Below are 72,089 nucleotides of genomic sequence, written 5' to 3'. Positions count from 1 at the left end.
ATTAAATAAGATGCTATGGATGACAAGATAAAAGAAAGATACAAAACATGTGAAAAATAATGCATGTAAGAGGATTTTGATTGATCGAGAGCTATCGAGATGCTATCAAGTCAACCTCGATGGATCGAGAAGCTATCGAGGAGATAGAAAGTTTCTCGATCGATCCACCAAGTGTTGAGAAGCTGTCAAGATTGCGATAAGAAAAAACTTAAGAAGCTCAACAGATAGCTAGGTATCGAGGAGGTGTCGAGCTAGCTTTCAAAAACAGTTTTTTGAGAAGTGAAAAACATAGTCATGAATGCAATCCAACATGCAACTCAACCAATGATCCAATCAACATATTAAGCTTTTAAAATCATCTCTCAAAAATAATTTTAAGCACATGGATCTCAAAAACACACACACACACACACACACAAAATAAGTCTAACCAATTTTATATTTCAAAAACAATTCAAGACAGTTTAGTAAGTATACATTAATACATGTAAAACCTCGTGATGGCCAAATCACATTGTATCTGCACATGTATCAAGAGTAGCAAAGAATATTGTGTGTTGTGTATGAAAAATATCGCAAGATTGTATAAGTGTATATATGTTATGACGATTTGAGATATGAGAAAATCATTTTAACTCACACACAATTATAATTGTTTGATGGGGACTATCACCTTCGAGGTACATCCTATAACTCCCACATTTCCCAGAATACACACTTGCAATCATATTTAAATCATTTTTGATCTTTTTTCTTTTTATTTTCTTTGCATTTTTTTCTTTTTAATTTAGCATATCATGCATGGGCATATAAGAGAGATGGTTATTTATGACATTCCAATTTTGCTATGCCGAAACACATAAATGTCATTGACATCACACTTTTTCTATGTCGAAGCATACAGATGTCTTTCATGATTGGCGGGCAACAGTGGTGAGATGGTTATTTATGCCTTTTTCTTAGGATTTTTTAGTCCTTCCCATCAAAAAGAGTGATATGAGTGTTAAGTACAAGAGATTACTTATTCTTACTTATCACAAGCAAGAGCCACAAAGCTCATTTGCTTAGTTATGCATAAAGATGCTCATCTAAGCTACAAAAGATACAAAGTTTAGAAAATTTTGTTTCAAGGGCCATTTAAGGTACACAAGTACCAATGTACACAAACACATACTATTTTTGTATTTTTCTGATTTTTCCTCTTTATTTTTATTTTGAAAACAAAACAAAATAAAAACTAAACAACTAGATAAAAACAGACAAGCAACATGAAAGCATGAAAGAAAGATGCATATGCATGAAGGCATGATAGAAAGATGCAGATGCATGAAAGCATGATTCTAAAAGTAGATAAGAAATCAAGCAAAGAAAGTCCTACTTTAGATTAAAAGAATTAAAGCAAAGGACAAACAGAAAAGACAATTAAGTCTTAGGCTCCTTTCTCACCTACACAGCACGAGTCTTTAGCCGTGAAGATGAAAAGGCACGTGTCCTAGTATGTCTACTAAAGGACATAGAAGAATTAGAATTCTCCTAAAATTGAGTTAAAAACTCAAGACTTTTAATAACTCTCCAAACAAAGGTATAGGTCATTGAGAGGAAACCTGTGACCGTTTGGACAATTGCTTATGAGGATACAACTTAAAGTAATTAGGACGAATGTGTCCAGCAACACCACAATGGTGACAAACATGAGGTCTAATAAAGGATTTAGAATTAGAGAAATCAGTTTTGAATTTCATACCTTTATCACCTTTCTCAGATTGTGACATAAAGACAGTTCTTGATCCAGAAGTCGTGGAAGAGGAGGGGCTAGAGGAAACAGTAAATCCTAAGCCAGTCTTATCAAAACTAGGCTTTTGAGCACTCAATACCTCATCAAGCTTTACACTAGACATCCTTTCTATTTGAGTTCTAGCTTGGCTAAGCTCAATCTCAAGATTCTTGACCTTCTTTTCTAATGAGATGTTCTCCACAATAAGAGTCTTAACTAACCTTGTAGTCTCATCTAGCTTAACTAACAGATCAGCTTTTTCAGTTTTTACCTCATTAAGCTCTTTTCTACAAAAATGAGAAAGTATTTTTAGATTTTATAAATTTAGTACATAGCTTATCATAGGCTTCCTGAAGGGTCATCTTCTTGGGTACTTCATCATAAAAAAAATCCTCACTGTCTTTAGCACTCTCCATAATCACTTTATCGGTTGAAGCAGCAAAGGCCATAACGTGATGACATTAATCTACAAACTCATTAGAAGAGTCATCCTCAGTATCACTCCAGGTAGCAACCAACCCTTTATCTTTTGACTCGGTTTTTTCTTTCATGAGGTAGTTTGGACACTCTATTCTCATATGACCAAAACCTTTGCATTCATGGCATTGAATAAGGGGTTTCTCATTCTTGCCATTCCTAAAAGATTTAGATTTTCTAGAAGGTTTGCCTTTATCCTTTTTCTTAAATTGAAGAAGTATTTTAAGCACATGGATCTCAAAAACACACACACACACACACACACACACACACACACACACACAAAAAATAAGTCTAACCAATTTTATATTTCAAAAACAATTCAAGACAGTTTAGTAAGTATACATTAATACATGTAAAACCTTGTGATGGCCAAATCACATTGTATCTGCACATGTATCAAGAGTAGCAAAGAATATTGTGTGTTGTGTATGAAAAATATCGCAAGATTGTATAAGTGTATATATGTTATGACGATTTGAGATATGAGAAAATCATTTTAACTCACACACAATCATAATTGTTTGATGGGGACTATCACCTTCGAGGTACATCCTATAACTCCCACATTTCCCAGAATACACGCTTGCAATCATATTTAAATCATTTTTGATCTTTTTTCTTTTTATTTTCTTTGCATTTTTTTCTTTTTAATTTAGCATATCATGCATGGGCATATAAGAGAGATGGTTATTTATGACATTCCAATTTTGCTATGCCGAAACACATAAATGTCATTGACATCACACTTTTTCTATGTCGAAGCATACAGATGTCTTTCATGATTGGCGGGCAACAGTGGTGAGATGGTTATTTATGCCTTTTTCTTAGGATTTTTTAGTCATTCCCATCAAAAAGAGTGATATGAGTGTTAAGTACAAGAGATTACTTATTCTTACTTATCACAAGCAAGAGCCACAAAGCTCATTTGCTTAGTTATGCATAAAGATGCTCATCTAAGCTACAAAAGATACAAAGTTTAGAAAATTTTGTTTCAAGGGCCATTTAAGGTACACAAGTACCAATGTACACAAACACATACTATTTTTGTATTTTTCTGATTTTTCCTCTTTATTTTTATTTTGAAAACAAAACAAAATAAAAACTAAACAACTAGATAAAAACAGACAAGCAACATGAAAGCATGAAAGAAAGATGCATATGCATGAAGGCATGATAGAAAGATGCAGATGCATGAAAGCATGATTCTAAAAGTAGATAAGAAATCAAGCAAAGAAAGTCCTACTTTAGATTAAAAGAATTAAAGCAAAGGACAAACAGAAAAGACAATTAAGTCTTAGGCTCCTTTCTCACCTACACAGCACGAGTCTTTAGCCGTGAAGATGAAAAGGCACGTGTCCTAATATGTCTACTAAAGGACATAGAAGAATTAGAATTCTCCTAAAATTGAGTTAAAAACTCAAGACTTTTAATAACTCTCCAAACAAAGGTATAGGTCATTGAGAGGAAACCTGTGACCGTTTGGACAATTGCTTATGAGGATACAACTTAAAGTAATTAGGACGAATGTGTCCAGCAACACCACAATGGTGACAAACATGAGGTCTAATAAAGGATTTAGAATTAGACAAATCAGTTTTGAATTTCATACCTTTATCACCTTTCTCAGATTGTGACATAAAGACAGTTCTTGATCCAGAAGTCGTGGAAGAGGAGGGGCTAGAGGAAACAGTAAATCCTAAGCCAGTCTTATCAAAACTAGGCTTTTGAGCACTCAATACCTCATCAAGCTTTACACTAGACATCCTTTCTATTTGAGTTCTAGCTTGGCTAAGCTCAATCTCAAGATTCTTGACCTTCTTTTCTAATGAGATGTTCTCCACAATAAGAGTCTTAACTAACCTTGTAGTCTCATCTAGCTTAACTAACAGATCAGCTTTTTCAGTTTTTACCTCATTAAGCTCTTTTCTACAAAAATGAGAAGTATTTTTAGATTTTATAAATTTAGTACATAGCTTATCATAGGCTTCCTGAAGGGTCATCTTCTTGGGTACTTCATCATAAAAAAAAATCCTCACTGTCTTTAGCACTCTCCATAATCACTTTATCGGTTGAAGCAGCAAAGGCCATAACGTGATGACATTAATCTACAAACTCATTAGAAGAGTCATCCTCAGTATCACTCCAGGTAGCAACCAACCCTTTATCTTTTGACTCGGTTTTTTCTTTCATGAGGTAGTTTGGACACTCTATTCTCATATGACCAAAACCTTTGCATTCATGGCATTGAATAAGGGGTTTCTCATTCTTGCCATTCCTAAAAGATTTAGATTTTCTAGAAGGTTTGCCTTTATCCTTTTTCTTAAATTGAAGAAGATTGACAATCGCATCAGTTATGAAGGATAGATCCTTATTGTCATCATCATCTTCATCTTCAGAGTCCTCAATCTCTTCCTCTATACCTATAAGAGCCAAGTTTTTACTCTTTCTAACTTTTCCCATTGAGCCTAATCCCATCTCATAGGTTTGAAGGTTCCTTACAAGCTTAGTTAAAGGAACTTGATTAATGTCCTTTGCTTCTTCAATGGCAGTGATCTTGGCATGGAATCTTTCAAGTAAGGACCTAAAGATTTTCCTAACAATTTTGAATTTTGCTATAGATTCTCCAAGGTTGAAAGCAGAATTCACAATATCCTTGAGTTTGGCATAGAACTCATCAAAGGTCTCATCCTCCTCCATCCTTATTTCTTCAAAACTACTAGTGAGTCTTTGAAACTTCACAGTCTTTATTGTCTTGGTACCTTCATAGGTGGCCTCAAGAATGGTCCATGCTTCCTTGGCAACTTCTGTGGATGATATTTTCTTGAATTCCTTATTAGTCACCCCATAAAACAAAGCATTCAAGGCCTTACTGTTGAAATTTGCCTCTATGATTGTTGCATCATCCCAAGCTATTGGGGATTCCTTTGGCTTAATCCAGCCAACTTCAACGGCTTGCCATACTTGTTCACCTAGAGCCTACAAAAAATCTTTTATATGAACTTTTCAATACGTATAATTAGTTCCATCAAATAAAGGAGAAATCAAAAGAGATTTTCCACGATCCATGACAACGGGGGTTAAGGATCACACTCAAGAAATTAATCTAATCAGAGTGAACCTGCTTTGATACCACTTGTTGAAAAATTTAGACCCTGGTTGAAAGAATTAACAAGTTTTAAATCCAAGTTGTTAATTAGATTTATTATGAATCAAACTTGTTAAAATAAACAAACATCAATATTATGTCAAAATCATGCAGCGAAAAAATAAATAAGACAAGATATGATGACCCAGGAAAACCAATGAAACAAACTAGTTTCACAGTAAAAACCTGGGGGGAAACCTTCTTGAAAAGCAATCCACTATAGTAAAGAGAAGTTTCAGAACTAGTACGAAACCTTTATTCCTAGACTCTACAATCCTCATAGATGAACTCACAATAGAATCCTTCTACCGCTTTAGAACATCTGAACTCTTTAATATATGAATGCCACCCTTTTTATTGCACGAATCTTAGTAGGTGACTGACCAATTGCATGGATCCCAGTACACGACTTCAATCACCAAATAGAAGAAGATGTTGGTTGCAAAGTTCTTCACTTCATCAATAATGAAGATCAAGAAGCATTTGGCTACAAAACCCTAAGGCGCAAAAGGCGCAATAGCTTCTTTCAGAGAGAATAAGGCATCGATCACCTTTTACATATGTTCTCCTTGTATTCTCTTATATGATGACCTCTAAAATAAGCCTTATATAGGTCTAGTGTTGTGAGAAAAGAAACCCTACACAAATACAGAAACATGGGCGAAAATTAGATCTGAAAATCTGAATTCCCGTAACCTTGATAGATACCTTGATAGATAGCATCTGTCGAGCCTCATTAAACCTCGATAGATAGCTATCTGTCGAGCAGCTGTCGAGCTATCTGTCTGCTGGTGTCGAGCTATCTGTCTAGCTTTTACGAATAGCTTTTCTTCACTTGTTTCTTGGTCCAATCTACATGGCTTTAATACTAGACTTGAACAACATTTTTCTTGAAGTATTAAACACATCCTAGATCTATCCAAATACAAGTAAAGTGCGTTTGATCAAAGAATTAGCCAATTACATAAAATGATGACATATGTTCTTAACAAATAAAACACATATGTCCTAACAAAGGTTTTCTTTATGGGGAAGATGGAGGGAGTGGAGGTGCAGAGGAAGATATAGAGGGTTCATTAGCTACATTAGGTGCTAAATATTGAGTGAAAAAATGGAAGTGCAGGAAATGCTTTTGTGATTCAAGTGGATCGAACCAATGCGTTGGTTCATTAATAGCCAGAGTAGTAGCATGTTTTAGCATGTTTTATGAGGAAAGAAAAAACAAAAAAATAAAAACAGCTCAAGACCAAACAAGTTTTTTGCCTTAGAAAACAGAAAATTGTTTTTGAAAACAGAAAACATAGGAAAAGAACAGTTACCAAACATGCCCTTATTTTCCTACATTTTTTTTTTTTTTTAAAATTTGTTGATTGGGCTTAGTCCCATTTATGTTGATGATGTTTGCCCCTTGTGGCATTTTATCTTGTATTTGAGGCATATTTTCGTATGTTCGTGCATTTTTTTCTCATACAGGGTAATTGTATGCATGCTAAGTGTTTGATAAAATACTCCTTAGGCATTTTTGAACTCATTCGGACTCCGATGAGTACCAAACTTTGGGGATTGCAATGTTTACGTAATTGTAACATGTTTCTACCATTACTTGTGTGTTTTACACACTTCGCCCCACGGTTGCTTGTTCATGCTTTGCTTATGCACTACACATGTACACTTGATGCACACACCCTATCACAATTGACATGTCACGCATATTGTCATGCTCTTTGTCTAAAGCATTGTTTTCATATCTTTATGTTCTAGTTTATGCTCTTTTATCTATTTTTTAAAAGTTGTCTACTTGGGTTTTGTTCTAACTCGCATTTAATCAAGTTTGTTTCCATTTTTGTGTATGCTTTTCTTCACTTGTTTCTTGGTCCAATTTACATGGCTTTAATACTAGACTTGAACAACATGTTTCTTGAAGTATTAAACACATCATAGATCTATCCAAATACAAGTAAAGTGCATTTTGTCAAAAGATTAGCCAATTACATAAAATGATGACATATGTTCTTAACAAATGAAACACATATGTCCTAACAAAGGTTTTCTTTGTGGGGAAGATGGAGGGAGTGGAGGCGCAGAGAAAGATATAGAGGGTTCATTAGCTACGTTAGGTGCTAAATATTGAGTGAAAAAATGGAAATGCAGGAAACGCTTTTGTGATTCAAGTGGATCGAACCAATGCGCTAGTTCATTAATAGCCAGTGTAAAAGAGTGTTTTAGCATGTTTTATGAGGAAAGTGAAAACAAAAAAATAAAAATAGCTCATGACCAAACAAGTTTTTTGCCTTAGGAAACAGAAAATTGTTTTTGAAAACAGAAAACATAGGAAAAGAACAGTTACCAAACATGCCCTCATTTTCCTACATTTTTTTTTTTAAAATTTTGTTGATTGGGCTTAGTCCCATTTATGTTGATGATGCTTGCCCCTTGTGCATTTTATCTTGTATTTGAGGCATATTTTAATATGTTCGTGCATTTCTTCTCATATAGGGTAATTGTATGCATGCTAAGTGTTTAATAAAATGCTCCTTAGGCATTTTTGAACACATTTGGACTCCGATGAGTACCAAACTTTGGGGATTGCCATGTTTACGTAATTGTAACATGTTTCTACCATTGCTTGTGCGTTTTACACACTTCGCCTCATGGTTGCTTGTTCATGCTTTGCTTATGCACTACACATGTACACTTGATGCACACACCCTATCACAATTGACATGTCATGCATATTGTCATGCTCTTTGCCTAAAGTATTGTTTTCATATCTTTATGTTCTAGTTTATGATCTTTTATCTATTTTTTAAGAGTTGTCTAGTTGGGTTTTGTTCTAACTTGCATTTAATCAAGTTTGTTTCCATTTTTGTGTATGCTTTTCTTCACTTATTTCTTGGTCCAATTTACATGGCTTTAATACTAGACTTGAACAATATGTTTCTTGAAGTGTTAAACACATCCTAGATCTACCCAAATACCAGCGAAGTGCGTTTTGTCAAAGGATTAGCCAATTACATAAAATGATGACATATGTTCTTAACAAATGAAACACATATGTCCTAACAAAGGTTTCCTTTGTGGGGAAGATGGAGGGAGTGGAGGTGCAGAGGAAGATATAAAGGGTTCATTAGTTACGTTAGGTGCTAAATATTGAGTGAAAAAATGGAAGTGCAGGAAACGCTTTTGTGATTCAATGGGATCAAACCAATGCGCCAGTTCATTAATAGCCAGTGTAGTATCGTGTTTTAGCATGTTTTATGAGGAAACTGAAAACAGAAAAATAAAAACAGCTCAAGACCAAACAAGTTCTTTGCCTTAGGAAATAGGGTTTTTGAAAACATAAAACGTAGGAAAAGAACAGTTACCAAACATACCCTTATTTTCCAACATTTTTTTTTTTTTTTAATTTTGTTGATTGGGCTTAGTCCCATTTATGTTGATGATGTTTGCCCCTTGTGGCATTTTATCTTTTATTTGAGGCATATTTTCATATGTTCGTGCATTTTTTCTCATATAAGGTAATTGTATGCATGTTAAGTGTTTGATAAAATGCTCCTTAGGCATTTTTGAACTCATTTGGACTCCGATGAGTACCAAGCTTTGGGGATTGCCAAGTTTACGTAATTGTAAACATGTTTCTACCATTGCTTGTGCGTTTTACACACTTCGCCTCATGGTTGCTTGTTCGTGCTTTGCTCATGCACTACACATGTACACTTGATGCACACACCCTATCACAATTGACATGTCATGCATATTCTCACGCTCTTTGTCTAAAGTTTTGTTTTCATATCTTTATGTTCTAGTTTATGATCTTTTATCTATTTTTTAAGAGTTGTCTACTTGGGTTTTGTTCTAACTTGCATTTAATCAAGTTTGTTTCCATTTTTGTGTATGCTTTTCTTCGCTTGTCTCTTGGTCTAATTTACATGGCTTTAATACTAGACTTGAACAATATGTTTCTTAAAGTATTAAACACATCCTAGATCTACCCAAATACAAGTGAAGTGCGTTTTGTCGAAGGATTAGCCAATTACATAAAATGATGACATATGTTCTTAACAAATGAAACACATATGTCCTAACAAAGGTTTTCTTTGTGGGGAAGATGGAGGGAGTGGAGGCGCAGAGGAAGACATAATATGTTCATTAGCTATGCTAGGTGCTAAATATTGAGTGAAAAAATGGAAGTGCAGGAAACGCTTTTGTGATTCAAGTGGATCAAACCAATGCGCCGGTTCATTAATAGCCAGTGTAGTAGCATGTTTTAGCATGTTTTATGAGGAAAGTGAAAACAGAAAAATAAAAACAGCTCAAGACCAAACAAGTTCTTTGCCTTAGGAAATAGAGTTTTTGAAAATATAAAACGTAGGAAAAGAACAGTTACCAAACATACCCTTATTTTCCAACATTTTTTTTTTTTAAAAATTTTGTTGGTTGGGCTTAGTCCCATTTATGTTGATGATGTTTGCCTCTTGTGGCATTTTATCTTGTATTTGAGGCATATTTTTATATGTTCGTGCATTTTTTCTCATATAAGGTAATTGTGTGCATGCTAAGTGTTTGATAAAATGCTCCTTAGGCATTTTTGAACTCATTTGGACTCCGATGAGTACCAAGCTTTGGGGATTGCCATGTTTATGTAATTGTAACATGTTTCTACCATTGCTTGTGCATTTTACACACTTCGCCTCATGGTTGCTTGTTCATGCTTTGCTCATGCACTACACATGTACACTTGATGCACACACCCTATCACAATTGACATGTCATGCATATTGTCATGCTCTTTTTCTAAAGCATTGTTTTCATATCTTTATGTTCTAGTTTATGCTCTTTTATCTATTTATTAAGAATTGTCTACTTGGGTTTTGTTCTAACTTGCATTGAATCAAGTTTGTTTCCATTTTTGTGTATGCTTTTCTTCACTTGTTTCTTGGTCCAATTTACATGGCTTTAATATTAGACTTGAACAACATTTTTCTTGATGTATTAAACACATCCTAAATCTACCCAAATACAAGTAAAGTGCGTTTTGTCAAAGGATTAGCTAATTACATAAAATGATGACATATGTTCTTAACAAATGAAACACATATGTCCTAACAAAGGTTTTCTTTGTGGGGAAGATGGAGGGAGCGGAGGCACTGAGGAAGATATAGAGGGTTCATTAGCTACATTAGGTAATAAATATTGAGTGAAAAAATGGAGGTGCAGGAAACGCTTTTGTGATTTAAGTGGATCGAACCAATGCGCTGGTTCGTTAATAGCCAGTGTAGTAGTGTGTTTTAGCATGTTTTATGAGGAAAGAAAAAAAAAAAGCTCAAGACCAAATAAGTTTTTTGCCTTAGGAAACAGAAAATTGTTTTTGAAAACATAAAACATAGGAAAAGAACAGTTACCAAACATGCCCTTATTTTCCTACATTTTTTTTTTGTTTTTAATTTTGTTGATTGGGCTTAGTCCCATTTATGTTGATGATGGTTGCCCCTTGTGGCATTTTATCTTGTATTTGAGGCATATTGTCATATATTCGTGCATTTTTTTCTAATATAGGGTAATTGTATGCATGCTAAGTGTTTGATAAAATGCTCCTTAGGCATTTTTGAACTCATTTGGACTCCGATGAGTACCAAATTTTGGGGATTGCCATGTTTACGTAATTGTAACATGTTTCTACCATTGCTTGTGTGTTTTACACAATTCGCCCCGTGGTTGCTTGTTCATGCTTTGCTCATGCACTACACATGTACACTTGATGCACACACCCTATCACAATTGACATGTCATGCATATTGTCATGCTCTTTGTCTAAAGCATTGTTTTCATATCTTTATGGTCTAGTTTATGATCTTTTATCTATTTTTTAGAGGTTGTCTACTTGGGTTTTGTTCTAACTTGCATTTAATCAAGTTTGTTTCCATTTTTGTGTATGCTTTTCTTCACTTGTTTCTTGGTCCAATCTACATGGCTTTAATACTAGACTTGAACAACATGTTTCTTGAAGTATTAAACACATCCTAGATCTACCCCAATACAAGTAAAGTGCGTTTTGTCAAAGGATTAGCCAATTACATAAAATGATGACATATGTTCTTAACAAATGAAACACATATGTCTTGACAAAGGTTTTCTTTGTGGGGAAGATGGATGGAGTGGAGGCGCAGAGAAAGATATAAGGGGTTCATTAGCTATGTTAGGTGCTAAATATTGAGTGAAAAAAGTGGAACTGCAGGAAACGTTTTTATGATTCAAGTGGATCGAACCAGTGCGCTGGTTCATTAATAGCCAGTGTAGTAGCGTGTTTTAGCATGTTTTATGAGGAAAGTGGAGACAGAAAAATAAAAACAGTTCAAGACCAAACAAGTTTTTTGCCTTAGGAAATAGAAAATTATTTTTGAAAATAGAAAATATAGGAAAAGAACAGTTACCAAACATACCTTTATTTTCCTACATTTTTTTTTTTTTTTTTAATTTTGTTGATTGGGCTTAGTCCCATTTATGTTGATGATGTTTGCCCCTTGTGGCATTTTATCTTGTATTTGAGGCATATTTTCATTTGTTCGTGCATTTTTTCTTATATAGGGTAATTGTATGCATGCTAAGTGTTTGATAAAATGCTCCTTAGACATTTTTGAACTCATTTGGACTTCAATGAGTACTAAACTTTGGAGATTGCCATGTTTACGTAATTGTAACATGTTTCTACCATTGCTTGTGTGTTTTACACACTTTGCCCCATGGTTGCTTGTTCATGCTTTGCTCATGCACTACACATGTACACTTGATGCACACACCCTATCACAATTGACATGTCATGCATATTGTCATGCTCTTTGTCTAAAGCATTGTTTTCATATCTTTATGTTCTAGTTTATGCTCTTTTATCTATTTTTTAAGAGTTGTCTACTTGGGGTTTGTTCTAACTTGCATTTAATCATGTTTGTTTCCATTTTTGTGTATGGTTTTTGTTTGTTTCATTTTGTAGGGGTCTCCTCGTAAGAAAACCATTGCCAAGAAACCTCTTAAGCGTCAACAATTTGAAGAGTATTGCTTCCAAAATAGAGATGCATTTGGGGCATTCTCGGAGTTTTGTAAGGAAGCTGTTAGTGTTATGGAGAGAGAGGTAAACCTTGAGTCTCCTGAGAGTACCTTCATTCTTGATGTGTTCAGAGACCGCACTTAGACTCATTTTCTCACAGGCTCAGTAGTGGTGCATGATATCTTGATTTAGGAATTCTTCTCGAATGCCAAGGAGATCACCTCAACTGTTGGGTGAGAGGAAAAGAGTTCACTATCTCACCCCTGTCCATTCAGAACTTTCTATAGATTTGACCAGTGATCCCGGAGTCTTCTCTTCCTTATGACAAGAGAAAAACATCAGTTTCGGAAGTAGTTCCAGAACTTAGGGGAGAACAGAAGAGACAATCCTTACACACTACCAACTTCTCTCCATATATAAGGACATTGGCCTACATCATGCTCTTCAACCTTTACCTAGTGAGGAATTTGACAACTCTCTCAACCACGAGCATTGTTTCTTCATGACTTGTACAAGAAGAAGGACATAGAAATTTATGCTCATATCTATCATCTCTTTGCAAAGTGTGTCAACAAGAAAAAGACTCGGATGACTTTGCTATTCCCGGGATTGATCATGTCTATCATGCATCAAGAGAGGGTCAAGATTCCCTCTAGTTTGCCAGTCATGAAGAGGGAAGATCCAATTTCTACTTAAACAATGACTAGGAGCAAAACTCGTCTTCGTGATCTTGAAGAAGAAGAAGGAGCACTAGATGAGGACACTAGTCATAAGGGTGGCAACATTGATGATAAGATTGATAACTTCACCCTTGGACCAGATGATATGGATGCCTCACCCAGTCAAGCTTAGCCTCAGGAGCAGCCACAAGTTCATCCTCAAGGTCACCCACAAGCACCACCACATGCTCCTAATTGCCTTGATCTTATTCTTATTCTTCTAGATCACTTTCAGTGATCTTTTGATGAGCATTCGATCTACTCCACACACCAGTTCACTTATCTTCAAAAGCAAATCACTACTCTCTTTACTCAAATTCAAGATTTGGCAAATATGGACTAGCACCTTTGGCCATTCCGGTCAAAAAGAGGGAGTAGTATTAGCTTGAGGGGAGTATATGTTGAGGGGGAGTAGAATTTTGAAACTTTTTACTACTCTTATAATTTATTTACATTGATTTATTTGAAGCTTTAATTACTTTAGTTTAAAACCATGTTTTCTTTAGTACTTGTGTATCTTGGTTTTTATATCCGTTTCTTGATGCTTTTAGTTATCTATTGCCTTTTGCTTTAGTTTCTTTAATGCATTATGTGCTTGTTGGATATGCAATTAATTTTTGCATTGCTTTTAATTGCTTGCATGTCCAAATGTTCATTTACTCATTAAATGTTCACTGTGGTCATTTCTTAATGATTGTTCATGTTTGATCAAGTTATGCTATATGTTCATATCTCATTTGCCTTTACTTGATCGCATTGTACTTGCTTTATACACATGGCTTGTATTCTACTTGTATTGAACTTAATGTATCCATTTGTTATGTGCAAGTGTTTCAAGACACATGTGTATTTGGTTCAAGTGCTTCATAGGTTTTAGATTTAGGTGTGAGAGAATTTTGCCTTTGTTCCCAAACTCACGTTTTAAGTCTAGAGTATGTTTAGGGGTTTTTTCATGGAATAGCGAAAAGGGGAGATTGTGAAGTTGTGATTTACAACTATGTTTTATGTTAGCTTTATTTCATCAAATTTGATTGTAATTATATTCAATCATTTCCTTATATTTTTGTGGGATTTAATGTAAGGGTTGTGTGTGAGAGATTGGTGAAAATTCTATGAAGATGAAGAATTTACAACTAGCTTGCAATTGGCTCATGAGTGCCAACTCGCAAAAAGACCACGTGAGAAGCACATGGTAGAATTTGAAGAGTTTTTGACAGGCTGGATTTCGTAAGTCATTCGCAACTCAGGCCAAGTGCAAGTGACCTGCGAAACTCTCTGCCTGATTATTTTGAGTGTGCCTTTTCACATACCTTTACTTATACTATATAAACCCTCATTACCCACGAAATTGGAAGAATAAAAAGGAGTCTTTTCAAGACACTTTTGAAAGAGAAGAACCTAGCCAAACACTTGAGAGTTAGAGATTGTTTACCCACAATCATCTACATCATTTCTTTAAAATTTCCTTTACTCCTACCTCTCCATCTATACATCCTTGAGAGATTCTTAGCCCAAACACTTACCTCTCCCATTTTGAGTGTTGAGAGAAGTTTTGCTGCATATGAGAAGCATTGGATGAAGCCATTGAATGGCGGATACAATTTAGAGCTAATTGCGGGATCTGGACGACTAGTGAAGACATGGCTCCCTGAAGTCTGTTGGTAGTAGGAACTTGGAGGGTTCAAGGACATTGGGTAGATTAGGCTTAGAGGGTCTCTTTGTTATTCATGTACTCCAACTTTATTCAATAGTGGATCGATTTTGGCTTGGAGGGTTGCGGAGAGGTTTTTTGCCGAGTACTTCGGTTTCGTCTTCGATAACACGTCTTGGTGTTATCTTGTGTTTGCATCTCTCTTCCCTACTCTTTAAGCTTTACATTTATTGTTTATTGTACTTGCTTATGCCTTAGAATAGTGTTTCGGTTTATTGCACATCATTTACTTTTGTTCCGGACTTAGTGAAGTTAGAGTAAAAGCAACTAAGCCGTTATTTAAAATTTGGGGATCTAAATAGGCATTAGTCTTCGACACTAATTGAGCTTTCAACATTGAAAAGTATATTGAGACTTGCATTACAAAATTTCTTTTCCCCACTCTTAAAATACCTAACCCAAGTTCAATTATTAAGTTTCCCCACAAGGTAGAAGGATCATTTGGCTCCTCGATGGTGATGGCAAACGCATCCCCCTCCATCTTTAGCAGAGTCTTCATTGCTTCAGCTTCCACATAGTCCACCCAGTTGACTTCTTTTGGAACCTCCTTGATCACCATGGTAGGCTTCTCCTTGAAAGTGAGCTTCTCATTGAAGAATACCTCCCATCCTGGATACACTTTTCCATCCTTGCCTACCTAAAGCTCGGGAAAGCCATAAAAGGAAAGTCTCCTCTTTCCTTCACAAAGTTTCCATTCAGGGTTCTAAGGTTCTTCTTGATTTTGTCACAGCCGTCAAAGAATCCCAAATCTTTCTTGGTTAGTTGAGTGTTGAAATCGAGGAATTTAGCCACCCCTTTTCCTCCTTTTGCATGACCCATACCAGGCATATACCCCATGTTCTTCATCATCGCAATCACCTCATGACTATAATATGAAACCAAATCCAAAGTGCACCTTTCATCCTTCAATTCATAATCCAACATGGTCATAAACTCAAAACCACTCATTTAGAGCTTAGTTCCTCCTTCCTCAAGTCCACAAACTGATACTAGGATCTCACCATCACCGAGCACTATAGCAATTCCTCCCTTCCATGAGATCTTCATCTTTTGGTGTAGAGAAGAGGGGATGGCCCCAACAGGGTGAAGCCATGCCCTTCCTAAGAGAAGGTTATAGTTGGGAGTGATATCCATGACATAGAACTCCAAAATTGTTTCCAATGGGCCAATCTTGCAAGGAGTTTTGAGGGTTCCCATAACTCTCCTTGAAGTGTTATCATATGCCCTAACAGTCAAGGGAGAAGGGATGATAGTTTCCATATCTAGACCAATAGTGAGAGTGGTCCTAAGAGGGCATACATTCAATGCGGATCCATTATCAATAAGCACCACCAGAACTTTAGCACCCATGCACTCAATGTTGATTTGTAAAAGTCTAGTGTGAATGGCTCCTTTAGGAGGAAGGTCCTTATCAAAAAAGGTAAGCAAAGGGTGAGATGAAGCCTCGACTCCCATGAGAGATAGCACTTCTTGTTGTAGTTTCTATAGGCACCCTTTTCCCATTTAAAGTCTCCAAGAGATCACTACGATGCTTGTGAGAAGCCATAAGTAAACTCCATACCAATACATGAGCTTGAGTTTTCTTCAATTGAGCTAAAACCCTATCCTCTTCTTCCTTCTCTTCTTTTCCTTTAGGTTCCATGGGCTTCGACCCTTCTCCTATGTCCCTACTAGGATGGACTTTTTCTAAGAAGGATGGTTTGTAGTGTTTCCCACTCCTTTGTAATGTTTCCCATTCCTTGTGATGTTTTCCACATTGTCCTCTATGACACTTTTCTTTATCTCAGTTATCATTTTGGGAAGTATCCCCTAAACAACCATTGCATTCTTCAAAACCTCATCTTCTTTATTCTATATTCCTTGAATTTCCACAGCATTGACCTCTACAGTCTCTATCAACTTTGAACAATCCCATTCAATCTCATCAATTTACACCCAATTCTGAAATGGAGGAGGAGCTTGATGATAATCTAGCAAAGTGTTCTTCCTAATACTAGGTTTAGAGATGATGTTAGGATTTATAAGGGTTCCATTGTCTATGAGGTCTTGTATCTCTTGTTTGAGGCAGAAGCAAGTGTCGTTCTTATGGCCGAGTTTTTGGTGGAAGTGGCAATATTCATTGAGGTTCCAAGTAGGGGGTATAGGGTTAGACATGGGTGTGGGATCTAAAGGCTTGATGAATCCTTTGGAAGAAAAATTCTCATATGCCTGGGCAAAGGTCATCCCTAGGTCAGAAAATTCTCGGTGGGCTTTCTTTGTGAAGCTTGGGTAGGCTAAAGTTTGTTGAGGTACATCCATGGGATTGGGTGCTTTAGAGGTGGTTGCTCCTTCTCCAATTGTCTATTGTTGATGGCATCCTCTATCCTAGTTCCGCAATCACACAACTCTCCAAAAGAACTAATAGGTGATGACAAGAGCCTACTATTATATGCTGGAAGCAAGTTCTTTATAATCATGTTGATTTGATTTTTCTCATTTGGCCTATTAACCATCCTAGATGCCTTTCCCTTCCACCTTGTCATGTATTCAGAGAATGTCTCCCCTACTCCTTGCTGTGGTCTCCAAATCTCTTAAACTCACATGAATCATAGTATTAAAGATGAATTAATCCACAAACAACTTTACTAATTCATTCCACACCTTAGTTTTGCTAGGATCCTAACTATTGTACCACCTTGATGCACCCCTGTGAGTGAGAGAGGAAATGCATGCAAAGTTTGCTTCTCATCCAACCCCTTAATTTTAGTGATTTCCTAACATGTTGCTTTGGGTCTCCAGTTTCATCAAATTTTTTCACATCGAAAATCTGAAACTTTGGACGTAGTGCAATGGGAGTTTTGAAGTTTATGCCCCCTATGTTATAGAGACAATCATCCATCCCTTGGGCCTTATGAAAGGCCATTTGCATTTTATCCATCTTCTCTCTCATGGCTATGGTTTCTAACGTGAATTTCTCAAATTGCTTGTTCCTTTCATAATCAGCTTTGTTCCTTTCATCCCAATCTTCCACTTCTTCATCATCGACAACCTCTACAAATGGGTTTGGCTTCTTCAATTTGGCTTCTTCTAGCTTAGTGAGGTGACCCCCCCCCATCTTTTTGAGGACATCACTTTGTTCTTCAATTTCCTTGAATATATTTTGTACAATTTCATCACTAATTGGAATGGCCATTGTTGCTTGAGAGAATTCCCCTACTTGGAACTCTTCTTCTTGATATATGTCCTCAATCTTAACCAAATGCCTTCTGTTCTTTCTCGAATCTTGGAGTGGGAACATATTTTATTGACTTTGGTGGTGCAATGGTGCCTGGAAAGAAATCCCTTTTTCATTAAGTCCATGTCCCATTAAAAAGGTTATTTCTTTTATTCTTAGATGTTCTTAGAAAATCTTTAAGTCCATTTTAATGAAAGCCCAATTACAAAGTCACTCCCTTTCCTCTCATGGGCCTTGCCCTTTGTTTCATTGGGCTTCAGTCCATTTACAATAATGCGTTCATCTTACTCTCATGGGCTTTCGTTAAAATGTTCTTAGAGATTTTTAAGTCTTTGTCTCAAACATGGGCTTACAATATATTCATCACCTTTGGGATTTTCCTCTTTCATTTCATTATCATTCATTTTTTTTTTGAAGTAGCCCTTTAGCTAGAATATATTGTAGCCTTCCTCTCAAGGTCCACGAAGTTCTCATCATTTTGGTCCTAGGCATACAACAAAGAGGCCCAAGATTAGGGAAGTTCATACTTGACTTTGTAGGATTTTGGATGCTAAGTCCATAACATACTCGTTATCTTAGGCCCAAAGTCCTCTATTTCAAAAGGGCTTTTGATTTGGTCTTATGATAGCAATTAGGCTATAGTCTTATGAACCTTTCAAGTTAAGATATATCCTTAGACTTAGGGATAAGCCTTTTACATGTGAGAACTTCTTTTCTTTTGTCCTTTTTGTCTTAGGGTATGCCATCACTTTAGGGCAATCCTTCTAATTTTATGTCTTTTATTTATCCTTTAGAATTAGGTGATCACAAGATATATGGTTGAAAAACAAGAAATATATAAAGGGTATCCTCTTCTTGATTGGGTCTAGGATCTCTGTAAGTGTGGGTAAGCTTTCCTAAGGCTAAAGGGATAGATAAGTAGGTTGTTCACTACTAGGTGGGCCATGATTCCAACCGAGGTCCTAAGTGGACTTTTGTGGATTGGTGGCAAACTGTTAACATACTCAAAGTCCATCATCATAAGTAATGACACACATTATGAGTTGATGGGATGAACTTCAAAAGACTTGGGCCTGAATGGAGCCATCCATCTTTCCACTCATCACTAACCAAGGCAATGGGACAATAGAACCAAGTGATTTGTTTGTGCAACAAGTATTAAGTAAGCCCTTATTAAGGTTAAGACACAGGACATATAGGAATTAAACTCAAAATACCAGTAGAGTTGCCACTATGGACATAATAGGTTTTGGAGTTGCCACCTAGTTTTTGCAATGGCCTAGGAACCATATATGTAGCGTCCTTTCAAGGAAGAACATTTTGATCTTATTACCAGAGATATGAGTTTGGAGTTAAGGTACGGTTTTGGGAAGGTGTTAGTCACCCAAAATTGCCTAACCTTATGGTTGGCTTCCCATCATTGTGTCTTATGTCTTAACCCTATTAAAGGCATACTCAATATTTGTATCTAACTCTCACACACACTAACATGTATATAAACAATCAACAATGTATCAATCATCCCTAACCATACATCTATCATGGCATACCCTAACATTCATCTAGTAAACAACCTATCATTCATCTAGCATACATGTCATGGCATCAAGGTATTTCATCACACCACAAACCCTAATCATGCTTAATCACATCACAGACCCTAGCATACATCTAATCATGGCATCATATCATATTGCATTATCTAAGGCAGCAACATGGGTATTAAGAGATCCAAACAAACATGTGATAAGAACGACCCATCAAATGAGCTTATTCACATCTATCATTAAACAAAACCCTACTCAAAGATGCATGTTCTTGTGAACGCATGACTTACCTTTTCTTACCTTGCAGCAACTCAGCACCTACGACAATATGCATGAACATATGAATGCGTGTTCATAGTGTTGAAATAAAGACAACACAAAACAAACCCTAATCTAAGCATGTGAAGGGAAACATCTAATTAATCATATGAAATCGAAGCTTTAAAAGCACAAAAACGTGGAAAGGAATCTAAATAGAATTATACATATGAAAAAAGAAAACAAAACTAGGGTTTCTGGGCTGGTTTATGTGTACACATGAATAACCTTGCATGCGCATAATCAAGCTTGCATACGTAGCCTTGATCATGCACATTTGGGTTTTTGCCTGGAAATCCTAAAAACACAACAAACAGAGCAAGATTCAAAACATAAATTCTAGCAACCTAACATGGTTAAAACATAAAGAAAACACAAACCTAGTCTAAGAAAACATGTTATAAGCATAAACAAGGCAAAGAAATGGATTAAAACATAAACTAAAAGCAGAAATGAAAGAAAAGTTTAAAAAGAGAATACCTCAAAGCAAAAGCTTCTAGGCTTGATTGTTTACCGTTCCCCTTCGTCAAATCTATCACAAAACAATAAGAAAGTGATTAGTAATCTTAAAATTCAAAGATCAAGGCCAAAAAAGGCCCTAATTTGTAAAATTGTTATTTCCAACTAACTTATGTTGGCTTAAATTTCGTGCCAAATTTGATTGTAATTTCTTCGATCATTTTCCTTGTATTATTGTGAGTTTATTTGTAATGGATAAGTGTGAGACATCAGTGAAGAATCAAGCTTCAAAAGGTGAATCATTGCAATTCATGACCAGCTCGCAAGTAACTCGAGAGAAGCAACCCATGAAAAGGCCATGTATGAAGCACATGATTGAAAGCTGAAGAGTCATGCCAGGATATCAAGTTCGTGATTGTTTTGCAAGAAGAGCCATCCCATGAAGTACCCACGAAACATTCTGTTTGGCAAAAAGTTAAGTTGCTTTACCAAATTCTTTGCCCACAATATAAATACCCCCGTTACCACGAATTGTAAGGAGTGCTTTTTAGAGAGAAAACCCTAGCAAATACACTTGAGAGTTAGAGATTGTTATACCCACAATCATTTACACATTTGTGGTTTTCCTCAACTCCTACCTCTCCATCTCTAGATCCTTGAGAGGTTGTTAGCCCAAACACTTACCACACCCATTTTGAGTGTTAAGTGAGATTTGGTGTTACTAGAAAGCATTGGAAGGAGCCGTTTATTGGCGGATGCAATCGAGCTGAATTGTGGGATCCTAAAAGCAAGAGAAGACAAGACTCTGAGAAGTTCGTTGGTAGCAGGAGCTTGGAGGTCTCAAGTACATGGGGTAGACTAGGCTTGGAGTGTCTTTTGTTATTAGTGTACTCCAACTTTATTCTCTAATGGATCGATTTCGACTTGAAGTGTCGCGAAGAGGTTTTTTGCTAATTTCTTTGGTATCCTCTTCGATAACACGTCTTGGTGTTATCTTGTGCTTGCATCTCTCTTCCCTACTCTTTAAGCTTTCATTTTATTGTTTAATACAGCTTAGGGTAGTGTTATCGGTTCATTGCACTTATTTACTCTTGTTCTGCACTTAGTTTAAGTTAGAGTAAAAGTAATCTAGCCATAATTTTTAATTGGGAGTCTGAACAAGCTCTTGTGCTTTAGCACAAATCTGAGATTTCAAAATCAAATAAAATTGACTTGAGAATGTTTAGTGAAAAACTCCCTCTTTGATTCACTATTTCTAGTGAATCTTAGTGTTTTCTCATGGGATTTCTGTGTGTTTTTGAAAGGTACCATGTATGGCTATTTGTATTATGAAAATGGGGGTTTGGAACAGCCCTCAAATTATATGGGATTCATTCCAAATCTCAGTTTTTAGTGCAGAAAACTTGCCTTTCTGGTGCTTTTGAAACCCTACCTATGTGTGTAGGCTCTTACCTGAGTACGCAGGCTTAGGGTTTCTTTTGGTCTTTATTTTCCAAAAATATATTTTTAGCTCATTAAAATTTATATTTTCCATTTTAACATCTCTCAAGTCAATTTGTAATTTGATTGGGCCCTAAACCAACTTTGGGTCCTAGAATTTTAGCATCAATAGGGAATGGGAGCCCGAATTGTAAGGGGTACAAAATGCAGTGTCTACACTTATTATCCAGTCTTTTAATAAGTTGCCAGGAAGTGTTTCATTTGTTTTTTCCAACCAGTGATGGAAGACCAGGATACTTTTCATGTTGTGGAATGACCTCAGCACCAAAACGAATTTTGATTTCATGTTGGATATTTGGAGATGTATTTCTGCTAAAAAATAGCAAAGTTTTATCTTTATTTAGCTGTTGCCCTACGCTTGATCATAGGTGAGAAATTTTTGGAGCATCTTTGCAAGCCACCATTCCCTTAAGAAGTCCTTGGTCTACTGGTGACTAGAGTAGAGTTGATAAGCTTTCTGCACACAACAAGAACAAATATGAAGCAAGTGGGTCTCCTTGGCCCAATCGCTTAGAAGGGATGATATTGCCACATGGTTTCCCATTAATTTGAACAGAATAAGACACTGTGTGAACACATCTCATCATTATAGTCACCCACTTCACATTGAACCCCATCTTCTACATAATTTTTTCTAGGCATCCCTATTCCACCCAGTCATAAGCCTTGCTCATATCTAACTTCAAAGCCATTTCACCTACTTGTCCACTCTTTGTTTGGCTAATATGATGCATTGTTTCAAAAGCCACTTTGAGAGACCGCAAACTCGGGTGCTCTAAAAAAAACAGAGATTTGCATGCTTTTAAGGGCACCTCTCTTTTTGGGTAAGTGGCGAAGTCACCACTTATTTTTTTATGCAAAAAAATAAGAAAGAACTAAATACAAAATACATATTCAAAATACTTTGAATGTTATTGATTGAATAAAGAATAGTACAATTTTGGTAAGTTAAACCTTACAAGGCTTTGAGTCCTAGTTACATTCTATGCAAAAGTATACAAAACTTTTGGTCCTAGTTATAATCTATCAAAATTAAAGAAAGACAAAACACGAATCTACCTATCCAAAAATCCCAAGCTCAGGGCCTAGGCTACACAATGGGAAAGTGTTAGGCACTCATTCCGCCTAGACAGAATGGGAAAGTTAGTGTTAGGCACTAACTTTTTCTAAAAAAATTAGATCTGTATTTAATGAAAGTATAGATTAGTTTTGAATTTAGAAAAATTAGATCAGGTTTTGGTTAGATCTGAAAGATCAGATCAGTTTTTTTTTTTTTTTTTTTTTTTTTTTAAATCAGATCTAAAAGATCAGATAAGTTTTCGGTTAAAAAAAAAAAATCAGATTTGAAAGATCAGATCAGATTAGTTTTTTTTTTAATAGTTTTTTAAAGAAATCTTTGATAGATATTAGTAGACTTTGAAATTTAAGAAAGAGAACCCAATAAACAATCATCTAAGAACATGTTAAAGAAAAATTCAAGTAGAACATGGTAATTATACATTAAGAGCAAGAAATAATAAAACATGTTAAACATATTCATGCATCATCAACAAAACAAATGGAGAAGAAAAGAAAGAAAAGAAGAAGAGTAGAATATGTCTTGCATGAGCATGCTCTTCTAGTTGAAAGAATATTTTAGGATTCAAATAAATTTATTCAAATTTTTGAAGCCTAAAATACTTTACTTACAAAAAAGAAATTCCTAAGGCAAGAGCCTCTAGAACGTTTTTAACGAAAGGAGATTTGAAAAATCAGAAGAGAAGAGCTAGAAAGAAGGGGGGGGGGGGTTAGAAAGTGTGTTGAATGTTGGGAGGCCTGCCTTATTTATAGAGGTTGGAATACTTAGAAAAATAAGCAAAAAACGTAAGGGAGAAAATCCTAAAAGAAAAGGAGATTTGGATAAGAGTAAGCTGATTTTTCAGATTAGAACAAGCTTCAGTATTTTGAACATATCGTTTGAGTAAAAATTCTGATTAATATTATATTTTGACAGCTGAAGGGAAATTCGATTCTCTACAACTTTCCCAGAAATAGCTGAGTCCTAATTTTGAGTTCTACTATGCCAAAAGTTCCTTCGAACTTGAATCTGAAATCTGCTACTTGCTTTGCACGTTTTTGAAGTGTTTTCCAACTTTAAAACTGTATTTGTATGAATTTAAGAGTTATTTTCATGATAAACTGAAAGCTCGTAAATGTGTCGAAAACACAAGAGCTGTTTAGACCCCCAAATCAAAGTTACAGCTTGATTGATTTTACACTAACTTAATACTAAGTGCGGAATAGTGTAAACACAAGCGTATAAGCAAGAGAACTACTCTAATCCATATTTAAAGCAACATGTAAAGTTGTGATTTACAACTATGTGTTTTGTTGGCTTTTATTCGTGCCAAATTTGATTGTAATTTCTATCAATCGTTTATACCCTATATTTGTTGTGGGAATTGTTGTAAGGGGTGTGTGATAGAGTAGCAAATTGCTCGGTGAGATCTTTTTCTGTTGTCTCCACCCCCAACTGAAAGGACGCCCTCTTCTCAGCTTCAGTGGCCTCCTTAGCCAGCTGGGCATCCTTCTGAGCTTCCTCGGCAGCCTTTTTAGCCTTCAGCAGCTCGGCATGAAGCGCCTTAGTGGTTTCCCTTTCAGCTGCCAGATTTTTCTGGGCTTCACTTAGCTGCCTGCGCTGAGACTCGGCCTGGGACTCAGCGTTCTTCAGACCAGCATCAAGGCTATCCCTTTCTTGGGCTACTCCTTTTAGCTGCTCCGAAAGCTTAGAGATTTCTCCCTTCAGGCTGTCTAAGGCTCTCTCTGCCTCGGACCTAGCTTGGGCCTCGGCCTGGGCTTCCACATGGGTCTTACGATTCCATTCTTCAGCCACAAAGACCCGCTGGGTGATCTGAATCAGATGAAAGTGTTAGTATCCAGCATAGAAAATCTACATTGTAACCCAGGAAGGGAATGGATATACTTACCATAGCCAAATCCCTCTTTAGAGACTTGAAGAGTTCATATTGGCTGAAACGCCTATATGAATCCATGTCTCGGGGCAAGAGAAGGGGTTGCTGCAGTGCCTCGGCTATCAGTCCAGCACGACCCCCGTCATAGTTTCTGACCGAGGTCTCCCAGGGAAATGGGATGCCATCGAGCTCTAGCCGAGGGGACCATATGCGTTGTCCTCGGCGCACCTCGGCTAGTGGAGGCTCTTCTCTACTCTCCACCGAGGATGCCCTCTTTTGTCGGGTCTCTTTGACCTTCTGCTGCTTGGTCTTAGGTGGAAACCCCTTCTCCTTATCTTCGGGCTCCATCGGCCTCTTTTTCTTTAAGTCCGATATAGGTTTGAGGGCCGGATCAGAAACCTGTGCAGTGGGAGGAGGAGGAGGCAAATTTGCTTCGGGGCGAGAAGTCCCCGTCCCCTTGACTTCAACTTTATTGCTCCTTCTCTTTAGGAGCAGCCTCAGGTCAGACATCTCTTCCTCTGAAGAGTCTTCGGGGACTGTAGTCAGCAACAGAGGCGGTCGGACACAAGAATGTCTGTCAAGCTCCTCTTTGGAGTCCGAAGGAATTATTTGGATGCCCCCTTCGTCTTCCCCTTCAAACTTGAAACTGTCAATTTGTGCGTCTAGGGAGGCAGACGAAGAGCCGACCCTTTCTCTCGCGGTCGGCTGAGCAAGGGGAACTTGCTGGACCGGTCGGACGAGCAGCGGAACACCTTGGGGATTAGGGTGTGGAACCGGTGCAAGGTCGTAAGGCGCTAGGAAATTCTTCCGAGCAACGTCTATCCTACGCAACCTATAATCGCCCTCGGTAATTGCGTTCCCCGCTGGCTGGACGTCTACCTTCTTAGGGGTGTAACCGAGTATGAGTGGGACGGACCTCAACTGTCCGTCTTCGCTGACGTATATCTCCGAGCGCAGCAGATATTTGAGGGCAGGCACGTTGGTAAGGCTCAGCCGAGGAGCAGTATGAATTTTATCTGTAAAACAAACACACTTGGTCAGTTCAGAGATCAGATACAAGGATAAACAAAGGAACAACTACTAAAAGAAAAAGCCCTAAGACTATGGTTAAAGACCCTGAGTCCGAGAAGGCACACCTGGCTCTCCTGGCTCGGTCGGGCAGTGTAGACCATCGTGCCATGCGCCCAAGACGATCAGATAATCGTCTTTCATCCCCTTATTGGACTTAGGAAGGCAGGAGAATAGCCTCACGACATCGGAGTGGGATTTAAGGTAATAACCCCCCCTTTTTGGCCACGACACTCATACAGGTATACTAAGTCGTGCCAAGTTAGCCCTAAGCCTAACTGTTCATTTATGACGTCAAAAGCCCCTAGAATCTTAAAGGTGTTGGGCGCGCACTGATCGGGAGAAAGCCTATGATTACGAAGATAGTTTAGGGTCACGGGACCCATAGGAAGGGTCATTCCCCCTTCAATGAAGGCGATCATAGGAATTATGACCTCTCCTTCTTGTCGGGCCAGCAGTAGTCCCTCCGGGGGGCAATACCTCAGATTTACCCCTTGCGGGATATGGTGGAGTCTTTTGAACTCCTCAATCAGCGCCGGACTATCGACGAGATACTGGAATTTACCCATCTCTAAAAGAATGAACGAAACAGTGAGGAGGAGGGTGTTAATGGAAGGAAATGGTAGCCGAGAAGGAAAGAAAGGTTCAGGAGGCACCGAGACTTACACTATCACGAGTAAAGCGAATTCCCTAAACTCGAAATGTAATGTGGGGTGGAATCCTGAAGACAAAGCACGCAGAAATCCGAGTGGGTGTGAAGTGCTTTTGAAGACAGGAACTCTCCGGAGGCTCTGAGAATGCTCTGGGCGTTACGAAAGTATGTAAAGTAAGAAAAGTAACTGCCTACAGGGGTTTATATAAGGGACAAACAGAGCGGTATCATTCATCTCGCTCGAATTACGAGGGTAAACCCTACCCGTTTGATCAATAATCCACCGTTGGATGCAAAGGACACAGCTGCCCGAAGTAGTTGATGCGTTACATTGGGAAGGAGAGGTGTGCAGCGGTAATAATGAGGCGCGCGTCTCCACAATCTCACGCGTGTAAACAGGGGCATTTGTGACTTTTTATTTCTGTTGGTTTCTTTGGTTTTAATTTATTTTCATTTTTATCCACTAATTCCCGCGTACCAACTCAAAATCTTATTCTTTCTTCCCGTTTGCGTGGGAAAAAATAAAATTTTGAGGGCTATTGTGGGGGATAAAGGGGTCAGGCCCAAGTTAATGGGCCGAATACCCACGAGAGGACTGTTCCACATCCGAAGAGAAGGATGAAGAGAGTGCAAGGCCCAGAGTGGAGTGGAATCCTCTGGGTAGAGGATTAGCGCTTTCCGAGGAGGATATCTCCAGTCCGAGGAGGACATCTCCTATCCGAGGAGGATGTTTTACTCTGATATGATATCGGAGACTAATTGAGTAGGGGAAAAGCCTGATTGACTGCCCGAGGACTCCACCTGATCAAGATAAGCTTAAAGCATATTCAGGAACGATAAAGATGAGGAAATATCTGAAGGAAAAGCTGCTGCTACCGTATTCAATGCATTACAACAGCTTTTCTGGCCGCATTTATGTGGAGAAGACCTCTGAACAGTGCCTCCTAACCTACCGCCACTCACACAGAGATGAAAAGAAGTTGCCTGACGTGACAGGTACTTGAGCAAGTTCATAGATGGGGAGCACGTGGACGATGGAGATGAGGGTGAGAGTGATTATATAATAGAGGGAGAGGGTTTGAAACAGACCATGGCATGTATAGGAAACTGATCAATAAAGAGTGAAAAGAGTGATAATCCATTGCTGTGAATCCCTTGCTAATTCTAGTTCTTTGACCCATACTCTACAAATTAATTGTCGTTGGGTTTACGTAACGAAATTGGACCCTACACTAGCTATTGAGCAAATCATGAAATATTTAATTGGTACCCAAAACTATGGCTTATTCTATAAAAAGTACCATGCTATGATTGAAGGTTTTAGTGATGCCGATTAGAATACTTTGTCAGGTGATTCTCTCTCTACCATTGGTTATATTTTTACTTTAGGTAGTGGTGCTATTTGTTGGAAATCCAAAAAGCAAACAATAATTGCTAATTCAACAATGGAAGCTGAATTAATAGCATTAGCTTCAGCTAGTGAAGAGGCAAATTGGCTTAGAGATTTGTTATATGAAATTCCACTTTGGGAAAAGCCAATTCCACCTATATTAATTCATTGTGATAGCACTGCTGCAGTTGGTAGAGTTAAAAACCGTTATTACAATGGTAAATCCAGACTTATAAGAAGAAAGCACAGTACCGTGCGATCTTATTTGAGTAGTGGCATCATAACTGTGAATTATATTAAATCTAATGATAATCTTGCAGATCCATTTACCAAGGCCTTGGCAAAAGATAGGGTCTTGAGTACATCGAGGGGGATGGGACTAAAGTCCATAGAATCATGAGCCATGTATGAGGATACCCAACCCAAGGACCAGAGATCCTGAGAATTGGGTTTAATGGGAAAAATGAATCATACGATGGTCGTAAGAAATACACTATTCATTTTTTTAAAATTATTTATTTTGTAAATAATTTTTTAATCGTTCATCCCTATGATGTAAGTGCATTTATCCTGTAATGTGGAGAGGTTGAGTAAAAAACTCTTAATGAAATTTGTAGCTCATATAAGTGGGGTGTCAGAATTACAGGAGCACCCTTGACAAAATTTCACCTATGTGAGTGTGGGGGTGGGGCCACTCCCTATGAGATTTGGACTTAATCTCAAATACACTCATGAAACTGGGATCAGCACACGGCCGTAAAGTGCTAGCTATAAAAGCTCATGTCAACACCTGGATCATTATGTGTGAGCAGTAATACTTTATTTCTCTTAAGTAGTCATAGTTCAAGTCGGAGACCACTACTGACTCTGGAGTAGAGATTGTTGTTTCACTAAGTGAAGGTTCAATGCAGAGCACACCTTCATGATGCATAATAATCCCTCTTTGCCCTTTTTTTTTTTTTTTTTTTTTTTTTTAATATTTTATTGCTATATATAGGTTTTTTTTTTAACCTCCTCTTGACTACCTATAGGAGAAAAAGAGAGTAGATTTTTAATAGTGGAGTGGACCATTGAATAGAGAGGGCTTATTTGTTAGCAGGAAGAGGACTATCACTCTAAAGCAAATTACGAAATTTAGCTACAACCGTACTCAATATCAAACTACAAAAACTTGCAATTTAAACAAATTATTGATGACATAACTATTGATTTTTAATTTTTTAGAAATTTTACAAGCATGGAGGATATAAGAAGAAAATATAATCTAATGGTGGATTTGTCAAAATTAATCTCCAATAAAAATATATTGAGTAAGGTTTTAGCTTTAGGCTACAACTAATTTTGTAACTAAACTTTGTCCATAAAGCAAATTTTCTCAAGAAGAGAGCCTATTTTGGTGGGGTTATCTCTTTTCTCTTTCCATAATTATCTCATAGATTAGATACATTAAAGAGAGTCCATTTTGATAAAGGGTAATCTCTTTTCTTCTTCCACACTTATCTTTATGTATCAGATGCTTCAGATATATTCTCTTGTATTTGATTTGAATGCATATAAACAATGCACATAATTGAGATGATTTTGGGCTAAACAACAAGCATGCATATTCCTGTATTTGAATTGAATGCACATAATTGAGATAATTTTGGGCTAAACAATAAGCATGCCCCTTGTTTTTACTCTTCTTTTTTTTTTTTTTTTTTTCCTTCTCATTTTAAGGAAACAATCAAACAAATACATTGGTTAGTTACGTATTGGGATTCATGCATCAAGGGAAAGATTGCCGCTACAATACAAGTCCAATTGGGTATTAGGGTAAAGGTTCAACTGTAGGTTGGAATTTTGGGATAGACCAAAGGATTTGATAAGATTCCTTATACTTGTAATCGCTTGTGATTGATAACAGTGGATTCTTGAAAGGGGTGACTTTTAAATTGAACCTAATTAATTAACTTAGATAATTAATTAATTAACAAATGGGTCAATTCATTTTAACCCAACAATTTTAAAAGTAATTACAATAATATTAACAACCAAGTAGCATAAATGTATAATGTGCTAGTTCTAACTATCGATTCTATGAATTTGTTACGAATTACTTTTATCTCGAGTTTATCTGAAGAAAAAATAATGTGTCAGTAATAATCTCTCTTTCTATTTTCATACATGTCATTTAATTCATGTCATATCTACAAATTAAATCACTCCCAATATAACTTGGCATATGCCTCAATATTCAACGTCTATTTTTCCAAACACCAAAAGTCTTCTCAATGACAAAATGAAGTGATGAGTAGACATAATTAGTTATATTTTAATACTTGGTAAATGGCTTACAAATAAGGGAAAAAAAATCAAATATTGAAGCATAAAAATTTAAGAACAATATATAAAAAAATAAAAGGAAGGCGAGCTTGCTTAATAATAATAATAGCATAAAAATCATCTTTAAAATGATTTTTTAATGTTAAAAATAGAAATGACGGCATTTTAAGAGAGTTGACGGAAATTTTTTTTATGGTAATGGATGAAAACTAAAGTGATACATTATCCAGGTGACGATTTTTAAAATTAGTGGGTGAAAATGACAATCAATCAAAATTATATGGTGTGAAGTGAATTTAATTTGGTCAATATTTTTTGTCATGTACGATGATTATTAGAAAATTTTCATGTTGCATACGTGTCTCTACTGTGTTTTCCTTCTTGTATTTTGGTTGTATAAGTGTTCACTTCCTTCTTGTATTTTGGTTGTATAAGTGTTCACCAACTCAGCAAGCATGATATTATTGAAAACTACTCGCATAGTTGTTTTCTTTTCTTTTCTTTTTTTCAAGAAAAAATCATACAGTTGTTAGAGCATTCACAGTAGTGAAGGCAAAATTTTAGCTATTTAGCTACACCAAAAATCACTTTATCTATTATACCTACATATGTGCTGCAGCAGTGAATTTATTTTAACTTTTTAACACATAAAATAATATAAACATTACAATAAAATATAAATACTCCAATAAAATAATATATTACACTCCTAAAAAAAAATCAACAGCACCACCACAACCCACTCTACCATCAGCCACAGCCACAGCCACAGCCACCACCACCATTACCACCACCACCCCACCAGTCCACAGCAGGAAAAAAAAAAAAAAAAAAAAACCACCACGAGCAAGCACTCCGATCACCAGCACAGCACAGCACAATCATCCACCACCACCAGTCCACAGCATAAAAAAAGAAAAAAAAACCCACCACCAGCAGCAGCAGTCCACAGCAGAAGAAAAAAAAGAAACCCATCGCCGCCCTCTCCTCTTTCATGGAGCCCGGCGACTCCATCATCGACGGCGGCAACGAATGGTACCTAAACATCGAGCGCCGTATCGAACAGGCCTCGTCGCAAGGCTTGCTGTATCTCGGCATGGGCGTATCGGGCGGCGAAGAAGGTGCCCGATACGGTCCTTCGTTGATGCCCGGAGATCGGCGATGGGGCTTGGGGACCAGGTCGACTCGGCGATGGGGCTTGGGGTGGGCCGGTGGAACAAATCGGCGATGAGAAAGCTGGCCGGCGAGCTAAGGGATGAGGGAGATGAGTGGACGGCGAGCTAGAGAGAAAAAAAAATTGAGGAAGAGAAAAGAAAGAACAGAAGCCGGAGAGAGAGAAAGAAAATAGAAAATGATTATTTAATGAGAGAGGAGAGAGAAGCCTAATAAAAAACTATTTCTTTTTTTTTAGATGTGAGCTACAGTGCACATCTAAATATAGATGTGCACTGTAGCTGTGGAGCTAAAATTTTTAGTTTTAGCTCCACTGCTGCGGCAAGAATTTTGTGATTATAGAGCTAAATTTTAGCAATATAGCAATATACTTCCACTGCTGTAAATGCTCTTAAAGCAATAAAATTTCTTTATAAAAAATTAAAGGAAAAAAAGAGAGTAAAAAGTAGCTACTTTTCATGGAGGGTACACATGGGAGTTGGGACCCGCAACCAATGTAATTTTGGGACAAGACGCTAACTCTAAAAGGCTCAAACCGTCAAACGTGAAACATGAAAATCAAATAAGCTGCTATTTTTTTGCGGGGCTTTTACCTGGAGCTCAAAAACAATAGCTTAAAAAAAAAAAAAAAAACCCAGCTACACTATACTCTCAGATTACTTTTATTTTCTTTCTCAAAAAAAGAAAAAGAAAAAAAGATTACTTTTATTTTGCTGAATATAATCTCAGATAACTATCGGTATACAATTTATAGTGGTAAAATATATAAATAAAAAGAGTTAAGATATAGCCATGAATAGATTAACTTAACGCCTCTCAATAATCCATTGACAATAACTCAATTTATCAAGAATTGTGAAATTTGAAATTTGGGGGTCTGACTTATTACTTAAAATTGAAAACTTATTGCCGAAAATACTGTAGCAAAATAATTTTTAAACTATGACTAGCGTTTGTGAGACCCAATTTTAAAGTTACATTTACATTTTTTCATACTTGCGAGTTCCGTGAACAGTGCACAAGACTTAGGAAAAAATGTAAATGCGGGCGCATTAACTATCCAAACTCACACTTAATATGTTTTAAAAAGTTGACTCATTTACTATCAAAACTCATACTTAATATATTTTAAAACTCACACTTAATATGTTTTAAAAAGTTTGACTCATTTAATGAAATTCCCAATAGTCGCATGATTGCTCTCCCTCGTAGGAGTTTTTTTTCTCTCTCATCAGTAAGAGCTCTTTCCTCCCTTAGTTTTTAACTGGGGGTTTTCTTTTTGACCACACTGATCTCCGTGATTGGGCATGGTCAAGATTTAAATCACAATATGGAGCAGGCTGTGTTAGATGGTTTGCAGAATCTGTTACTCACTAAGGAAGAAGAAGAATGCATCCAAATTACGAACCAAGGCCGTGTTGAGCTTCTTGAGGATTGCTTTCTGAGCCTCTCTGGGAAGCTTCTGTCAAGCAGGCTGCAGAACCAACAAGCTCTGAAAGGCACGCTGAGAGCTGCTTGGAAAATGGGATCCGACTTAAGAATATTAGAGGTAGGCAATGGAATTTTACAGTTCAAGTTTGGATCGAGGTACCAGATGGAATGGGTAGAGAAAAATGGTCCATGGAATTTTGACAACAACTTGCTGCTGTTGTGTCGATGGAGAAAAGGACTCTCAGCGGCAAACATTACATTCACGCACTCGCCATTTTGGGTTTAGGTGTGGGGTTTGCCTTTTGAGCTCCTGTCTGAAGAAACTGGGAAAGACATTGGAAATAGTATTGGTATCTATGTTGAAACCGATAAAAGATCCGGACATACAGATCAGGCGAAGTTTATGCGAATCCGAGTGGAGTTGTAACTTGATAAGCCACTTCGAAGGGGGGGGGGGTACATTAAGAACATGGAAGATGAAAAGGTTTGGGTAACCTTCAAGTACGAGAGGCTGCCCACTGTGTGCTATGTATGTGGAAGGTTGGGACATGATGAAAGGCACTGTACACAAACTTCTAATGGTAAGGACGCTGAGCATCAGTATGGGGAGTGGCTTAAAGCAAACGGAAGTTTCAATGGGAACCAGTATAGAGTCAAAACTAAGAAGAATGACAATGCTGGGTCAAGCGGTGGAAGTGAAGATGCAAGACAGCCACCGGCGCAGGTGGAAATGGGAGATACAGCAACTGATTACGGTGGTCGAATTCAAAAATCTGGTGGTTTCCAAGAAAGTGGAAAAGCTGGTGACTGGGGTCCCCGAGGTAATGATGGGAGGTCGAATTGTCAGGAGGCTTGTCCTGTGTAGAGTTGGGATGGGACTGAGGAGCCTTTACCCAACTTGGGGAAGGGAGATGGCACACGTGACTGAAGGATGGCGCAGAACACAGCTCAAGCAAAAGGGAAGGAAATAATCTGTGGGGATGAAATTTCAATTGTGGGCCTACAGGAGGGAAGGAAAAAAGGGGATGAGACTGAGGTGACAAGCCCATTGAAGCCCAAATGCGATAAAAGTGAGGAGGATGTTGTGGGCTATATGGACGTGGGCCTTGGTGAAGGAAAGAAGACTAACGCTAGGGGAAGGTGGAAGAAGCTAGCCCGTGCACAAGGCCTGACCGAGTCTGATCAAGCAGCAACCCAAAATGTGGAGGAAGTTGGAAAAAAAAGGCCCAGGAAAATAGAGAAAAAAGAAATAGAGGAAGTTAAGAAACATAAGAAGACGCGTGAGGATGGTCTTGGCAGTGTTAGTCTTATGACCATTGAAACGGCGGTGACTCCGAGTCAGCACCGCCGAGAGCCATGATCGCCTTATGCTGGAACTATCGGGGGCTTGGGAACCCCCGATCAGTTGGTGCGTTGCGCGACTTGGTGCGACATTGGGATCCCGCAATCGTTTTCTTGTCGGAGACAAAGAAAAAAAACCCAGGCATGCAGAAAATTAAGGTAAAGGTTGCTTTTGAAAATGGCTTTTATGTCAAAGGAAATGGAAAAGAAGGGGGATTAGCTATGTTATGGAGAAGAGAGACAGACTTAGAAATCAAAAGCTTCTCTAAGCACCATATTGACGCGGTGATCACTGAGGAAGGAAGTGGCTTTAAGTGGAGGATAACGGGCTTCTATGGGCATCCAAAAACTCATCGTAGAAGGGAGTCTTGGAATTTCCTTGACACCTTGAACAATCAATATCACCTGCCTTGGTTGTGCTTGGGGGACTTTAATGAGATTTTATCAAGAGAAGAGAAACAGGGTGGTGTTCAAAGATCGTGGCAATAGATGGCGAGTTTCAAAAATGTAATTGATCGATGTGAGTTTAGAGACTTGGGATATCGTGGCTCAAAATTCACCTGGTGCAACCAGCAAGAAGGACAGGACAGAATCTATATGAGGTTGGACCGTGCTCTTGCAACAGTGGAATGGCCGCAGCATTTCCATAACATCAAGGTACACCATTTGATTGATACTACCTCTAATCATTCCCCACTCCTTCTTACTGAAACTAGCATTGTCTCTCAACAAAAGAAGCGTAGATTTCACTTTGAAGCTATATGGATGAGAATGGCAGATTGTAAGGATGTCATTGAGGAGGCCTGGAAGGATGGGTCGTGCAGAGGTACTCCGGATAGGCTCTGTGGGGGGCTCAAACAATTTGCGTCGGCATTGACAACCTGGAGCAAATCCAATTTTGGGAGAATTCCAAAGAAGATTAAGGAAAAAAAGGAGGCATTGGGAAGATTAATCGAGCATGATCATGACGGACAGAATGGGGTGGAAATCAATAGGCTTAGGAAGGAAGTTAATGAGTTGATGGATGATGAAGAGGTGTGGTGGCAGCAACGGTCAAGGGTACAATGGCTTGGTGAGGGTGACCGCAATACTAAATATTTTCACCATCGTGCATCGAAAAGAAGGAAAAAGAACGCAATCAATGGTTTGTGGAATGAGAATGGTTTATGGTGTAGTGACAAGGATAGCATTGCTGCAACTGCCATAGCATACTTTGAAGATATATATACATCCACCCATCCAGCCAGTGTTGATGAAGTGACAAACTTAATCCCAGCCAAGGTCACCAGGGAGATGAAGAATGATCTAACCCGTGATTTTACCATGGATGAAGTCAAAGCTGCTCTTCAACAAATGCACCCCACAAAAGCCCCCGGCCCGGACGGTATGTCTGCTATTTTCTATCAAAAGTACTGGGATATTGTAGGGCATGATACTGCTAATATGGTTCTTAATGTGCTTAACTCCAATGCTCCTTTTGCTGAATTAAATAGAACTAACATTACTCTTGTGCCAAAAATTAAGTCTCCATCCAGGATGAAAGACTTTCGTCCCATTAGTCTTAGTAATGTGGCCTATAAACTAATTTCTAAGGCTCTTGCAAACTGTCTCAAGGTGGTTCTCCCTCACCTGATTTCAGAAAATCAAAGTGCCTTCTTGACAGAGTGCCTCATCACAGATAACATATTAGTAGCTTTTAAACTAATGCATTACTTAGATCATAAGAAGTGTGGGAAGGATGGTTACATGGCAGTTAAACTGGATATGAGCAAGGCATATGACAGAGTTGAGTGGATCTTCATCGAAAAAGTCATGAGAAGATTGGGTTTCCATGAGAGATGGGTGGACTGGATTTTGAGATGTATTTCCACTGTAACTTATTCCGTCCTAATTAATGGAGAAAGTCATGGGTGCATCACGCCATCGAGGGGGCTAAGGCAGAGAGACCCTCTCTCTTCCTACCTTTTTTTGTTAGGTATAGAGGCCTTTTCAGCCATGATTGTGGAAGCAAATAACAACCAGATGCTGAGCGGCATTTCAGTATGTAGGGCGAGTCCAAAAATCACTCACTTGTTCTTCGCAGACGATAGTCTGCTATTTTGTAAGGCAGATAGGCATGAGAGCCAAACATTGGTGGAAATCCTAAAGAGGTATGAGATGGCATCGGGGCAAAAAATCAATGCGGACAAGTGTTCTATATTTTTCAGCCAAAATACTACACCCGATACGAGAAGAGAGGTATTGTGCACTCTTGGCCCTATGCAAGACACGAGGCATGGTAAATACCTTGGCCTCTCCTCTATAATTGGGAAGTTAAAAAACCAAGTCTTTGCGGAAATAAAGGAAAAAGTGGGGAAAAAACTATCGGGCTGGAAAGAAAAAATGCTCTCATTGGGTGGCAAGGAGATATTAATTAAGGCAGTGGCTCAAGCTATCCCGACATACACGATGAGTTGCTTCTTACTTCCGAAAGGCCTGTGTGAGGATTTGGAGCAGATGATGAGAAACTTCTGGTGGGGTCAAAAGAATCAAGAGGCAAAGCAGGCATGGGTGGGGTGGAAGAAAATTTGCAAGTCTAAACTGCAAGGAGGAATGAGATTTCGCAACCTTAAGGCTTTCAATTTAGCTATGCTCGCTAAGCAGGGATGGCGGCTCCTTTCCAACCCAAGTTTCTTAGTTGCTCGGCTCTATCGGGCTAAATATCACCCCACTGGTGATATCCTGAGTGCAAAGCTTGGAAATTCACCTTCGTATGCTTGGCGAAGTATCTATAACAGCCTAGAAGTAATAAGGAAGGGCACTAGATGGAGGGTTGGAAATGGGAGAAAGATCCACATTTGGGAGGACAAGTGGCTCCCTACCCCCACCACATACAGAGTTTGCTCTCTCCAAAGAGACATTGATGATTTCCCTATGGTCTCGTCTCTCATAGACGAGGATACAAAGCGCTGGAAGGCATATCGGGTTTGGGCACTATTCTACCCTTTTGAGGCTGAAAATATACTTAAAATACCACTGAGTTACAGTTTGCCGAATGATAGCTTAATCTGGTTGGGCAACAAGAGGGGTGTGTTCACAGTTAAGAGTGCGTACTATGTTGCTTTGCCTTTGGTTGAAGAGCCGAGCTTGGGTGAATGCTCGGATGGTGACTTTAGAACCCCGCTATGGAGGAAAATGTAGCACCTTAAGCTTCTGGCTAAAGTGAGAATATTTGCTTGGCGAGCTTGTGTTAATGGACTGCCAACACACATGAATATGATGACAAGAGGTATTGATGTTGCTATAACCTGCCCTATATGTGGAAAAGAAGGGGAAAGTACAAAACATGCTCTTCTCTACTGTAAAAAAATTTGTGATGTCTGGTGGTGTTGGCAGTCATGCCCAATTAATCTCCTGATTGAAACAAATGATGTAGTGAATGTGGCACTGCGAATTATGGAAGCTGGAACTTGTCACGACCTGGAAATTTTTTTTGTCATGGCGTGGTCGATTTGGTACAACCGGAATCAGATGGTTCATGGAGCTCTAGGATCCTCCTCTGTTCATATTTGGGGTACTGCACAGCGAACACTTAATGACTATAATGTTGCAACTGCCATCAACCTTTCTCGGCAGCAATCTCCGGATGTTGGGTGGAGTGCTCCTCCATCGGGTCTGCATAAGATTAACGTTGACGGAGCAACTTCTGAAGATGGCAGACCCTCTGCGGTAGGCGTGGTAATACGAGACTACAGAGGTATGGTAGTGGCCGCATGTGCAAAGATTTTGCCTGCACAATACAGCGTGGAAGTCACCGAAGCTTTAGCCGTTGAACAAGGGATCTTGCTTGCTTGACAGAAGATGATCTCGCATGTCATCCTTGAGTTTGACTTGCTCTCAATTGTTGATGCTATCTCCTCTAACACGACACATGGTGAGCTGCTGCCCATTATACAAGGGATCCTGCTGCTGTCCTCTTCCTTTGATACTTGGAAAGTAAAGCACTTGAAAAGGGAATACAACAAAGTGGCTCATGAATTAGCCAAGATGGCTAGAGAAACAAGAATGTCACAATTCTGGTTTGAAACAGAGCCTCCTCTGCTTCATCACCTTTGCCAAATTGATAGGGCTAACTATTAGTTTGATTTATCTTTATGCCCATCTTTGTTGTACTTCAATTTCTGAAGTGTTATTATTGAATACAAGTGAAGTTCACTTTCAAAAAAAAAAAAAAAAAAAAGTTGACTCATTTACTATCAAAACTCATACTTAATATATTTTAAAAAGTTTATTTTTCCTTGGTTTGCGTGCCTTACATGCAGATATATATAAGACGCTTTAATGTACTACCATATCATCAGAGGTCTAGAGAGCTTGTTGTGTAATACAAAAGAGAAAATCTAAACCTATAAATCAACTCGTGAGTCCATAGAGTATATAAAATTATCATCTAAGGTGTTGTTGATGTCATAGTGCAGATCAAGAGTTGAATCCGCAAAGTCATCCCAAACTCCCAGTGTCTTGTTGCAGAAATAAAATTTTAAAGGTGATCATTGGAGTCACAGATGCAATTCCTGAAAGCCGAAAGGTATTCAAAATAAAAAAGTCCAAGCAGTTGGGAGTTAATTGTGGTCGTATCAGGAAGTCATCTACTAGGTGTAGGGATTAGGGATAAGGGTCTATTTCAAATCATGAACTTTAGTTTTATTTATTTATTGAATTTCTTTTGGAATTGTGGTAATTCTGTAATGGTTTTTCCTTTAGGAGCTTCTCCATCAATTCCACTTCATCACCATCTTTTTTTTTTTTTTTTTACTTTATTATTTATTACTTTACATCTGGTGACATGCTGACCTGTGGTGATTAACTTGTGGTGAGAATATTGTTTGTTTCATAATTGGTTAATTCCTCATTGGCTTAACTTACTTTATTTGCCCCCTAATAAATTAAGGATTCAAAACATATGAGATTTTTCAAATCTAAATATAAAAAATTCAAACAAAAATTTGATCATTTAACAATAAAAAAAACTAATTTATTATCTTAAAAGTATATAAATATTTCCAAAGCTTTTAAAAAGTATATATGTCCTACCTTCTATATAAGAAATTAATAGCATATAAATTTTCATCATAAGGTCACGCACTGTGCTCACGCTTCCCAACCCACTGTTTGACCTGTTTCACACGCCTAATATGACAACAAATAAGACATATAACGACGACGTTTTTGATGTCTGCTTCTTCACTTCGATTGCTACTATTTTTTTTTTTTTTCTCCTTTATTCTATTTACCTTTCGGTCCACAGTCCATACCAAAAACCTTGCCAATGCTATTACGGTAATAGTAACGAGCTGGCACCTTCACTGGCCCAACCTTGGTTTGTCACTATACTCTCTATAACACGACTAGTCTTTGGTATCTCTTTTGGAAGATTCAGAAACCATATTTTGAATCCTTTGCTTTGTCTCCATTTCAGAAGCTGATCTATCTTCCCTCCTCTTCGTGTAGGCCTCGAAGAATTCCTTGTTCTCCTTCTCCAATTCCTTCCACACTTTTTTGTACACAATCAAAAAGATAAAACTTTTTTTAGATTTCAACAAATATATATACAAGGGGTACTATATATATATGTGTACATGTATGTTTTCATGTATGATAGAAATTTGGGTGTGAGGGCCTTTTGACTTATTATGTATAAAAAAGGTGATTGACCTGTGGAGGTAATGACTGGTTTGATATTTGCATGCTTAGAGAGGGCTTCCATGCACTCTTCCTTGCTCATGTTAAATATGATACACTCTTCGATCAGGTGGTGCACCTGCATCAACTCAAAGTATTAATCTCCATGAATATAATTAGAACCACAAGACTCTTAGNTTCCATTTTCCCCTTAATTTTCATTTCTAGTTGTTAAATTCAAGTTTACGGCCAAAGAAAGAAAATCTTAAAAAGGAATCAATGTTGTAGACTTGCAATATAGTATATCTATTAAAAGGGTATTCTAGTTTGGGAAAATTACATTTTATCTCCTAACTCAAAAATCTTAAAGATTCAGTTTATTAGGGAGTATGGTATACACTTTTTTAAAAATATTTAATTGCTATATATAGTTTTTTTTTACCTCCTCTTGACTACCTATAGGAGAAAAAAAAAAAAAGGTAGATTTTTAACAGTGGAGTGGACCATTGAGTAGAGGGGGCTTATTTATTAGCAGGAAGAGAAGTACCACTATAAAGCAAATTTTCTTAAGAAGACAACCTGTTCTGGTGGGGTTATCTCTTTTCACCTTCCATAATTATCTCATAAATTAGATACATTGGAGAGGGTCTGTTTTGATAAAAGGATATCTCTTTTCTTCTTCCATAATTATCTTTATGTATTAGATGCTTCAGATACATTCTCCTGTATTTGATTTAAATGCACATAAAGAATGTACATAATTGAGACGATTTTGGGCTAAACAACAAGCAAGCATGCATTCTCCTGTATTTGATTTGAATGCACCTAATGAATGCACATAATTTTTGACTTATTATGTATAAAAAAGGTGATTGACCTGTGGAGGTAATGACTGGTTTGATATTTGCATGCTTAGAGAGGGCTTCCATGCACTCTTCCTTGCTCATGTTAAATATGATACACTCTTCGATCAGGTGGTGCACCTGCATCAACTCAAAGTATTAATCTCCATGAATATAATTAGAACCACAAGACTCTTAGCTCTATATATGTATTTTTGAATCAGAGTTAACAGAAACTTACCATGCGTATATATGAAGCTGAGTCTCCCATGATCTTATGGTGTATCTGTGATATACTACTATATATAAGATCAAATACACACTCTGGAAAAGCAAGAACCAAGAGAAATGGAAGCAAATTCTTGATGATTTCTTGCAAAAGAATTAAAAGGTAGAAGAAAAAGAACGATTTGGAAAGTTAGGTTGATAAGACATCAAAGAAAAGAAGAAGCTAGAAGAGAGAGAGAGAGAGCAAATTTTTAATGATCAGGTAAGGAAAATGGTTGAATTTATAAAAAGAGCATGGTTTCAAAATAGGGTAGGTTAAAATATATTTTATAATAAAATAAAGGGCACAGGGGGTGTATGATGTAATGGGCAACTGGTGGGGTCCAAAGTCCCACGTGGGAGAAGTAAGACGATTGGTGGAGAGGGGATTAGAGAAGATTTTATAAGCAGCCCTTATTTGTCTCTTACGTGGCCACTAGGCCAGTGTCCACGTGACATGTGGGTCCATGTCACCTCCTCTATTCTAATTTTTTACACAAGCACTAAAACCTAAAAGGCGGTGCTACGCCAGACTCCAAAGTCCAAAGGCAGCAATATGGCCCACATTAATTTAAACCAACGGCCCGTGAAATTGCCGTATCGTAGCGTCTTCATTAACTTGACTCTCTTCGCTTTCAGTTTTTTGCCTTTCAGGGGCTTCATGTAATCCCCGACAGGGGATTCTATTATGAATCTGTTTGGGATTTGGATGTTTGATTTCTCAGTTTGAATTCTAGATTCCATGTGAATAATAGTAACGTTCTTATGGGCTTCAATTTCATACAAAGTTAGTTTTTATTTGGTGGATTCTAATTAACTTAATTGATAAAGTTTCTTATAAAATTGTTTTTATTCAGTTAATTCCTATTAGCTTAATAACTTAACATGATGGGTAAAGTTTCTAATAATTGAATAAGAAATACCATAGTTTGAAACTCTATAAAAAATAAAATTGTTTTATTTATGAATATAAAGTTGTTATTAACTTATTATGTTGCATTTAGCCTCGAGAGCTTCCCTATTGGTGGAAATCTTTTTTGTGGCTTATCTCTACAATAATTCATGAGAATGTTATGGTTATAGTAACTGTAAGGACATAGTTTGAGTCCTAAGTCTAAAAAAGAAGTGGATTTAGGCCCAATAAGCCTAATACAATGAATTTGTAGACAGTGAGTTAGAAATTTAGGCTATAATGAGTTGAATAACAATCATAATTGATCCAGAAGACAATAAAGTAAAAATGGACTAGGTTTATCTAAGGAAAATTGTGTTCAACACAATCCAAGGAGATCAGTTCTAGTATATATTACTTGAAGTTGGTTACAAATACAGTTTTAATTGCTACAGTACTTCTTTCTTAATTTTTTGATCCATTTCTCTTAAGGCCTCCCCTCTATTTTATACTATCATCCTTTCTTTATTTCTGCCCTCCACGTGTCAATCAGATTGCTGATTTTGATCCCTGTCACGTCAACTCTCTCCTGAAATCTTTGGGGAGTAGCTGTAAAGCTAAAAGCTACTGTTTATGTATCACTTCCTCATTAATGCAACTAGAGAGTTTGTTGCAGCGCATTTAATACGGTGGTAGCAGCTTTTCCTTAGATATTTCCCAATTCCCATTTGTCATGTACGTTCACAGTGCATATCTTTATTAATAGAACATCCTCTGCTTCGTTCATCTGAGGGGATACTCCTTCTCGGCCTATCTCCCCTAGCCTTCACAGTCATAACTTGCTTATGAAGTTCATAGTCTTATATCTTCCTTACTATTGATCCATTCTCGGACAACTGAGTTTCCTCAGATAAGCCCAAGGCCCAACATATATTTTGGGCCCTTTACCCCTACTTATACTGAAAATCTGACCATTGAATTATATGTTATTAATATTTTTAATATGCATGTCAAATTTCTTTTAGATTAGATGTTATTTACTATTTGAAATATAAACTTACTATTTTTAATTATCTATAATTTAAGACTACAAAAACTTAAAATTTAAATGATTTATTGATAACTTTTTTTTTTTGAGAAGAATAAAAAAAGTAATTTGATGATTGATTTGTCAAAATTCATATTTAATAAAATATTTGCAGCCACGGCCTAGCAAACTCTGTATTAAATATTTGCAGCCACGGCCTAGCAAACTCTGTTCTATGGACTAGTGAAATGCAATAATGTTTACATTTTTGGGATTTTTACAAGAATGCAACTTTCGAATCAAATGCAGAGTACGGAAATCTCAAATCTAATTCTAGGAATGTAGGATTCTGTAGGGTCAGTTTTTGCGGCCCATGCCCAAGGAAGTATGGATTAGGAGCCCACCGAGCCCAAAACAATAAATTTTGTAGAGAATGGGTGAAAGGGCTAGGCTAATAATGAGAATAACAGTATTAAACAGCAACCACAATGGGAGGATTTGAATTAATGTGTTCTTGGACTAATATGAGTGCTCTGTCCGAAGAGATGCTTTTCATTGATAGTCTAGGGTTACAATTCCTGGAGCTACAATAATCAAATATCTTTCTTTTTTCTTCCTCCCTTTCTTCCTTTATATAGTGCTGCCTTCTTACATTTCCTCCGTCCACTTGTTCATCATCCAGGCACTCATTTGAGTGCAAGTCCCATCACCCCACTTTTAGCCGTATGTGAGTGGCGGTAGTTGAGAAAACTCCGTTCAGGGGTCTTATCCACATAAATGCGGCCAGGAAGGTAGGTGCAGTGCATTAAATGTGGTGGTTGAAGTATGCCTCCTTGATATTTCTCTGTTCTCGTTATTTGTTGAGGCAGTTTGACTGTCAAGGGAAGAAGAAGAAGATCACATCCATGTCATCCACAAAATAGATAAATGTGGTAAAGAGCTTCGCAAATGGGAGCGAGATTGCTTTAGGAACGTCAAAATGATATTGAGCCGTAAGAGAAAGGAGTTAAAGGAGGTCGAAAAATTAGCCATGAGAATTGGAAATCATTAGCAAGTCCTTGTGTTGCAGAAGGAGATAGCCGAATTGGTTGATAAAGAAAATAGAGTTTGGTTCCAAAGATCAAATGTCATGTGGGCTAAATTTGGAGATAAAAATTCAAAAATTTTTCACAGCCATGCTTCTCAGAGGAAGAGAAAAAATTTGATCCGAAAACTGAAAGATCTAAATGGCCGAGTGGTGGATACCAATGAAGACATAGCTGAATGTCTTGTGCAATACTACCAAGACCTCTTCCAGTCAACCAACCAGCAATTTTGTACCTTGGCTACAAATTCCATTCAGAAAGTAAATACCGAGAAAATGAATTCCATGCTCTCATCCGAATTCACTCAGATGGAGGTTAAGCAAGCCATCAACCAAATGGACCCACTAAAAGCACCCGGACCTAATGGTATACCTCCTCTCTTTTATCAGTATTATTGGAACTTAATTGGAGATGATATTTCTAATTATGTGCTGCATTATCTTAATTCTACTACTTTACCTGATCACCTCAAACAACTTTTATTACCCTCATTCCAAAAAAGAAAAATCCTGAATTTTCTCTGAATTTAGACCGATCAGTTTGTGCAATGTACTGTATAAAATTTTCTCAAAAGTTCTAGCAAATAGACTTAAGAAAATTTTGTCAAATATTATTACTGAGAATCAGAGTGATTTCACAAAAAGTCGCCTTATTTATGATAATATTTTGGTAGTTTTTGAGTCTTTACATGGTATGCAGAAGCACACAGGGAAGGACGATTATATGGCTATCAAGCTGGATCAAAGCATATGACAGAATGGAGTGGGATTGTCTGTCGTCAGTTATGGAAAAAATGAGGTTCAATGAGCATTGGATCCGTCTCATGATGCTATGTGTCAAAACTGTGACATATTCCATATTGGTGAATGGGGAACCCAAAGACATGATCACTCCAACAAGAGGCATTAGAAAAGAGGATCCACTTTCTCCATTCCTATTCTTACTTTGCACTGAGGGCCTAAATGGGCAAATCAACCAAGCCGCTCAACAAGGTCACTTCAAGGGCTATTCTCTTTGTAGAAATAGCCCACGCCTGACTCACCTTTTGTTTGCAGATGATAGCTTGTTGTTTTGCAAGGCCACCATAAAGGAGTGCCAACGAGTACTAGACACATTGGAAGTGTACGAGAGATGTTCAAGTCAGCAGATTAACCGAAGCAAGACAACAATCTTCTTTCGTAAATCGACTAGTGATGATACCAAAAATCAAATAAAGTTGGTGTTGGGGGTTCCATAAATTATTCAGTATGAAAGATACTTGGGATTACCATCCTTGGATTAACAATATAAAGGAACGAGTCTGGAAAAAATTATAGGGCTAGAAGGAGAAACTCCTATCACAAGTTGGAAGGGAAATCTTAATCAAAGCTATTGTCCAAACTATTCCAACTTACACCATGAACTCTTTCAAACTTCCTTTGGGGCTTTGTTCAAAAATTGAAAGCCTGATATGAAGATTTTAGTGGAGTCAGAAAAGAGACAGGAGGAAAGTTCACTGGGTGAAATGAGATACACTTTGCCTCCTAAAAAAGGAAGGTGGTATGGGCTTCAAGGATCTAGCCAACTTCAATGATGCTCTCTTGGCTAAGCAAGTTGGAGATTACTTCATAATAAGGACTCTCTCTTCTATAGAGTCTTTAAAATGAATTTTTTTTCCCAAATTGCAGCATTTGGGAGGCTCAAGAGTCTAGCACTGATTCACACGCTTGGCATAGCATTTTGAATGGAAGAGATGTTCTGCTCAACGGTGCAAGATGGAGGGTTGGTTGCAGAGAGGCCATTAGCATATGGAATGATGCATGGTTACCATCTTTAGAGCACTCACGAGTCTTATCTGATATGGTACCAGGTTTTGAAGATGTGAGAGTTTCGGACCTCATCAATCCATTCACAAGAACATGGGACTTAAACTTAGTGCATGGATTATTGTCACTTGATGAAGCTGCTTTGGTTCTCAGCATTCCATTGAGTCGCACTCCTGTGGAGGACAAGATCATTTAGCCCTTTACCCCCTCAGGTAAGTATATTATAAACTTGGGTTCAAAGTTTTTAACTAAACTCAATTTTGTGCAGATTCCTATAGCTAACCAGCAGCAGCAAAGTGGAATTTAGAACCAGATTTGGGGGCTTAACATCCCTAATAAAGTGCGGCATTTTATGTGGCGAGTGTGCAAGGAAGCTATACCAACAAAGCTTAACTTACTGAGGAGGAAGATTTTATTGGAAGACAAGTGCGAACAGTGTGGTGTGGAGTCCGAAACTGTAGTCCATGCATTATGGGAATGTACCATGCTAGACGAAATATGAGAGGCTGTTCTAGGCTTTGAAGATCGGAGATAGTATGGAATTTCAAACACTAGAGATCTGATTAGTGTGTTTCACGAGAAAAGAAAAAACTTGGAACTCATGGCTATGGTGATGTGGACAATTTGGCATCGACACAACCAGCTCCTAGTTAGCTCAAATGTTTTTCCCAAAGCACAGGTTCTTCAACAAGCTACCCAGTCGTTGGCCACCTTCCAACAGAGCCAACAATCCCTCATTCAGCCATTAGCAACCTCTCGACCTTAGTCCAGTGCTCATTGGAGTCTGCCTCCTTCAAATTGCCTTAAACTGAACTTTGATGGAGCCGTTTTTCCAGAGTTGGGCAAGGCTGGTCTGGGGGTGGTAGTTCATGATTGTTAAGGAAATGCAATAGCCTCGTTGTCAGAACAAGCCCTTCTAAAATTTTCACCAGACATAGTGGTAGCCATGGCAGCAACAAGGGCGATGTCCTTTGCATAGGAACTTGGTATTACAGAATTTATACTCGAAGGAGATTCGAAAGTAGTGATAAATTCTCTTCAAAGCAAGGAAGCCTCGCTATCTTCTTTTGGCCATCTTCTTGAGTCAGCTAAGTCCACTTTAGTTTTCAGTAAATGTATTGCCTTCTCCCATGTCCGTAGAATTGGTAATAAAGTAGCTTATAACGTAGCTAGACATGCAAGACATGTAAGAGGTTTGTTGGTGTGGGTGGAGGATGTTCCACCACACCTAGTTGATATACTCTTTGGCGACCTTGGTTGATCTTATAAAAGTAATAGTCTTCATTCTCAAAAAAAAAAAAAAAAAAATCATTATTCTTAAATTTCTATTTCTAATGTGTGTGTTTTATATAGTAAATATTTCGCTATATTTTTATTCTTTTTTATATAGTATTCCTATGTGTAATATTCCTCCTCTTTAAAATTATAATTCTTTTTCGTGTGTGTTTTTGTTTTGCCACGTTTCAAAATTATAATTCTTTAACTGAATGTTGGCATGAATCTTCATAATTTTTAAAGATGAGCATTTAATTGTGACTAAACATTTTAGTCTCTCAATNTTACCTTCATGTGTGTCCGAGGTTCCTCTCCCTCTAGACACTTGTCAAACAGATCATTTGAACCTCCCAAGCTCGTGTTGGGTCAAACCTCTTCGGATCCGAGGATGTTGGACTACTCGGGCACATGATTACCTCCTCGGATGGCACACGTGCTCGTCTCAAGGCATTCCCCTTTGACGTGGGCCTCTGACTGAAGGTCACACCTCCTCGGACGAAGAGTGTTCCTCATTCAGGGCCTTGGGCCCAATAAGTTGGGTTGGGTTTTCTCCCCCCACAGATTCTATGTCTGGAATTTTATGAGATTATAGGACCCTCACAGTTTAGGCCCTTTCACCGCCCAATCTTTCATACCTAATTATTTCTAGCCAATCAGCATAGATACAAATGAGAATTTTATTTAAAAGACAGTAACATTTTTCTTACAAATCATTATTCTTAGGATTCTTTTTCCAAATACCACATTGATTCAATAATTAATAAAGGTGGTGATGAAGCATGGAGATTTATAGGTTTTTATGGAGAACCAGCAACACACAAGAGAGTTGAAGCATGGAATAAACTGAGGTTGCTCAATACTAGACATGATATTCCTTGGCTTTGTGCTGAGGATTTTAATGAAATCACAAGAAGCTCAGAAAAAGACTAAACATTTTAGTCTCTCAATGTTTAAAAAAAAAAAAAAAAAACTTAAATGTTGTCGTCGCATGTCAATTTAACCTTCAAAGTTATGTTATTTTCAATGTTAATTCAGTTTTTTCAAATGAACGATTCGAAGGACTTAGTTTCACTTTTGTTTCGGTCGGCATGTATTATCCATTCAGTTCACAATCTAAACATTTTAGTCTCTTTATGTTAATAAAAAAAAATTTAAAAAAAAAAAAAACCTGAAATGTTGTTGTCGCATGTCAATTTAACCTTCAAAGTTATGTTATTTTCAATGTCAATTCAATTTTTTCAAATGAACGATTTGAAGGACTTAGTTTCACTTGTTTGTTTCGGTCGGCATGTATTATCCTTCAGTTCACAATCTAGGCCTTACTTTTATATTATAAAACTAAGAGTTTCACGATTTTATATCATTGTCAATTTAGTTCCAGATGCAATTTTGCTAACCTCATTTCCATTAAATTTCATGTAAACTCAAACTTACACAATTTTAAGTGGGTTATAGTTAGTTTAACTGGTAAAGTCTCTTGTTGCCGAAATTGTAAGAATGCATGATGGCTACCTTCTATATATATATATATATACTTTTTTTTTTTCACTTTCACCGATCTCTCCTCTATCCCTCATTGATCTCTCTCCTTTCTTAGACTTGAGCACAACTGTTGGAGCATTTTAATATTAATTAATTAAAATGAATGAATATTATAACATAAATATAAAGATGTGAGAGTGAATATGGAAGATGAGGAGTTAATGAAAATGTTTAATCCCCCATTAAAAATGAGAGAAATTATTTTGTTCTTTTTAATAGTAGTGATTAATGGACTAATATGAATTGTCTCAGGTATTGGGTTAGATACATGCGCAAGGGGGAGGTGAAGGGTGAGATATCAAAAATGGAAATGAATTAGCCTCTTGGATCCTCCTGCTAAAATAGAGAGGTTCTTGGCAAAGAAGGGTGTTCTTTTTGGTAGAGCTTTAGGCTTGAATACTTTGTGCAGAGGTTGTTCTAGCCATATGACACTTGTTGGGCTGTTGTATCCTGAGGGAGCTAAGTCAGAGAAGGTCTGTACCGGTTAGAAAATTGAGCCAACAAAGGGCTTGAATCTCCTTAAAGAGAACCACGCTTCAGTTCAAATAGTATTGTGTAATTTTTCTCTTTAAATTAATAATATTTAGAAGTATTATTCAGTTTCTCGTTGTGTTATTTCCATTATTATTGTGTTTGCACCAACAATTTTAAGGAGATTCAATACATGGAGTCTACACAAGAGAAACCAAATGAGCCTGTTGGAGATCTCAATAAGCCATTTTGCTTTAAGGGAGCCCGCTTCAAGAGGGGTCATCTTCTACTTGAGTCTTCTCAAGCCCTTGAATACTATGTACAGAGGTTGTTCTAGTTATATGACACTTGTTGGGCTATGGTATCCTGAGAGAGACAAGTCAGAAAAGGTCTGCACTGGTTGTAAAGTTTAGCCAACCAATGGCTTGAATCTCCTTAAAAAGAGTGAGTGCCGCATTTCAGTTCAAATAGTATTATGTAATTTTTCTCTTTAAATTAATAATATTCAGAAGTATTATTCAGTTTCTCGTTGTATTATTTCCATTATTATTATGTTTGTACCAACAATTTTAAGGAGATTCAATACATGGAACCTACACAAGAGAAACCAAATGAGCTTGTTGGAGATCTCAACAAGCCCTTTCACTTTAAGGGAGCCCACTTTAAGGGAGCCCACTTTAAGAGGTGGAAATGAAAGGTCCTCTTCTACTTGAGTCTTCTCAAAGTCACCTACATCCTCACTGATAAGAATCCATCAAAAGTTTCTACCTATGAGATGAGTGAGGAAGAATTTAGTCTCCATCAAGAAAAAATAGATAAGTATACAAAAGATAAATATAATTGTTGCTCTTATCTTTTAAATTGTCTTGCCAATAATTTCTATGATTATTACGATACAACTTACAATTCTCTCAATAAAATTTGGAAAGCTGTACAAAGCAAGTATGATACCAAGGAGGCTAGTGCAAAGAAGTATGTTGCTAGTAGATTTTTCTGTTACCAAATGGTGGATGAAAAATAGGTGGTGGATCAAGCACAAGACTTCCAAATAATTGTGGCAGAATTGAGATCCGAAAGCATAAAGATTAGAGACAATTTGGTGGTAGCTGGCATAATTGATAAATTACCACTATCTTGGAGGGAGTTCCAAAAGACTTGGCGGCACAAACAAAATGAGACATCCTTGGAGACTTTGATCACACGCATTCGTGTGGAGGAGGAGGCTAGGGGACAAGATGCACTCATGACACAAGAGAGCAATGGTATTTCCACCACAAAGATAAGCCTTATTTCAGCCAATAATAATATGCCCAAAAATCATTTTCCTAGAAATGGTCAATTGAAGTCTAAAAAGAGAGCCTTCAAAAATAATAATAGACCTCAAGGAAGGAGAAACCCAAATAAAACTACAATAAGAACCAATGACCCCCTTCACAAGATCAATTTAATAGATCCTGTTTTGTTTGTGGCAAGAGTGGGCAAATTGCTTGATTTTGCAAATTTCGGAAACATGTATCTGTCCCACAAGCTAACGTAACCGAAGAATCTTTAGTGGCTATGATTACAGATATTAATATGGTACAATATGTTGAAGGGTGGTGGGTAAATTCTGGTGCTAATAGGCATATCTGCTATGACAAAAATTGGTTCAAATTGTACACTCCTTTTGAAGAAGAAAAAAACAATTATGCTTGGTAACTCTAGCAAAACCAAAATTCTTGGGAGTGGTGAGGTTGAATAGAAATTCACTTTTGGACGTGTGCTAACATTGAAAGATGTACTTTACACTCCGTCCGTGAGAAAGAATTTGATGTCAAGTTTTTTGCTTAACAAGGCTCGCTTCAAGCAAATTATGGAATCTGATAACTATGTAATCACTAAAAAGGGGTTATTTGTGGGCAAGGGTTATGCTTGTGATGGGATGTTTAAATTGAATGTTAAAAATAATAAAGTATCTACTAGTTCAATTTATATGCTTTCTTCTATTAATTTTTGGCAAGCTCATTTGTGTCATATACATAGTAGATATGTGGGAATCATGAGTAGTTTAGGATTAATTCCAAGACTGTCAAAAGATTTTGAAAAATATGAAACTTGTAGTCAAGCTAAGATTACAAAAAGGCCTCATAAAAGTGTGGTAAGAAATACCGAATTGCTTGAGTTAATTCACTCTGATTTATGTAAATTTGAGAAAATTTTAACTCGTGGGGGAAATAGATATAATATCACTTTTATTGATGATTTCTCAAAATATACAATTGTTTATTTGTTGAAAAATAAAAGTGATACTTTTGAAAAATTTCAAGATTTTTTAAAAGAAGTTGAAAATCAACTCAGTAGAAAAATAAAAAGAATAAGAAGTGATAGAGGCCATGAGTATGAATCAACTCATTTGTCCAGTTTTTAGGAATTATCCATGAAACTACTGCACCATATTGACCTGCTTCTAATGGTGTGGCTGAAAGAAAAAATAGAACTCTAATTAAGTTAACAAATGCCATGTTAATTGAATCTGGTGCACATTTATATTTTTTAGGTGAATCTATTTTAACTGCATGTCATGTTTTGAATAGGGTGCCACATAAAAAGTTTCATACCACACATTTTGAGATGTGGAAATGACATAGCCAAATTTGGGATATTTGAGAGTATGGAGTTGTCTTGCTTATGTAAGGCTTACTGATCCTAAAATACCTAAATTAGGTATAAGAGCTACTACTTGTGCTTTTCTTGGTTATGCGATTAATAGTGCAGCTTATAGATTTTTTGATCTTGAAAATAAAATAATTTTTGAATCAGGTGATGCAATTTTTCAAGAAGAAAAGTTTCATTTTAAATTGAAAAATAGTGGGGGTAAAGAAAATATTTTATCACAACCTAGATTTTCTACATCTCATTTACAAAATTAAGAAAATTTTGAAATAGAACTTGGAAGGAGTAAAAGAGCTAGAGTTGAAAAGGATTTTGGTCTTGATTATTATGTTTTTAACATTAAGGAAAATTCCCGAAATTTAAAAGAGGCTTTAACATCACCTGATACTATATTTTGGAAAGAGACTGTAAATGATGAGATGAAATCTCTAATTTCTAATAGAACTTGGAAATTAGTAAATCTTCCACCGGTTATAAGACCATAGGTTGTAAATGAGTCCTTAGAAAAATGTTGAAACCGGATGGATCTATAGATAAGTTTAAAGCTAAACTTGTTGCAAAAGGCTTTAAACAAAAAGCTGATTTTGATTTCTTTGATACATTTTCTCCGGTAACAAGAATTACATCTATTAGATTGTTAATTGCTATTGCTGCAATTTTTTATTTGAAAATTCATTAAATAGATGTAAAAATTGCTTTTCTAAATGGGGACCTAGAGAATGAGATTTATATGGATCAACCCGAAGGCTTTGTAGAGCTTGGACAAGAAAGCAAGGTATGTAAGCTAATAATATCCATATATGACTTAAAACAAATACCTAAGCAGTGGCATGAAAAGTTTGATTCTTGCATGATTGAGAATGATCATAAATCAAATGAATGTGATAAATGTATTTATTATAAATTATGGAATAATTTACATGTTATTATCAGCCTCTATGTGGATGATATGTTGATTTTTTGCTCAAATACGCATGTTATAAATGACATAAAAAATATGCTTAAAAGCCATTTTGATATGAAAGATCTTAGTGAGGCTAGTTTTATTTTGGGCATCAAAATTACAAAAACATGTGATGGAATATTTCTTGATCAATCACATTATGTTGAGAAAATATAATTTTCATGACCACAAAAGTGTAGTTACTTCTTTTAATTCTAGTGTTCATTTATTTCCTGTGAATAATAATGATGAGATTTTTAATCAAAATGATTATGCTAGCATCATTGGTAGTTTGCATTATGCTACTGATTGTACTAGACTTGACATTGCATATGTAGTAGGAGTGCTAAGCAGATTTACTAGCAAGCCTAGTAAAGATCACTAGCTAGCTATTGAGCGAGTCATGAGATATTTAATTGGTACCAAAAGTTATGGCTTATTTTATAAAAAGTACCTTGCTATGATTGAAACTTTTAGTGATATCGATTGGAATACTTTGTCAGGTGATTCTCTCTCTACCACTGGTTATATTTTTACCTTAGATAGTGGTGCTATTTGTTAGAAATCAAAAAAGCAAACAATAATTGCTAATTCAACAGTGGAAGCTGAATTAATAGCTTTAGCTTCAGCTAGTGAAGAGGCAAATTCGCTTAGAGATTTGTTATATGAAATTTCAATTTGAGAAAAGTCAATTCCACCTATGTTAATTCATTGTGATAGCATTGCCACAATTGGTAGAGTTAAAAATTGTTATTACAATGGTAAATCCAGACTTATAAGAAGAAATCACAGTACCATGCAATCTTATTTGAGTAGTGACATCATAACTGTGGATTATATTAAATCTAATGATAATCTTGCAGATCCATTTACCAAGGCCTTGGCAAAAGATAGAGTTTGGAATATATCGAGGGGGATGGGACTAAAGTCCATAGAATCATGAGCCATGTATGAGGATACGCAACCCAAGGACCAGAGATCCTGAGAATTAGGTTCAATGGGAACAACGAATCATATGATGGTCGTAAGAAATGCGTTATTTATTTTTTTTAATTATTTATTTTGTAAATAATTTTTTAATTGCTCATCCCTATGATGTAAGTGTATTTATCCTGTAATGTGGAGAGGTTGAGTAAAAAACTCTTAATGAAATTTGTAGCTCATATGAGTGGGGTGTTAGAATTACAGGAGCACCCTTGACAAAATTTCACTTATGTGAGTATGGGTGTAAGGGCGCTCCTTATGAGATTTGAATTTAATCTCAAATATACTCATGAAACTAGGATCAGCGCACACCTGTAAAGCGCTAGTTATAAAAGCTCATGTCAACACCTGGGTTGTTATGTGTAAGCAGTGACACTTAATTTCTCTAAAGCAGTCCTAGTTCAAGTCGGAGACCACTACGACTTTGGAGTTGAGATCGTTGTTTTACTAAGTGAAGGTTCAATGCAGAGCACACATTCATGATGCATAGTAACCCATCTTTGCCTGGTAATCTCTCTTTAATTAAAAAAAAATTAATATTAAAATAAGTGGGGGATTGTTGGAGCATTTCAATATTAATTAATTAAAATAAATAAATATTACAATATAAATGTAAATATATGGGAGTGAATATGGAATGTGAGGAATTAGTGAAAATATTTAATTCCACATTGAAAATGAGAGAGATTGTTTTGTTCTTTTTAATTGTGGTGATTAATGGACTAATATGAATTATCTCAAATATTGGGCAAGATACGTGCGCAAGGAGGAGGTGAAGGGTGGAGGTATTCTAGTAAAAGACTCTCTCTTGTTTAAAATTGTGGAGTTTTAAATAAAAACTAAATACCTTATAATTTCTCCTACTTGACAGCATATTTAGAATAATTACCATATCTGCTGGTGAGTAAATTACCCGAATTAATACTCCATTTTTATTATGGAAAATAAAGAGTGATTAACTCACTTAATGGACTATTCATTTGAGCATTTTCATTCTTTAGAAACTCCTTATCTCATCATTAATTGTGTAAACTCCACCCCATTAGATTAATATCCTGCAATTAATCTTGTAACACCCACAACATCAGAATAATGGACCTAATTGATCATATTAATTTGGGTAGTAATTTTGTAAGACCCATTGAGCCTAGAAAAAGACTCATTCAGACCTAATCCAAGTTACTGCAACATACCCAAAAAAAAAAAAAATAGAGAGGTTCTTAGCAAAGAAGGGTGATCTTTCTAGTGGAGATTTGGGCTTGAATACTTTGTGCAGAGGTTGTTCTAGCCATTTGACACTTGTTGGGCTGTTGCATCCTAGGGGAGACAAGTCAGAGAAGGTCTGCACCGGTTATGAAGTTTAGCCAAACAAGGGCTTGAATTTCCTTAAAGAGAGTGAGTGTTACGCCTCAGTTCAAATAGTGTTATGTAATTTTCTCTTTAAATTAATAATATTCAGAAGTATTATTCAGTTTCTCGTTGTATTATTTCTATTATTATTGTGTTTGCACCAACAACAACCATAAGGTGATAACTAGGGTGAGGGTGATCAAGCCACCAAATATGTTGGCGAGGAGGACTGAGCTAACAAAGTTGAAGGTGCATTAGGCTATGGTCTGAAAATACTTGATCAAACATATTATCGTCAAGCTCGAAGAGAATAGTGGTGGTGAGAGAATCTTGGGCAAAAAGAGACGTTTATTGTCAATGATATATAGCAATTGCGATGCCATATATGGTCCTCAAGAGATGGCGGTAGCAAGGAGATGATGAAATATGAGATGACCATGATGTTGAGTGTGGGGTGTTGACGGTGACGAATAGCACTTGGGAGGACTATTGGTTGGACACCTTGTCAACCAAGAGCTTCTAATTTAGTGGTGAAGTCAAGATTTCTTTTTGAAAATCGGTAAAGTTAAGATTTTAGTCTAAGGAGGAAGATTAAATAAAAGGTTATTAATTTCAAAAACATCAATTAATATAAGTAAACAAATGCTTAATTAATTAAGAAAATGATCGGTACAGAAATATAATATAATATACTCAAAATAAGAAAATAACTTCCATGGTAGATCATCCTAGCATAAAACAAAATTGATTCTCCAATATTTTTGTTTTGTATCCTAAGTCTCAACTTATAAAAGTTATATTCAATCACTTTCTCCCAAAATTTCAAAGTGAGACTCATAAATTGAATTCTATAGTAATCTATATATCTATATGTATAATAATAGGTGAAGCAGAGAGAGTGTGAAATTGAATTCCAAATTAGAGCTCTAATTATGTGCCACGTATACACACCAATTAGAACTCTAATTGCATACCACGTGTACACCCCAATTTCAGTCAAATAACATTATGCTCTTCACACCCGCGTATTTTCAGGTTCACCTCCCCTTCTCAAAACCCAAAATCCTTCCTCTCCTTCAATATACAGCTCCCCTCTTCTTCAATGAATGCTATGGAATTTCAAAAGAATATCTCGGTATTAATGATGCACGCCTTTGGGCATTTCTCTATCTTATATAGGAAGAGGTTCTGCATCTATTTAGATTGTACTTTTCTTCACAATTTTAATGGTCTTGGTTTATGCTCTGCAAAACGAATTCTTCCTAAGGTTTGATTACTCCTTTCTTTCATCTGCCTATGCTTTCCTTCCTTTAATTATATAAGTTTTTTGTTTTCCTATGATTGATGTTGCATCTTTATTTTCTGTTTCATTAGTTTCTCCTTTTGTCACACAAAAAACTTCCACCTTCATCATTGGTGCTCTCTCTCAAAGCCCAGCAACGCACACACAGATCATTCCAAGTAAACCCATTTAAAAGCAAAAAATTACTCTCTTTTCTTGTATTTTTGATTCCCTTCTTCTTATTCGTTCGTACACAACGCAAAAAACCCTTTTTCCCAATCATGCTTTCACAATTTTCTTTTCGGGGGTTTTCGATTTTAGCTTAGCAGTGAATTTTACTTTGATCGATGGGCAGTGGGCATGTCATTTAATGCGCCCATAACAAGACCTCACCCAAAGCTGCTGGTACTCCTGGTGTTTTAAAAATGGTATGTTGCGAATGCATAATTTTTTTGTGGGTTTTTTGTTAAAATTTTTTTTTTAATTTTTTTTAATACCCACCTCATAAATTTTTGAACTTTATGGTTGGATTGTGATATTATTAGTTTATTGTGCAATTTCCCTATCTGGGTCTTGGTTGATTTTAGTGAAGAAGCTATGAGCAAGTGTTAATTTTTATTTTAGCCATTCTTGGTTTTATGGTAGTTTTTTGATATGATGGGCGAACACATAATGCTCAATACATTCTTTCTGCAATTTGCTAATTGGGTTTTGGTTGATTTTGCGTATTTGATTAATGTTCTTGAAAAAACTATGAGCTATGTGGCCAATTCATAATATTTGTATACTATGGTTAGTTTGTAAATTGATGGTGAACACATAATGCTGTATTAGTTTATCGTGCAATTTGCCAATGGGTCTCAGTTGCTTTTACGCATTTGATTAATGCTTTTGGGGAGGAAACTATGAGCAAATGTTGAAGAAGCTATGAGCAAGTGTTAATTTTTATTTTAGCGATTCTTGGTTTTATGGTAGTTTTTTGATATGACGGGTGAACACATAATGCTGAATACATTCTTTCTGCAATTTGCTAATTGGGCTTTGGTTAATTTTGCGTATTTGATTAATGTTCTTGAAAAAACTATGAGGTATGTGGCCAATTCATAATGTTTGTATACCATGGTTAGTTTGTATACCTGATTGCGTAATAGTATATTCTGATTTACCATAAAAATTTGTTTGTAACTTATATGATAAAGGGTCTTTAAACAGCTTATTGTCATCTATGTTTTTACAGTTTATGCCCTTATTTGGTGTGCTTTTTCCCTCCACAAGAGATTCTTATAAAATTGGGAAACTCTGTTGCCAACGAACTGAGAATTTTTAACTACTTATTTTCTTACCAAAGGTCAGCTCTTTTTTATTAGCTCTTTTTTTATTGTTTATGTTATTATTATTGGTCAATTATTTGATAGGCTGTTTATATTCTATTTATTAGAGGTTAGCTGTGATTTTCCATAGTACCTGCTTATTTTGTTAACAAAGGTCAGTTTTTTTCCCCTGTTTATGTTGTGATTACAAAAATATGGTTAGTATTTAGCCTTGATAATGTATTAATAATTGCTTATTCTCTTGAAAAAGGTCAGCTGCTTTTTTACTGATAGTGTTGTTGTTATTACTGGTAAATTATATGACTTATTGTTTATATGCTTTTCGTTAGAGCTTTTAACATTTTTGTTTTTATGGTATTCACAAACTACCAGAACTTTGTATTTTCCCATTTAATATATTTTCAAGTAATTAACAAATATGGTCAGTACTTAAAGGTAATATTGTATTAGTGGTCCGATAATACAAGTATATTTTTTGAGATAGTTATGGATGAAGCACGAGCTAGAAGGTCAAAAAGGAGTTTGATTTTAAATAAAAAAAGAGCTATCCGAACTCAAGTAGAGATGTGTTGTAGAAGTGAAGTGGATCATGGCAACCTATTTGATGTTCCTATTTCGTATGGTCCTGGTACCTCTACCCTTCAACGTAAAACCAGCAATGGAAATCTATTTGAGGTACCTATTTAGTATGGTTCTGGTAATGTGGAAAATATACTGGTGCTCTCTCAATTGAATGACGAAATCCTTCAAAGATTTGATAAAGAAGTTATAGATGACAACTTATTAGATGTTCCTGTGGATGTGATGGTAGAAGAGGTGGCAACTGATTTCATTCCAAATAATGCGAATACTATGTTTGGGAGCACTTCACATGAATCCAATACTATATCAGGTTAGACTTTTGTTGTACTAATAATGTGCAATGGCTGTTTGGAATCTATCTTTGCACTACTAATAATGCTAAATTCAGCAGATGATCTTCGTAATGACCACTTCATCCACATGATAGGCCCTGCCGAAGTTGCTCCCCCTACAGGTAATGAATGGAATAGAACTTAATTTTTCCCTTTAAAATTTTTATTGTGCACATGCCTTTTAAAACTATATGTATGGACATCCAAATGAAAATACATGCATATGAATCTTTGAAAAACCAGTCAAAATCCAATTTGTTTCCATTTTGTTCAGATTTATCTATTTAATTGTAAAGCTAAACAATTTGGTTCCAATAGCTACCAATTATATATTTGACATTCTAACTAAAACTTGATTTTGTTATAGATTCTTTAAATTTAAATAAAGCCAGCTAAAGAAATTATTTATGCTCTTTTTAAAAATTACTTCCTCTAATTAGTTGTGCTCAATGTTGGTTTTGTACCCTTTTCTTTTAACTGGCCTCCTTCTCATGCCACATCTCTTGATTGATAGATTTATTGACTTAGCAAGATACACAAACTGAAGTTACTACTTCGAATGTCCCCTTGAAGCGTAAGTTCCCTTTTATTGATTATTTCCAAATCCTTTGAAATTTATATTTGACATCATTGTTCATGCTATCTAACTCCCATTCGATATTGCTGATTGTAATAGGTAAATTCACTGAACCATGGAATTTTGGCAAGCCAACACAAACTTGTGAGAGCTGTGGGACTATTCTATGGTATGAAGAGAGGAATGTGAAATCAAGAAGACCATCACAACCAAAGTTTTCGTTGTGCTGTTCATAAGAACTAATTTATTTGTCTTTGTTAAAACGCGCACCTCCAGTTCTTGGAGAATTGCTGAATTACGATGGCCCTTCATTTGTGCATTTCTATGACATTCCCGTGCGGTGGCACGGGGCTACATACTAGTTTGTATAATTTTGAATATCCTCCTTATTCTTGTGAATAGATATTAAAGTACTTCTCCTCCACTTAAGATCTTATTGATAAGGTTAGTCAAACAAAATACACTCACATTATCAAAGCACTTCTAGACATCATAGGGGATTGCTTCCGGTCCCACAGCTTTTTCCATTTTGGTCCTCTTCAATGCATCTTTTACATCAGTCATCCTAATTCTTCAAATAAACCTACACTTTCTATCCTCTACTAGATTACTCAATTCGCTCCAATATTTTATATCACTTCCATTAAAAAGTTTATCAAAATAAATTTTCCATATCTCTTTTACTAACACTCTTTCAGATTCATCTTTAATGCATTGGACACCATTTAAGTTTCTTAATTTCATTTCTTGTCTCCAATTTGCTACATAATTTATCATAAGCCTTACATTTAGCGTATTGATCAATTATATTTATATTTATATTTTTGCATTCCTCTTTGATACTTTATAATTTTCATAAGCAACATTGTCTTTACATTTAGGTAAGTTTCTATGGCTTTCTCTTTAACTAATTGTTGCTTGGACCTCCTTATTTTACCATTAAGTCTCCTTGGTTACCTATATTCGTTCGATTCTCTAAGTTCATTTTTAGCCACCATTTACCTTCTCAAAAAAAAAAAAATTTAGCCACCATTTAAGTGCAATAAGTCATTTCATTCCACATCTTATCAAAATCTTCATATAAATTCTACTTCTCTTCTGTGATTATCTTATCTTTAAGAATGTGTGGTGACTTAAAAAAATATGGGAAATGATTCACTCCTATTTAAATCCTCCAGTCCCTTATAATTTTAATTCAGATATAAGATATATAAGATTTAAGAAATCCAATAGTTTTTTAAAAAACTCATATAAACTTTACAAAATTTAATAAATACAAGTTACAACTTATTTCATATTTGTTAAAAAAATAGAGGGGGATCTTATCCCAAAAAAAGATGAACTCTAAGATCCTCTTGACCCCAATTAAATATTTCAAGGTGCATCTAAGCATCTTGATAATTTTTTTTTAGATCATCTTCATAAAACTTTGATGAAGGGAGAAATAGAAATCCATAATTAAGCCCTTCCAACTCACGGTGTGATTATCAATTATCATTCTATTATTCTAAGCAGGTATGACTTATGTGAGACTGTGAGTGAGACATTATAGTGTTCGTGACTTTCGTAAGCTATAACATTATCCCTCTGTCGACTTTACTGAGTTTATTCCTCCTCCCGAAATCATCTATTACTATTATATATATTAATTGTTGGAATATTCATATGAGTAAGTATATTGATAAATGATAATAAGAATTAGTGATTAATATAATATAACTGTGCTCAAACTCCTTAAGTTTTTGGGTAAAGTGTTGTCCTTAGATGGCTGAACGTCACTACATTGAGCTTAAGCCCTATGGTATTCATACGAAATATATATATATATATATTAACTAACGCGTTTTGTCTACCTTAAAAAAAATTAAACACTCTGACTTGACAATTCCATGAATTTGGATTAAACAAAAATAATTTTGGCCCCTCAAACATAATCCTTAATTTCTCAAATAATAAATAAATAAATAAAATCCCAAATAATAGTAAAGATAGTTCAGATAACAATAAATGACCAAAATATTTAACAAAAAGTCAATTAAAAAAAAATCATAATTATTTATATTTGTAACTCATTCAACTCATTTTATAAAAACAATCCATAATTTCATTTTTCCCAAAAAATGGAGCAAAAAGATATACTGAGATCATGAGTTCTCCTTGATGGTGCAAGTAGTGCTCTCCTTAACGGCCGAGCTTGCAGTCGCAACAAGTATCATTTGCTGCTCTCTCTCTCTCTCTCTCTTATCATTTCAAACATTCTCTCACTTTATTACCCGCATCTTAGCATTCTTAGTTCTCACTTTTTCTTTCATCAATCCATTTTTGTTTTTTGTTTTGTTTTTTTGTTTTTTCATTTTGTTAGTGAAAGAGAATTGTAAAACTTAAGGTATTAGCATGTTTTTATTTTTTGTAATGCCAATATATTCAAATTCTAACTTTTTAAATTTTCCTATAATTTAAATTTCTTAATAACTACTCTACAAAGAATTTAAATTTCTTAATACCTCTCAATTGATGATTCTCTCTTCTATGTAGACATAAGAAAAAATTTAGATAGTTGAAGCTCCCAATATATCCACACATGGGATCTACATGGGGCTCATCTCCTTTATGAGAGCTCGGAGTAGTGCTCCTGGATTATGTAAGAATTGATTATAAATATATAGTTTTTCCATGCAACTTAAAATATTACTTTTATGATAAATAAATGATATTTGCTGGTGCAATTAGCCCAATATACAGCTTAGAAGTGATAGCGACATATTTTGCAGCGGCTGTTTGTTTATTCACGCACTCCAGGCATTTTCATTTTTCTTTGCTAAATGCACCCAGATACTGTGAGAGCAGTAGAGCACGGTACCATGACGCCAGAAAATAACATTATGTACTTGTCGTTATATCATATGCCAACAAAGCAGTACTTAGTTAGCATTATCGAAGAACCTTTTTATCCCTGCAAAGAAGCTTCATAAAATTTGAACGGGAAATTTGCAATATGCAAAAATAGCCTCTATTGTTTCGGTTTTATTAAGTTCAATTCCACAAACTTTTTAGTGTTTCATTTGAAACTATAAGATTTAGACTAAAGTGAAAGTGTTAGGATTCAATCCAACGACTCATTAAAGATTTCATTTTATTCTAATTTTTATGGGCAGTTTGTAACAAATGAAATGTTTATAGGACAAATTTATGACAAGTCTATGAGCCATAATTTTTTTATTTTTTATAGAGAGTTTCAACCTATGACTTCCGCTTCTAATAATAGCTCTTTATCATTAAACTAAGACACCAATCGGTTTTTTAGTGTAGGCATGAATTGAACCTCAGATTTCTTATTCAACTATTAGAAACTTTACCAATTGAGTTAACTGGTTAAATTTGAAAAGTTTCTTAATAAAATGCAAAATTTAATACAACATGGAGAAATATAATTTTTCCAATTTAAATACTACTTTTTTTAAAATTAGATTCAAGATTCAAGTGATAGCCTAACGGTAAAAGCATCTTTTGTAGTGTTCCTTGTCTCTGAGAGAGAGAGAGAGAGAGAGAGAGAGATTAACTTTTATAGAATTGATGAAAAAGGAAATATTGATTATTGAACGAATCCGTTTGTCTATAAAAACGGATGGACTATTTTTTATATATCAAACATCCGCAACGTGGTTCCCATAGATGATGTGTTGATGAAGAAAAAAGCCCATAGGCAAGAGGGATGAGTAGGACTTGTTCATAACCCAGGAAAAAAGTCTTGAAGCCCACAGAGAGGCAAAGACTTACACTTAAGGGGGGATTATTAGGTACACACACCCATTAGGCTTAGGTCTTTTAGGTTAAAGTGTCTCTCTATATATTATATTAATTTTAGATTAAACTGTTTTTATATAATATATTATCAAGGAAACTTCTCAAGGTGTTTATCTCCCTAATATAATATTGGGTTAAGAGACAAGTCTCACCTTTCAAAATCAACTATGATTGACTATAATGGATCCAACAGAAAGCTAACGTTCTCCACCTTCAAAGCCATCATTCTTCAATGTGTGATTGTTCTCTGCCAGATCTGGCAAGAATTATACTAGATCTAGAAAGATCATTGCCAAATTTGGGAACATCATAGCTAGATCTAGTGAGTCTCCACTAGATATAATAACTCTACCACCACGTGTTTTTACCACCAAACCTGAGGCAATTTTGACAGATCGAACCACCAGAACAAAGGAGCCTTGGAGGTCGATAACTCGTATTTTCACAGTCGACGACAGGGTATGCAATTTCAAACTTCTTGTCATCACTCATCAGGTCAGTTGTTGGTTTGATCTCAAAATCAATTTCAACTGACCTATGCGCAGCCCTACCAAAGACAATGTAAAACTTATTTGCATTAATTTTATTCAATCAAAAAAAAAAAAATTAGCAAGCATTTTCGCTCAATCTTTGCTAAAGTACATTAACGATTACCACCCATCTACATCACACCCCCTTAATTTAATTCCAATGAACTGATAAATTTGTTTATCTATTTGGGGATCTTTTCTCAATGCTTCTCTTTGGATATTTAGGCTTAGGATGAAACTTACTCATCGTATGAACCCTTAGTTGAGTATAGGTTCGACCTAGTCATCTTCAAGTTTTTTATGGTAAGCATAGTGTAAAGAGAGTTGTTCTACAATCACAACAATTCTTATAATATTTTCACAGAAGTTGAGGTGTTAACTAGTCATAAGTCAAAAATAAAATAAATTATATTTGGACCCACCACAACTCAAAATAAGATTTTTGTTAAAATGTGGGGACAAAATTGGCCTATACCCTTTTCGCCCAAATTATATAGTCTTTTGTCCCTCTTCCCAAATTAATTAGAGAAATGCCATTCTTTTATAACTTGATTTGCTCAAAATCCAGTTAAAAAAAAAAAAAAATTCTAGAGCCCTATAGTGGCGTTTTTAGGAGCCTATAGTGGCGTTTTATAACTTGACCTCCATGAACTCGAGTAATAGGTTTTTTTTTTTTTTTTTTTTTTTTTTTTTAACTTTTTTTCTTAATTTTTTAACATATAATTCGAGTTCATTGAGGTCGAGTTACAAAACACCACTATAGGTTCTTAAAACATCACTGTAGGCTCCTTAAAAATGCTACTATAGGGTCTAACTCGATTTTAAGCAAATTGAGTTTTAAAATAGGGGCATTTTCTTAATTAGTTTGGGAAGGGGGGCCAAAAGGCTATATAATTTGGGCGAAAAGGGCATAGGTCAATTTTGTCCTAAAATGTGGTGAGATTTTGTCTTGCCCACACATTTTTACTTTTTTTAAAATAAATAAATAAATAAAAGCCTTCAAGTCTTCACCAAAACCCAAAGTTACAAGGATTTTCATTTTTCCATTGATAGCATCATCCGTCTTTTTAGATGCATTTTTTAGTGACCCCACTTTGATCACACCCAAAGTGCATCTCATCCGAAGTTTGAGAATCACAAATGGAGAAATTTGAGGATTGCTAATCTTATAGGATTTGATTGTCTGAAGACTCTAAACTTGAAAATTTACCCACAAAATTATGGAATCTCTCTCTCTCTCTCTCTCTCTCAACTTGGATGCCATGAGGCGGACCTTGGAAAGTTTTAGAATAAGAAGTAGGGATTCGCAAATCCTCCAGACGTAGAGCGCGTAGGGCCTTGAATCCAAATACATTACCCACAATGGAAGTAAACATGTTAGTAATAGAACCTTCTTCAAAGAGGTCTAAGGGGCAAGCTACATAAGCAATAAATTGATTTTCTCTAAGACGTCTTGGGGCTAAATAATTTTCAAGAAAAGTAAAATCATAATTATTTTGTCTCTATTTTTGGTCATTTTTTTATGTAGTGCAATGGATTCATCAAAATCCTTCTTATTCTTCTAAAGACAAGCCATGCCTTTTTCTAGGTATCTTTGATGACTTTGCTGCTGCTTACTCTTATGAACCAATGAGATATCTATGNGTGTTTTTTTTTTTTTTTTAATAGAGCAATTAAGTTCCTAGCCCACCTTGAAATATAAGAGTAAAATATTTTAGGTATGCTTTTTTTTTTTCCCCCTTTTCTTCTTTAGCTTCTAAGTACACATTAGAACATTTTATAATACTATTTGTTCTCACCACCACGCACCCTTGGCGTGATAGTCACTCCACAAGTATAAGTATTTGTGGGGTGTGAGGGGCAAATGCTAGGATTCAAATCTTCGTGAGTGAGTTTTACACACATACACTTAGATTAGACTATAATAGAATTTCTATCTAGTAAAAAAAAAAAAAAAAAAAAAAAAAAAAAGGTACTATGTGTTCCCATAAAAAAAAATTATATCTATTAATTGTTTAACACATAGACATCATGGATCCACCTCTTACCATATAAATCAAATTAATTATTAAATAATGTCAAAGTAGTTAGCAAATCAATCTATAATTATTTAAAATTTATTATATATATATAATTGTTTGACTCTTAGCAAACATTCTAATATTTTTCCACACCATCTTTTCAGAGCTCACAATTTTATATGTCATTATTTTTATATACATTTTTAATTGATTATAAATTATATTATATATTTAAACCCTCTATTAAAATCTTGTCACAACTTTTTTATTTTATTTAAATGGTATAATAGATAATTTCATATACAAACATAGTCATAGTAAATATCTACTAATAACTATCATAATTATTAAATTTCATGTTTAAAAAAAAATGAAAGTGAAAAAAAAATCATATTATATTAAATTTTTCAGTGCATCGAATGGGTCACTAACTAATGATAATACATTTCATAAAATAAAAAACTAATGATTATACATATGAAACTGAAGTTTTAAACTTTTGTTTGCTTCTTCTTATATTGCCACATAATCTTTGAAAACCCATATTTCTCATTGAGCTTGAAATTGAATTCTATATATATCTCGAAAAAAGGTTTTATCAAATTGTCTTTCTTCGCCTTTACAGCAGCCTTATAATGTAAAGCGCCGCAACAACTACCTTCACAGAGTTATTTGTTTTCTAAGAAAAAAAAATAGTTTTGAATTCTTTGACATATAGCCAATATTTTGAAGTCTTAGATTTTCAACTACCAAACCAGTCGAAACCTTTTAAGTCTTTAATATGTTTTCTAGCTAGATACTCTCTTGTGTGTGTATATGTGTCCGTATAAGAATTGGTTATTTTCGATAGCTTTTGTGTATAATATAAAATAAAAAGCTAAATGTGGGTACCATAGGAGTACTTCACACGTCCTAGGTGTGCTAGGCGTGTTAGGCATTCACCTCGGCATGCTAGGCCGTCCTCGGATGGCCTTGCAACGTCCTAGGCATGCTTGACATTCACCTCGGACGGCGTCCTAGGAGTCCTGCATCGAAGAAAAACCCCCCACTTGCTACCTTATAAGCTTTGAAGCGATGGGAGTAGTGTACCATTAGTTTATAGTTATTCGAATAACTATAAACTAATGGTACACTACTCCCTTCGCTTCAAAGCTTATAAGGTAGCAAGGGGTAGCACGCCTAGCATGTGTGAAGCACTCCTATGGTACCCACACTAAATATTAGCATATTTTTAAAAAATTGAAAGATAAATTATTTAAAATAAAACTGAAACATAGTATATAAAATAAGCAAAAAAACTAACTTATAATCACTTTCCAAAGTCACGTAATTTGCTTTCTTAGATAAAGTTATGGAATATTGTAGCACTCTATATATCATACGAGATCTTTGTTGCCTCTGAGCTGCGCAGAATTTGTACAGTACCTTCAACACGAGTATCTGTTTCTGTGTTCACTTCTACATACCGAGTTGAATTTTTTTTCCCCTATGTTCGGTTGCTGAGAAAATATAGGAAAGAAAGTACAGTCAAATATTTGCGTCTCATTTGTTTCATTTTCCTCTTTTGTTAATTTGTTGAGAAACTAACGAGGATACGAAAATGATTTTATGTGCTGTTTTCTGAATTTTGGCATGCTTTCAAACAACTTTGTAGATTTTTTTGAATCTGATTATTATTTATTAGAGAAATGCTATGTCCATAACCTTTTCACAACATTTTTTACAACAAATCTTATGTGGCGGGTTATTATTGGTGAGGCAAAAAAGTAATTTTAATAATAAATTCAAATTATAACTAATAATAACTATTCATTTATGATTTGTTGTGAAAATGTTGTGGACGTAATACTTCTCAATTTATTACGCTAATCAAACTATAATATTTTCGGATTTATGCTTGTCAACTATATCATGCCGAGGACACATCTTATGAGAAAAGAACTTCAAGCCTACCATGCACCCAGGTTCGTCTGTACTCATCTAAACCTCTCAAACATTGGTTGCACGGTATTCCACACACCTTATGGGTCTGTCTACACTCTACACCCTTATACATTGATTCCCCATTGGATTGTTTACTAGTTTCATTTTCAATTTTTTCTTGAATGGGTTCAGAATAGCCTCACTTAAGAGCACTTGGTGAATAAAAATATAAAAACAGACAAGTATAGATTTCATACCAAAGAGTAGGGCTGTCCAACTAAGACCCTCACCTGAAGGTGTACCATCGCTCTATTAAAAAAAAAAAAAAAACACTTGTTTGCTAATTTATGAGACAAAAGGTGACTTAAAAAATAAGCTAGCTAATTTCCAAATCCAAACACAAACCGGATTAAAGTGGGTTAGATTTAATGGGATTTTCAACTCGACCTAACCCTAATTGTAAGGGGAATGACATTTTTATTTTTATTTTTATTTTTTTTACTTTAAAGATCTTGGATTGTTTTAAAGAATATTAAACAGGTATAACCGTAAGAGGTGAGTTTGAAGTCAAATTTTTTAAACGTGTTATGTTTTGGAAACAATGTGCTTTACATACTAAAGTATTTGAACTTGGTTAGGAGCTTTCTAGTTCAATTGATTTGTACCTTTTGTTGTTTTCAAGAGATTCGAGTTTTAAATCCTCTCTCTTCCATTGTATGTAACTATGAATTATTGTGAAAAATAAAAAAGAAAGAAAAAGAATTTCAACTTAACCTAATTTATAAATTAGATTATTAGAAAATCTTATTATTAATTTATTTTTAAATATGGTTTTTATACCAAAAAATAAACGTGTCTCTTTTCTCCTAAAAATTTCTATAGACCTTAGTAACTTTGTTTTCATGACTTAGTAACTTAGTACTCGTACATACGCAGTACACATATGAATGTAAAATTCAGATACCTTAGAAAAAGGTGGTGGAATAAATTATGTGCTGTTAAATAGTTTAGATAGTGCGTTTTGATTTGGTACCGACAGCATGCACATGGTGATGTTGAAATTGGTCAAGGACTCAAAAATATTTGGAAATTTTGACATGAATCATGAATCATCGGTGAAAGAATCAAAATTCCTCAACAATCAGACGTCATCATGATGGCTGCTAATTACTTCACTAGAGCGACCTTGAACACTAAATTAGAAGCAATGTTTGCTTTAATTCTATTTTCCTTTTTTTTTTTTTTCTCGGAGTAATTCTAGTACCACATAAAAAGTAACAATTTTTGCCATAATTATTATACATGGTGGGCTATAACTGGTTGCTTGTCAAATTTATATAGACCCATAACATTTTTTCCACCACTCACCGTTTGCCACATAGACAGTTGTGACAAAATCTTTGTGTTACTAGAATCTTTGTTTCCCCCTCATGCCCACAGAAATACATGTTGCCTAATTGGTTGAGAGTGAGTCCCATCTTCCCTTGATTTTCAAAAACTTGTTTTAACCTTTTAGTCCTATTATAAATGATTCAATTCTCTGTCTCTTAATACTTCTTTTTGACTAAATGTGGGTGTTTAGAAATTTTTGAACATCTAATTATTCTCTTGGGTGTATGTAATTCTCCTATTCCATATATATCAAGTAATTATAGGGATGAATCCCTTGAGTGTAACCCAAGATAATGCCTAGGGGTTTTGAACCCAAACCTCATTTGATCTCATGAGGCTTGGGGAACTAGTAGACCAACCCTTGGGGTTCATTTTTTCCGAATATCTTATATATTTGGAACAATTGATAATTATCGCGTTATCAAAGCGTGCCACACAAGATAACAAGCTCCAATCTTAGTCAAACTCAGCTATAATCCTAATTAATGTGCAAGCAATCATGTTCAATCATACTTGGTGTGCAAGCAGAAAAAATCCTAGCAAGGCTTGTAATCCTATTTGTCTAGGGTTTAGATTACCCTACTATAGGTTCATTGTAACATAGTTCATATAGCAAATATATAGCCATTAAGGGCTTTTCTTTAGGGATGTTGGCCATCAAGCCTACTTTGTTTCTCTACATTATTTTTTTTTTATTCTTTCTATTTTCAAATTTTATCAAAGTTATGTCTCATCTTTTCTAACATCCTAAGGTTGAACCGAGTCTCCACTTTACCTCTTGAATACTATTGTTAATATAAGACATTACCTTCTCACATAAAGGAATGCTCCAGCAATTGTTTATTGATAAAATCAAATTTAATATTACATTTGGAGTCTCACTTTAAGCGCAATCGTCATTAATCTTTCGTAAGTATATTTAAAGACATAAAATTTTCATTCCAACGGAGAAGGAGATTGGAGTTACAAAACATTGTAACTTATGGCGCTTATTTAGTATATAATATGGTCAAAAGTCTTGTAGCTTAACTCACATTTTTTGAACAATGTTTCTAACAAAAATGTCTAGAAATCAAATTCTTTCCCACCTATCAAATTATATATATACATACATATATATATATATATATAATAAATAAATAAATGTAGTGTGAGAAGATGTACCCTCTTGCCCCAGTTAAATATTACAATGTGTGATTGATAAAACTTTGACGCAGGATGCAAAATTATATCATTACAGTTGCACACTTCCAAGTTCCAACTAGGGAAAAGTCGAGAGCAGAGAAGAAGTGACATTATAGCGTACATGACTTTCACAATCTAATCAATGTAGTATTAGCTAAAGCATTATTACCCGATCGCTTTCTTGACATTAATCTTCTGTGCAGCTTAAAATATTACTCCATTCAGATAAAATAATAGTTTTTCCTGCAATTAGTGCCAGAAATGATAATGACATGGCTTGCTTGTCATTCAAGGTTATATTATTGAGGCTGCCACATATATGAATAACTTGTAAGTTGTTTAATCGAATCAAACCCAATAAGTTAGGCACAAAAAATTTCACTTATTAGTAGATTAAAAAAGTAATGTAAATGATCAACCCAAATGAGAATTTTAAAAAACTTGCATACTTAACGGTAAAAAAAAAAATTTAAAAAAAAATTATGAAAAAAATTATGTTTGTAGCATTACTCAATCAAATAAGATGTTTGTTACAAACAGTAACAGGTATGGATCTCGTAGCTGTGATGCCAGCTTGATAAACTTTCACAACCCTCAACCCTCTTACTCCTACTTAACTACATGAATCTAAATTTGCATAGTATCAAAGGACTCTGATCATTCCTTCATTAAGCCCCTCAAGCACCTTAATTTTTTGGTGAGATCCTCAAGCACCACATATCTCTTAATTTTTGTGCCTAAAATATAGGACAGACATACTCTGGACCAAGAAAGGCAAAGACACGTACACTTAGCGTCAAAGTACTTAAGTTTTTTTTCTCATTAAAAAAAAATTTTTTTTTTTTTTTTTTTTTTTTTTTTTTTTTTTTTTTTTTTTTTTTTTTTTTCCAGGAATCCAAAGCCAAAGATATGGAAGAAGGGAATGAAGTATGAACTACTGGTGACAGGGGTGAGAGAGTGAATGACAAAAGCCATAATTGAGAGGTACTTTACTGATTTCATTTTCATGTGAGAGTCTAGACTATGTGAATGTCCTCCGCAGACAAAACGTACATGACCCCAACACCATGTGGAAGAAGGGGATGAAGTATTAACTACTGGCGAAAGTGAATGACAAAAGCCATAATTGAGAGGCACTGTACTGATTTCATTTTCATGTGAGAGAGTCTAGACTATGTGAATGTCCTCCGCACACAAAACCTGCATGAGTGACCCCAACACCATGTGAGACATCTGTTAAAGAGTCCAGAAAAGACGATCCAAACTTTCCAGACTTGTTGCTGTCGATGCCAACCAATTTGCTTTCTTTCGTACTTTATTATTTGCAAAGTTGAACATGTCCTTATAATAGACTCTTCAGCCTTAATTAATACAATGGTACTAATTGGTTGGAATCGACAGCAACAAGTCGAAGTCCGGAAATTTCCAGACTTGTGTTGCACATCAAATTTTTTGACATGTACTTCAATTATATAATTGGATGAGTTTGATCATACATGCTGAAGAAAAACTAAGGCTCCCTAAAGATAAAACACATAAATTCATATTATTCACAACCATATCTTGTGAATAATATTGCAACAATGGGCAAGAATCATAATAAGGGAGATGTAAGATGTTATCTTTGTATGGATAGAAATTGCAAAAGACCAAGATCCCCTGTAGCAGAAGCCATAGTAGCTTACCTAGCAGTGGAAAAAGCATTGGAGCTGGGACATAAATTTGTAATATTGTAAGGAGATGCTCTTAATTTAATGATGTAATCCAATCAATTCAGAACTCAACAACTCCTCACTGTTCCATAGATACATCACTGCAATCAAGCGATTTTGAACTCCTTCGTCCCTATTTTTTCCTGGGGCCCAAGAAGTCTTTTGGAAGTTGGAACTTGAAACTGGCTCTCCTCATGTGCAGTTTCTTTTCTCTTGTTAATTATACAGTATTATTCAAGAAAATTTTTTTTTTTTTTTTTTTCCTTACAACAAGTAATACTCAACCATATCAAGTGAGTCAAGCAGTAACTTTCAAGGATGAAGACATGATGTTTGATTTAAAAATTAGGAACAAGTTTGACTCCAAACATGTTCGGAGTTT

The 72,089-nt window shown here is 35.9% G+C and overlaps 1 protein-coding gene and 1 long non-coding RNA gene across 8 annotated transcripts; one reads left to right on the top strand and one right to left on the bottom strand.

The window, feature by feature from the left end:
- Positions 1–39,481: 39,481 nt before the first annotated feature.
- On the bottom strand, positions 39,482–40,890 carry LOC112033023 (uncharacterized). Its single transcript, XM_024065797.2, has 2 exons — positions 40,779–40,890; positions 39,482–39,773 (listed from the first exon to the last, which is right to left on the bottom strand). The coding sequence occupies exons 1-2, from the start codon at positions 40,888–40,890 to the stop codon at positions 39,628–39,630; spliced, it is 258 nt and encodes an 85-aa protein (XP_023921565.2). The 3' UTR covers positions 39,482–39,627.
- A 15,062-nt stretch (positions 40,891–55,952) lies between these two features.
- Positions 55,953–59,564, top strand: LOC112033022 (uncharacterized). 7 transcript variants are annotated; one of them, XR_010628885.1, is made up of 7 exons: positions 55,953–56,303; positions 56,411–56,746; positions 57,556–57,666; positions 57,757–58,541; positions 58,623–58,685; positions 59,078–59,137; positions 59,240–59,564. It is a non-coding gene; the product is annotated as an uncharacterized LOC112033022 (long non-coding RNA). The 7 variants fall into 7 exon arrangements; XR_002885156.2 differs by having other exon boundaries at positions 55,974–56,746; positions 57,757–57,803; positions 58,134–58,541; XR_010628886.1 differs by lacking the exon at positions 56,411–56,746 and having other exon boundaries at positions 55,956–56,303.
- The last annotated feature ends 12,525 nt before the right edge of the window (positions 59,565–72,089 follow it).

The sequence above is a fragment of the Quercus suber genome, unplaced genomic scaffold (assembly GCF_002906115.3).
Source record: "Quercus suber isolate HL8 unplaced genomic scaffold, Cork oak 2.0 scaffold_71, whole genome shotgun sequence".
Classification (NCBI taxonomy): Eukaryota; Viridiplantae; Streptophyta; class Magnoliopsida; order Fagales; family Fagaceae; genus Quercus; species Quercus suber.
Note: the sequence above shows the minus strand (reverse complement) of the source record. Positions and strands in the feature narration are given on the sequence as shown.

What these genes read in the sequence shown, in the direction of transcription:
- LOC112033023 (XM_024065797.2), bottom strand. Translation starts at nt 40,890, where the DNA reads ATGCAGGTGCACCACCTGATCGAAGAGTGTATCATATTTAACATGAGC. An exon ending in ACCAGTCATTACCTCCACAG is followed by an intron (nt 39,774 to 40,778) that starts GTCAATCACCTT and finishes TGTACAAAAAAG; the next exon opens with TGTGGAAGGAATTGGAGAAG.